Source organism: Ornithorhynchus anatinus, chromosome 4 (genome assembly GCF_004115215.2).
Source record: "Ornithorhynchus anatinus isolate Pmale09 chromosome 4, mOrnAna1.pri.v4, whole genome shotgun sequence".
Lineage (NCBI taxonomy): Eukaryota > Metazoa > Chordata > Mammalia > Monotremata > Ornithorhynchidae > Ornithorhynchus > Ornithorhynchus anatinus.
The window spans coordinates 135962130-136032958 of record NC_041731.1 but is presented as its reverse complement, the minus strand read 5'-3'; the positions used below and the strand labels follow the sequence as shown (position 1 = coordinate 136032958).

Genomic DNA, 70829 nt, shown 5'->3' with positions numbered 1-70829 from the left:
TCGAACCCATGACCTCTGACTCCAAAGCCCATGCTCTTTCCACTGAGCCACGCTACCTGGCAAACACTAGCCCGCACACAGCTGCTTTTCCAGGTGGCGGACACTCAGTGCAGTTGACCTGCCTTGTTTCTGCATAGTTGAACAGGCTGTGGGCCGAGAACGGTGGCTGACTGGAAGGGTCTGGATGTGCAGTCTCAGGGGATCCCTGGTAAGGAACTTGACAGATCCTAAACAGAACTCACTGTACCTGTCCCGTGCACCCCCGGGGCCCTCCTTCCCAGGGCAGCTTGGTGCCTCGGTGCTTCTCTCTCTTCACGCTCCAGCAGGGCCCGTTTCATACTCTCTTCCCCAGGCCAGCTGTAGCCCTTCCCGGATACTCTTGGACCCCGGGGGTGAAGCGTTTGGCTTTCCCGCTCCAATCCACTCCAAACCCTTACATCCTCTCTGGAGCAGTGCCAAACTCTCTGAGAGACCCTGGACAGTACTGTGCCCATACTTTCCCTCCCAGAGCCAGGATGGGTCAGCAGGTGACTGACTGCCCCCTGAGGGACACCCAATGGCCCCCTTAGCTCCCCATCGTGTCCCTCGAGACTTGGACACTAAATGCTTGGCTGATTATCGCTAACCTTTTTACTTGCCAATCACTCTCCCATCCCCTTGCCCAACCCATGGTGGTCCACCAATGATGATGATGTTGTTTTGTTTTGTTCTGTTCTCTTTTGCTTTGCTGTCCGTCTCCCCCATTTAGACTCTGAACCCATTATTGGGCAGAGATTGTCTCTATCTGTTGCCAAATTGTATATTCCAAGCACTTAGTACAGTGCTCTGCACATAATAAGTGCCCAATAAATACTATCGAATGAATGAACTCCAGACCAAGGTGCTGCCCGGCTTGGGACTGGCCACAGAGCCAGAGATCACGTCCCACAGTTTCCCCAGACAGCCCCAAGGGTCGTCACCGGGTGAGTCCCTCGGCCGCCAGCGTCTCTGCAACCCTTCTCTGAGTGGGATTGTCTCAGAGGAGACTGAGTGGGATTGTCTCAGAGGAGACGCAGCTCATGGCGCAGTGGAAACTCCGAGCAAACTGCAGCTCACCTGGAAGTCCAATTTCCCATGTAAAAAGATAATAAAGCCCAATAATTACTCCTAGAATTAGGTGCCATTCTAAATGCTCAAAATTCCAACCCCTTTACATATACATATGCACACTTAGGGCTGGGCTGCATAGAGAGAGCTCTCCTTCATTGTTCGAAGATGCCAGTGCCGGTGAAGCTTATCTAGGAGAGCGGGTGTGTAACCCCAGTTGTCCAGTTGTGTCCTGCTGCTTCCCGGGCACCCCCCAGGATGAGAATGGACCAGATAGTGAGATTCTCAAGTGATTAGACAGGGAAGTCGGTGATGGACCAGACATGAAAATGCCCGTAGACTGGACGAGAGGTCAACAATGGACCAGGCAGAGGGGTCGGTGGCAGACCGGACTGAGGGCTCAATGACAAACCGGACAGAGGGGTTGGCGATGGTTCGGGAAGAGAGGTTGATGCTAGGCCAGACGGTGGGGGGTCGGGGATAGATCGGACAGTGGGTTCACCTATGTTTTGGACGGTGGTGTCGGCAATTCATTCAATATTTATTGAGTGCTTAGAGAAGCAGCATGGCTCAGTGGAAAGAGCACGGGCTTGGGAGTCAGAGGTCATGAGTTCGAATCCCGGCTCCGCCACGGGTCAGCTGTGTGACTGTGGGCAAGTCACTTAACTTCTCTTTGTCTCAGTTTTCTCATCTGTAAAATGGGGATTACCTGTGAGCCTCACGTGGGACAACCTGATTACCCTGTATCTACCCCAGCGCTTAGAACAGTGCTCGGCACATAGTAAGCGCTTTACAAATACCAACATTATTATTATTATTATTAACAGATAGAGACAATCCCTGCCCAACAACAGGCTCACAGTCTAAACGGGGAATGGACTGAACCCCTATTTCCTATGTCCACTTCTCCCCGCAGAAGGCAGCCGGCTGGTTTCAGGGGCAGCGACCGAGGCCCAGGGGTGAAAGCCGAGAAGGCAGAACCCCTGGCCCTTCTCACGCTCAAACCCAAAGCCGATGGGCTCTCTGCTCGCCGACCGCGGCAGGGAGGCTGACAGTTTGCCTCCAACTATTCCGGGGGGGAGGAGGCGGTAAAGGCAGCGAGCGAGAGAAACTGCCAAGCCCTTAAAATGCAGAGAAACGGACCCGGCGCCGGGAACCACGGCCCAAAGCGCCCCCTGCCGTCCAACCCCATGCCCGCCCGCTCCCGAGGAATGCGAGTAGCGACGCCGCCTAGCGGGCAACTGGCGTGCCGCAGCCGCCCGAGAAAGCCAATAATAATAATTAATAATAATAATATTGGTATTTGTTAAGCGCTTACTACGTGCAGAGCACTGTTCTAAGCTCTGGGGTAGATACAGGGCAATCAGGTTGTCCCAAGTGAGGCTCACCGTCTTAATCCCTTTTATAGATGAGGTCGCTGAGGCACAGAGAAGTTAAGGGACTTGCCCACAGTCCCACAGCTGACAAGTGGCAGAGCCTGGATTCGAACCCATGACCTCTGACTCCCAAGCCCGGGCTCCTTCCACTGAGCCACGTTGCTTCTCTAAGAGGAAGAGGAAGGGGGGTGGGGGCCGGGGCGCCCCAACGCTTTTGGCCCGCAGACGTTCTGCGCTCTCCAGGACGCGTGCCCGGGCCAGAGCTGGGGCAGCGCGGTAGTCGGGAGGAGGAAGGACGCCGAGGTGGGAAAAGGAGCACGGAGAGAGACAGCGGGGGATCTGACTCCCAGTACCCTGATCTATCCACTACACCGTGCTGCTTCCCGTAAGAATAGTTCTATGTCCTCCCCCTTTCTAAAGAATGGTCCATTCATTCAGCCAGCCAGTCGTATTTCATAATAATAATAATAATGTTGGCATTTGTTAAGCACTTACTATGTGCAGAGCACTGTTCTAAGCACTGGGGTAGACACAGGGGAATCAGGTTGTCCCACGTGGGGCTCACAGTCTTAAACCCCATTTTATAGATAAGGGAACTGAGGCACAGAGAAGTTAAGTGACTTGCCCACAGTCACCCAGCTGACAAGTGGCAGAGCTGGGATTTGAACTCATGACCTCTGACTCCAAAGCCCGTGCTTTTTCCACTGAGCCACGCTGCTTCTCGTTTATTGAGCGCTTACTGTGTGCAGAGCACTGTAGTAAACGATTGGAAAGTACAATTCGGCAATAGATAGAGGCAATCCCTGCCAACATTGGGCTCACAGTCAAAAAGGGGGAGACAGATGGCAAAACAAAACAAGTAGTCAGGCATCAATACCATCAAAATAGATAAATACAATCAAAGATATCTATACATCATTAATAAAATAGAGGAATATATACAAATATACACAAGGGTTGTGGGGAGGGGAAGGGGGTTGAGCAGAGGGAGGGAGGGAGTAGGGGCGATGGGGAATGGAGGAGAGGTGGAGGGAACGGGAGGACTTGGTCTGGGAAGGCCTCCTGGAGGAGGTGAGCTCTCAGTGGGGCTTTGGAGAGGGGAAGAGAGTTTGGCGGAGGTGAGGAGGGAGGGCGTTCCAGGACAGCAGTAGGGCGTGGGCCAGGGGTCGACGGCGGGACAGGCAAGAAGGAGGCCCAGTGAGGAGGTGAGCGGCGGCAGAGGAATGGAGTGTGCGGACTGGACTGTAGGAGGGGAGAAGGGAGGTGAGGTAGGAGGGGGCAAGGGGATGGACAGTTCTGAAGCCAAGAGTGAGGAGTTTTTGTTTCATGCGAAGGTCGATAGGCAACCACTGGAGGTTTTTGAGGAGGGGAGTGACAGGCCCAGAGCGTTTCTGTAGAAGCGGTGTTGGTGGCGGTGGCAGCTGCTGTGCGGGACCAGTGTGGCAGCCACCGCGGGCCCGGCCGCGGCCTCTGCTCCCTCCCGAGGTGGCGACGACGACGCGGCTGGGCGGGAAAACCTGCTGGAACCTGCTGCTCGCCCAAGAGGCGACTCGGGCTCCGTCGTCGCTGTCGTCGTCGTCGCGACCCAGTCCCGGAGCCATCCAGGCCCTTCTCCCTCCACTCTGTACCCGACGCCGCTCAGGGGCAACAGCACAAAATAGAGTTCGTCCCGCCCCCTCCCATCTTCATTCATTCATTCGTATTTTTTGAGCGCTTACTGTGTGCAAAGCACTGGAGTAAGCTTTTGGAAAGTACAGTTCAGCCACGAAGAGAGGCAATCCCTGCCCACAGAGGGCTCACAGTCTAGAAGGGGGGAGACAGACATCAAAACAAGTCAACAGACATCAATCACAACAATATAAAGACATAGAATTAGACATATATAGATATATACACATCTGAACAAGTAAAACAGGCATTAATAGAAATGAATAGAATTACAGATATGTACGTATATACACAAGTGCTCTGGGACTGGGGGGTGGGTAGAGCAAAGGGAGGGAATCGGGACGGGGGGAGGAGGGAGACGCTGAGGGACGCTGTCTCTGTCTCTCTCGACCCCCCGATTAATAATAATAATGGTATTTGTTAAGCGCTTACTATGTGTCAAGCCTTGTTCTAAGCGCTGAGGTAGATACAAGGTAATCAGGCTGTCCCACATGGGGTTCACACTTTTAATCCCCATTTTATAGAGGAGGCAACTGAGGCACAGAGAATTGAAGTGACTTGCCCAAAGTCACACAGCCGATAAGTGGCTGAGTCAGAATTAGAACCCACGACTTCTGACTCCCAAACCCGTGCTCTTCCCACTAAGCCACGCTGCTTCTCAGACTGGCGCAGCCCTCCGCAGGGGGAGGGGAAATGGGATGTGCACTACAGGGGCTGGGGGGTGGAGGGGATGGAGAAGGGGGAAGCCGGTGAATATCGACCGGGGGTGGGGGGTAGGCGGGTGGGAAGAGAGGGGGGAGAGAGAGAGAGAGAGAGAGCATGCTGCCAACCCTCCCTGTGTGAGTGCCCAGAGCTTGTGTCTGTCAATAACTCCTCACCGTGCTAGGTGTATATATCTATAATTCTATTTATTTATATTGATGCCTGTTTACTTCTTTTGATGTCTGTCTCCCCAACCCAAGTCTTTAACCCCTTTGTGGGCAGGGATCGTCTTTATTGCTGAACTGTACTGTCCAAGCACTTAATACAGTGCTCTGCACACCGTAAGCACTCAGTATATACGATCGAATGAATGAATGAATGTCCAAGAGGAGCCAGGTGCCCTAGCTGGGACTGAGAGATGAGGAAAAGTGGGGCTTAGTTTCATACATGATTATTAGTTGTCATAACACATTAGGGTTAGGGTGCCCCGCCAGTGAGGTGCCTGTGCCAGGCTCAGGAGCCCAGCTGGAGACAGGGGGCTTGGGAGAGGGACCACCCCAGTCCACGACTAATGAGGCTAGTGCCCATTCCAGCCTACCCTGTGGCCTGGGGCCTAGGTCAGCTCGCTCACCCACTGGCTGAACCACGCTGAGAGGAGCCGGGCTGTGCGGCGACCAATGAACTGAGCACTGGGGGAGCATCATCACAGTAACAGATCCTGTCTGATCTCCCAACCTCCTTGTCTCTCCCTGCTTTGGGCTATACTTTATTCTGCTACCCAGATTATCTTTCAACAGAAATGCTCTGGGCATATCACTCCCCTCCTCAAAAATCTCTAGTGGTTGCCTATCAACCTTCGCATGAAGCAAAAACTCCTCACTATTGGCTTCATCACCTTGTCCCCTCCTACCTCACCTCCCTTCTCTCCTTCCCCAGCCCAGCCTGCACACTCCACTCCTCTGCCACCATAACCTCCTCACTGGGCCTCAATCTCACCTGTCCCGCCGTTGATCCCTGGCCCACATCCCACCTCTGGCCTGGAATGCCCTCCTTCCTCACCTCTGCCAAACTAGCACACTTCCCCCCTTCAAAGCCCTACTGAAATCTCACCTCCTCCAGGAGGCCTTCCCAGACTGAGCCCCCTTTTCCTCTGCTCCTCCTCCCCTCCACATCGCCCCAACTCCCTCCCTCTGCTCTACCCCCTTCCCTGACCCACAGCACGTGTGTATATTTACATATTTATGACTATTTTATTAATGATGTGTATATATCTATAATTCTATCTATTTTGATGCTATTGATGCCTGTCTACTTGTTTTGTTTGGTTGTCTGTCTCCCCCTTCTAGGCTGTGAGCCCATGGTTGGGTAGGGATTGTCTGTATCTGTTGCCGAATTGTACTTTCCGATTACTGCACATAGTAAGCGCTCAATAAATACGGTTGAATGAATGAGTCTGTCCCAGCCCTCCAGGACCCTCAACCCAGGTCAAGAGGTCACCACCAAACCAAGTCTGGCCTTCTCCAAAACCAAGGCCATCTAATCCCAAATCCATCTCCTACCCCCTCCTCACTTACTTATGCCCTCCACCCCCAGCCTGAACAAGGGCAGCTCGCAGCTTCCATCCCCTTCTTCCTTAGTCCTTCCCCTCAGCCTAGCAGCAATATTAGAAACATAATCAGAACCAACACAATCATCACCACCCCAACCCTTTCCCACTTTCCCTGGTGCCCCCCACAACCAGGCTATGGATAATATTCATTCATTTGTACTGATTAAGCGCTTACTGTGTGCAGAGTATTGTACTAAATGGTTAAGAAAGTACAATGTAACAATACACACTGACCATCCCCCAACAACGAGTTCACAGGTAGGAGGTGGGAGACAGAAATTAATACAAATAAATACAGTTACAGATATATACATAAGTGCTGTGGGGTGCTGGGTGCTGGGGGGCGAGGAGCCAAGTGAGCAAGACGGGGCCACAGAGAAGGGATTGAGAGATGAGGAAAAGTGGGGCTTAGTTTCATACATGATTATTAGTTGTCATAACACATTAGTATCCAGCACCCCAGCACCTCTCCCTTGCCCTCCCAACCTTTAGTCCTCAACCTGTCCCAACAACCGCAGTTCAACAACATGTACATGTAAGTCATATGTGAAACCTTGGAATCAACACCTCCTCCAACCCCTTCTCCACCCAACCAGCCCAACCCTGATTCCCCCACCCTCACATTATCATCATCAATACAATAGACATCAACAATCTCAGCAACCTCAGACCCAACCAAAGAAGAAAACTGGGGAGGGGGGTGGCCAGGAGATAATTGAAACATCCAGAGACCCCTCCTCACCAAAGCCCTGAGTGGGCCATGTTCTGTCTCCTTTCCACTTGCAAACTGGGGAGATCTAGTTAGGAGCCTTATATAGGGAAGGGCCCAGCAGTCTCTGGGGTCTTAAAGGAACTGTGCTTCCTGGCCTCACTTAGAAACACCTGGGGAAGAGACTGGCTCCTTAGAGGAGGGGAGAGGAGCGGAGGTGAGGGGTGGTGCAGGCGGGGTTGAGCTGAGTTGCCCTGCCTTGCCCTGCTACCCTGGAAACACCAGCATGTTGCTCAAGTGTCTGCTCTTTAACTCTCCACCAGGAAAGTGTTCTACCCTGAGGGAGTTCTTTGTGGATGTGGTGATAATGATGATGATAGTCATGATTAGGATCCTGATGGTGGTGATAAGGTAGCTCCAGGTTTCCCCAGCCCCTCTCACTGTGACTCTGCACAGATCTGTGGGGGCTCAACCTTCTGCCATGGTCATGGGTTTGAATCCTGGCTCAGCCACTTGTCAGCTGTGTGACTCTGGGCAAGTCACTTAACTTCTCTGTGCCTCAGTTTCCTCATCTGTAAAATGGGGATTCAGACTGTGAGCCTCATGTGGGACAACCTGATTACCCTGTATACCTCAGCATTTAGGAGAGTGCTCTGCACATAGTAAGCACTTAACAAATACCAACATTATTATTATTATTATTATTATTCTGCCCTGATGTCTATAAATTCTAGTGTGGTCTCCCAAGCCCATAGTGCAGAGCTCTGTACACAGTCGGTGGTCAATAAATACCAATGATTGATTGATTAATCAGGGATGGGGACCCCAACTCCCACTTGGGCCTCCGCACAAGAGCCCTCAGATGTCCACAGAGAGCCAGCAGGTTGCTTGCTTTTTCCCCAGCCTGTTGGCCGGGTGATCTGCAGCAGTCAGGCCCTCCCAACCCCCAGGTGACTGCTCTCTCCAGAGCCTCAGGGTCCCGGACCCAGCTGGTTAATGCCCTCTACTGCCAGCAGTCAGCCCCTCCAACCCTGCCCTCTCCCCCCAGCACCCACTGGAGGCCTGCTGTTTCCCAGCCTCAGGGACCTGGGCCCAGCCAGGTCAGGCTCCCCGCTGCCAGAGTCAGGCCCTCCAACCCTCCCCGCCCAGACCCCTGAGCAGCCTGGTTCATGCCCCGTGCTGCCAGCAGTCAGCCCTTCTAACGCTGCCCTCTCCCCACCCCAGGGCTTTCTCTATCCCCAGCCTCAGGGTCCTGGACCCAGCTAGTTCATGCCCCCACTGCCAGCTGAGAACTCCTTCAACCCTGCCCTCTCCCTACCCCCACCCACAGGTGGCCTGCTCTCTCCCCAGCCTCGGGGTCCCCGGTCCCCCACTGCCAGCTGTCAATCCCTCCAGTGCTGCCCTCTCTGTCATTTAGTCAATCCAGTCATTTTTATCAAGTGCTTACTGTGTGCAGAGCACTGTATTAAGTGCTAGGGAGAGTACAACATAACAGTAAACTCACTGCCTGCCCACAAGGCGCTTAGAGTTTAGATGATTGTATACTCTCCAAGGCCCCAGCATTAGCCCCTCATTTTTCCAAACAGCTGCTCTGCCAACCTTTGTATTCTGAGGACCCCAGGCCAGGACAGCCAAGCCTGGAATGTGCGCCTTGGCCCCACACCCCAGACTCCCTCCCAGACACCTACCTGACTATCTAGTGAGCAAGTGCAGCTCCAGACAGCTCGAATCTTCCACAGGACCAGAGGAAAGCAAGAAAGTGATGGTGGAGGAGGAGGACGAGGAGGAGGAGGAGGAGAGAATGACAAGCTCCCCAGCATTTAAATAAATATAAATGATAAAATCTCTCAGACTCCTTTACTTCCAAGGGACTGTGGAAAAGCCAGTGGAGAGATGGTTACCATGCATATGCTGTGGGGAGCTGCGTAGTGAGGCAGTGTGCCTAGTGGATAGAGCACAGACCTGGGAGTCAGAAGGACCTGGGTTCTAATCCTGACTCCGTCACTTGTCTGATGCATGACCTTGGGCAAGTCGTTTAATTCTCTGTGACTCAATGAACTCTTCTGTAAAATGGGGATTAAGACTGCAAGCCCTATGAGGAAAAGGGACTGTGTCCAACCCAATTTGCTTGTATTCATCCCAGAGCTTAGTACAGTATCTGACACACAGTAAGAGCCTAGCAAATGCCATAGTTATTATTAGTGAGCCTGCATGGACCTGGCAGCCATCTTGATGAGGAGGCAGTCACTGGCACCATCTTGAGCTGATGGCAACGGTCCTCCTGGAAGAGTCAGAGGCATTGGACCACCCCTGCCTCATGCCACCCTGAAGCGACCTCCTACTTGCTTACCCCGAGCAGCCAGCCCTGCCCCCGACCCAATCCCTGAGCCGGGATCGGTTCAGCTCCCAAAACTGGGTCTGGGTCCTGAGGGTCCAGCCTCTGTGCAGGGGTTGACCCTCCCTTGGCCTGCAGTCACATCCCCTTTCCTTCAGGTGCCTACCAGGAGAGTGGCGAGCATCCTCTGTCTCATGTGGCCGCTCGGATGGTCAATGACCCCGAGGCGGGCCAGGGACCGAGTCGGGGGAGGGGGAGGCAGCTTCCGAGTCCCAGTGCCTGCGCTGGCTCCAGCTGGGATTCCCCAGCGGTCGATGGGAATTGGGCCCAGAGGGAAAGCCGCACACCCACAGATGAGAGCCTCCAGGAGGGACCCACTGCCGCTCCCTCCTCGGGAGTCGGGGTGGGAAGACTCAGCAGCTGTTTCAAAGGCAGCCGAGAGACCTGAAATTCAATCCCCACCCCAGAGACGGAGTGTGGAAGCAAGAGATCACAGTTTTTCCTCCTCATTCTCCTCCATCTCACCTCAAACCTATTGCGCACCTGGCCCTTTCTTGCCTGGAACTCACATTCGATGGACCACCGCTCTCCCTTACTCCTGAGCCCCTCTCAACTGACATCACCTCCAGGAGGCCTTCCCTGACTCATCTCTCTTCTCCCCTCCATATTTCCCCTGATATTGCCTGTCCAGTACTTTTACCCCTCCAATACTTCTGCACTCCCAGCTCTTCTGCCCCGCAGCACTTCTGCCCATCTGGCATTTCTGTCCATCCAGCAGGAACTGGATTGCTGCTGGGGAAGCAGTATGTTGCTGGAGAAGCTCAGGCCTGGGACCTGGACCACTGAGATAGCCCCACCCAGGGCATGTCAGCTGGATGCCAAGCCCAGGTACTCACCACAGCAGCTCATGACCAGGTCTGGATTGCTGCTAGGGAAGCAGCATGGTGGAGCCAGAGAAGCCTAGTCCGGGGGTCCAGGAATAGGGATCATGGTGCTTTTCTGGCTGGAGGAACATCCCTGAGAGCAAACAGAGGGAAAGTTAGGAAAGGGACATGGAGGAGGTGGTGTGGGAGGAATCGTTTCTTCTTGCCCATCTCCTTGACCACAAACTGCCCTCCACTCCCAGGTATCATGTTTGACCTGAGGATGCTGTCATTTTCACAGGCTTTGGAAGTAAGGGGAGGGGAGGTGGGCAAGTCACAGGTGGCAGGTTGCTGCCAACCACTCTACCGTCCTCTGTCCTACACGTCTGCAAACTCAGTGTCATCTGTGCCCCTGACAAATACTACCCACATTCTATCAGAATCCACACCCTGCTGCCATTCCTTCCTGCTGAGGCCAGACCTGCCCCTCCTTGCATTCGTCCGGTGCTCCCCCAGTGTTCTCATATCAAACCAAAACTCCTGCTCATTTGCTTCACCACTGTCCATCTGCCTCACTTATCTTCTCCCCTGGTGCCCCAGCTCCACCCTCCTTCCAATCCAATCTCCCAAGTGGCCCTCACCCTTTCTCTCCAACCCCTAGCCCATTGCTCAGTTTTACAGGCCCTCCGCCTCCCCGCTTCGGCCCCCAGACCATTGTTCAGCTTTACCAGCCCTCCCCCTCCCACCTCCTCCCCCAGCCCTACTGAGTCTACTGGGTGCAGATAACTGATCTATTCCCTTGGTAGAGTATGACAGAGTTAGGCACAATCACTGCCTTTAAGGAGTTTACACTTTAGAGGAGGAAACAGACACTGAAGTAGATCTCATGAGGTAGAAGATGGAACTGTGGAGATCAATCAATCAATCAGTCAATCAGTTATATCTATTGAACAATAACTGCTGAGTGGAGTGAATATCAAACATACGAATCCAAGTGCTCAGGCGAAGCAGAAGAGAGAGGGTGAAGTGGATATAAGGACTTAGGTGGGGAAGGCCTCTTGGAGGAAAAGTGATTTTAATATGTCTTCATAGATAGGTGGGATGATGGTCTGTGACATGAGTAGGTTTTCAATACTAGGCTGTGCAAGGCAATATCTCCAGAAGCGTAACAGGACATTGTGAGATCACACGTGCAAAAGTGCTCAACTGGGAGATGGGGAATATAACCAGAAGAAAAAGAAATGAATCAGGGAAGGTTTCCTGGAGGAGATGTGATTTCAGGAAGGCTGTGGTGAAGGGGAGAGCTGGGGTCTGCTGGATATGAAAGGGAAGAGACTTGTAGGCCAATGGAGAGGTTGGGGCAGGAGCACAAGGTACCGTGAAAAGGCCGGTTTGGGAGGAAGGAATAGGGCAAGCTAGGGAGCTGTAGGAGAAAGGAGAAGAGAGGAGGGAAAGATGTGATAGAGTGCCACAGAGCTGCCAGTGGGCCAACCTTAGGGCTGGGGTTGGGCTGGAGTCAGTCTCTGCTCTCCTTTGGGTGCGTGGTGGTAGCAAACCTCAGTTATTTGCCCTGAGAACAGACTCGGTTTTAGGAAAGGTGTCTTCCTTCCTCAGCCCATGGCCCTCTTTCCAAGCCCCGCCAGCCTCCTGTCCGAAACCCAGCCACATGGCCCTCAGCAGAGGGGCAAGCAGCTGGACCTCCCCGGGCTATGGTCCCATCAAGCAAAGAGCAGCAGAATGGGCCATCCAGGCTGAAAGATAAGGAAGACCCGAGCCCCCTCCCCAGTGGCTGCACCACTGGTGACGTGGCTGGGCCTGGGGAGATGGAGCAGGGAGTCTCCCCCATCCCAAAAAAACCCTACCTTGACCCCATGCCTCCCACCAATTATCACCTCATCTCCGTTTTACCATTCCTCTCCAAACTCCTTGAGCAAGTTGTCTACACCCTCTGTCTCAAATTCCTTTCTTCCAATTCTCTCCTGGACTCCCTCCAGTCTGGCTTCTGTCCCCTTCACTCCACAGAATCTCCCTTCTCAAAGGTCACCAGTGATCTCCTTATTGCCAAGTCCAATGACTCCTACTCCATCCTAATCCTCCTCGACCTCTCAGCTGCGTTTGATATTGGGGACCAACCTCTTCTCCTGGATACATTAACCACTCAGCTTCACTAACTGTCCTCTCCTGGTTTTCCCTTTATCTCTCTGGCAGTTCATTTTCAGTCTCCTTCACAGGCTCCTCTTCTGCCTCCCATTCCCAAACTGTGAGGGTCCCTCTCAGTCCCCTTCTATTCTCCATATACACTCAATTCCTAAGAGAACTCTTTCATTCCCATGACTTCAACTACCATCTCTATGTAGATGATACCCAAATCTCCATCTCCTTCTCTGATTTCTCCCCCCTCTTCAGGCTCACCCCTCCTCCTGCCTTCAAGACATCTCTATTTGGATGTTCTCTCATCACTTCAAAATTAACGCATCCAAAACAGAGCTCCTTATTCTCCCACTCAAACCCTGTCCTCTGCTGACTTTCCATCACTGTAGACGGCACCACCATCCTTCCTGTCTCACAAGCCCATAACCTTGGCATTATCTTTGACTCCTCTCTTTCATTCAATCCACATAGTTCATCTGTCACCAAATCTTGTTGGTCCCACCTTCACAACATCGCTAAAATCCACCCTTCCCTCTCCATCCAAACTGCGACCATGTTAATACAATCACTTATCCTATCCCACCTAGACTACTTCATCAGCCTTCTTGCTGACCTCCCACCTTCCTGTCTCTTCCCACTCCAGTCCATACTTCACTCTGCCACCTGGATCATCATTCTACAAAAACGTTCAGGACGTGTCACCCCTCCCCCTGCAAAAAATCTCCAGTGGTTGCCTAGCTACCTCCGTATCAAACAAAAACTCTTCACCATTGTCTTTAAAGCACTCCATCACCTTGCTGCCTCTTACATCACCTCAGTTCTCTCCTACAACCCAGCCCACATACATCACTCCTCTGATTCTAACCTTCTCATTGTGACTCAATCTCGCCTGTCTCGGCCCCAACCCCTGGCCCACGTCCTGCCTCTGGTCTGGAATGCCCTCCCTCCTCAAATCCGCCAGACAATTACTCTCCTCCTCTTCAAAGTCTTATTAAAGGTACATTTTCTTCCGAGACTAAGCTCCACTTTTCCTCATCTCCCACTCCCTTCTGCATCGCTCTGACTTGCTCCCTTTGCTCTCCCCACTACACCCCCAGCCCCACAGCAGTTAGGTATATATCTGTAATTTTAAATATTTGAATTGATGTCTGTCTCCCCTCTTCTAGACTATGAGCTCATTGTGGGCAGGGATTGTCACTATTTAGGGAGGAGGAAGGGACTGGAGAGGAACAGGGGAGATTTTAGGGAGCTCTGATCCCAACTGTCCAGAGGAGAATAGCATACAAAATACCCAAGCAGCAGCTCATTCCAGTCCAACCACCGTTTTTCCCACTTCCTCCCAGGGGTTCCCAGCACGTCTGCAAATCTAGGCCTTGAGCAGGCATTGCCTACAAATGTGGCTCTTTGTTGCTTTGTTCATTTAAATAATTCTGCTTCCAGACAGTTGTGCCAGCACAAATCCCCCTTGACCTTCTACTGGTTGCTGAGGCATCCATTGCTTGCAGCAGCCAATCACTGTTTTCTGCCACCCAAGTCCACTCTTCCTAGTAGGGCAAATCAGGATCTATCATCCTGGGTTCACTGCCATTGTGTAGCCAGTGTCCAGAGCTCGATCCTGCTCGCCCATATCGTGGACCTGACTGAACCCAAGCTGCCCTCTGCCCTCCTCTCCTGCCACTCCCACTCACCCGCATTTCGGGAGAGCTGAAAATCTCCACTCCTTCCCCACTCTCCCTCTCCTCCACCGGTTGCCGACACACTTCTGGTCGGGATTCCAGGCCCCACCTGACAGCACGACCAGCACAGTTCAGGCTGATGTCCCCACCACCCTCAATATTCATTCATTCAATCGTATTTATTGAAAGCTTACTGTGTGCAGAGCACTGTACTAAGTGCAGGAAGGCAGGCAATGGGTCACCTCAGCAGAAACTACCTGCCTGGATAACAAGATCATCTGATGGTATTGAGTTTAATGAAGAAGGACATTCATTACGCCAGGCACTTCTCCCCTTCGTGGCTTCTGGGATTCCTCCTCATCATGGCTCCGTGCACTCCTCTCCATCGTGGCTCCGAGCATTCCTGCCCATCGTGGCTCTGGGCATTGTGCCCCGTTGTGACTCTGGGCACTCCTCCCCAGCATGACTCTGGGCACTCATCCTCTTCAAGGCTCCCAGAAAATCTTCCCTACTTTGCTCCTATCACATCTCCCCTCTAAGACTCTGGCATTTCTCTTCCCTGTGGCTTCTGTTAGTCCTCCCCATTGTGGCTTTAGGGACTGCTCTTCATTACGGTTCTGGGCACTCCTCCTCATTGTGGCTTTGGGTACTTTTCCCCATCGTGAGAGGATCTGAATGCCTGTGAGCAAGGGGATTGGAAGGGCTGGGGGCCAGGAAGAGCCAGGGCTGGGAGGGGCCAGGTTGGGATGATCAGGGCTGGGAGGGGCCTTGGTGGGAAGGCCAGGTCTGAGAGAGGTTAGGGCTGGGAGGGCCAGGCTTTGCAGAGCTGATAGCCCAGAAAGCACCATTCTGGGTATTGCTAGCCCTGAGGAAAACTGTCTTTCAGAGGCTTGGGGTGTGCAAGGATGTGAGCTCTGTTCATTCAGCTGCTGGGGCTGCTACACCTAACCCTATAGTGCGAGTGGGACACCAAAACCACTAGACAGACATCCTAATCCAGGAATACAGAAGGTGTCCCTAAGCTCCGTGCCCCTCAAATAAGGTATGGAGGAGGGGGCGGAGATTGGGCAAGTGGAGGGCGGAGCTGGACCGGCCTGGGAGCCCAGGTAAGAAAATACCTGCCACCTCTGACCTCTGGGCAGTGGACTCCGACTTGCAGCAGTTGCTCACGTGTCACCCCTGCACTGAGCATTGAATGCCCGCTTTGTCTCTGGAAGCTAAGCACTAAGAGACCATGGGATGGGTGAGTGTCTCGCTGAGCATTCGTGGGTGAAAGCACAATGCTTTGCCAGGTGCAAGCAATGCATAAGTGGATTTCTCCCAGGTGAGAAGTGCTGTGGGGTTGGAAATGGGGCTTTTGTACGTATCAGTGTTATGTACACTTCTGATATTTATTCACTTATATTAATGTCTGCGTCTCCCCTAGACTGTAAGCTCAGTGTGGGCAGGGTATGGATGAACTAACTGTCATATTGTACTCTTTTAAACGGTTAGTACAGTGCTCCGCCCACAGTAATTTTCAATAAGTATGATTGATTGATTGACTGACTGTTCTACAGCATTGGGGGCTAGAGTAGAAGACTCCTGAGAACATCACACTACCTCAGGGGCAGAGGGAGGGTGTCAGTGCTGGGGATGGGCAGGAAGAAAGGGAGAGAGGAGGGTTGGGGTGCAGGTGGAGCAGGGGGCTGGAAAGAAGAAAGAGTGTGGCAGGTGTAGGAAATGGGTGGGGGTTGGACAGCAGGCAGGAGAAGCTTGGGGTTGGGGTGGAGCAGGGGAAGGAAAGGTGTGGGGGGTGCGATGGCAGAGATGGTAGGGTGGAGCAGGGGGCAGGGGCCTGTAGGTCCATGTTTGCTGAGTCTGTGCCCATGGGAAAGGGCTAGGACTGAATCTTTTCCACCGGCTGGAAGAACAGGAGTAGCCAACAGTGCTCTTCTATTTCCTGCTCTCAGACCAGGCTGATTGTGCCTCCGGCAGTGCCCTGAAGGGAGAGCTGGGCTAAACTCTGTCTGTGGCCCAGCCTATAGGGCAGAGCCTGGACTGACTGTGCCCTTGGCAGTGCCCTGTGGGGAGAGTTATTCCCACACTCTGTCTGAGCCCTGTCTTGCTGGGCAGAGCCTGTAGACACTGAGGAACCAAGCCTTGCAGCATCCTGTCCCAGAGCTGGGGTGACACAGGGGACACAGGGAACCCCAGGGTCAAACCCCGATTGAGATATCCCAACTCAGTGCCAGCTGAGCCACCTGGTCCAGGCCCTCATGAATTGCCTTACAGCAGCCCACTTTGGTGCCCCCAATTCCACCACACCACACACATGGGTGTTCTTCTCTGAACTAGGAATTGGATGTAAGAGGGAAAAGTTGGGCAGGGGGATTTACCTTAACCATTCATAGTAAAATTTTACATTTTGAGTCCATTTATAGCTGCTGTTTCACCAATTCACTCAGGTCATTCTCAAACAGGTTCAGGCATGTCAGCTTCTGGTTGCAGGTAAGAATGGAGGACAGATCCTCATAACAGGTGTCCGTGAGGTGACAGGACACCAGCCTGTAGGGAACATCCAGAGGGGGGAAATCTTGTCAGTCTTCCTGTTTCAAGCCTTTCCTGCCTCTTCCTGGGAAAAGCTCCCTTGTCCCCCAGCCCCATGGACCTCTGACCTTTCCAGCCTCTTCTTCCTCCCTTAATCCTCTTCATCCCTTTCCCAGCCTAAGTCAGAACTGGAGTGAGATGGAGAGTTTTTCCTAGGAAACAGAAATGAAACCATGGGGTACAGGTTACACTGGGTGTTTCAGGCTTTGAATAGCTAGGGGATTGAATCCCAGGTGCACGTTTCGGGTTCTGATTGTTGACAACAGCAGAAGGGAATCCTGATAACAAGCAGCAAAGAGATTGCAATGATGCATCCTGCAGGAAAGACCTCAGTGGGAAGTGTCTAACCCATCGGTCCCAGGGTTTGGGCCTGACCTACATCACCCTGGCAGCGGCAGAGATGGGGCTACAGCCTCAGGGCCCCTAGAAGCTGGGAGGACAAGAAGATAGTTGTGCCTGAAGGGTTGGGTGGGCATAATAATAAAAGTAACAATAATAATAATAATTGTGGTATTTTTAGGTATTTATTATGTGTCAAGCACTGTTCCAAGCACTACATAGATACAAGAATGGCAGGCCAAACACAGTCCCTGACTGACATGGGGCTCACAGTCCAACTGTCTATCAATACGTCTCTTGGCAGAGAAGTGATTTTAATAAGGCTTTAAGGAGTTCTAAAATAGAACTCCATATCTTTCCACCTAAACCCTGTCCTCTCTCTGACTTTCCCATCACAGTAGATGGCACCACCATCCTTCCTGTCTCTCAAGGCCATGACCTTGGCATTATCCTTAACTTCTCTCCCTCATTCAACCCATCATCACTAAATCCTAACAGTTCGACTTTCACAACAAGGCCAAAAGCCACCCTTCCCTCTCCATTCAAACTGCTACCACATTAATCCAATCACTTATCCTATTCTGCCTCGATATCAACTTATCAGCCTCCATGCTGACCTTCCTACCTCCTGGGTCTCCCCACTCCAGTCCGTATGTCACTCTGGTGCCCGGATCATTCTTCTACAAAAACATTCAGGCCATGTTTCCCCACTCCTCAAGAATCTCCAGTGGTTGCCCATATACTTCAGCGTGGCTAGAGAAGCAGCGTGGCTCAGTGGAAAGAGGTCAGAGGACTTAAGAGTCAGAGGTCATGGGTTCTAATCCTGGCTTTCAGCTGTGTGACTTTGGGCAAGTCACTTAACTTCTCGGTGCCTCAGTTACCTCATCTGTAAAATGGGGATTAAGACTGTGAGACTCACGTGGGACAAACTACCCCAGCACTTAGAACAGTGCTCGGCACATAGTAAGCGCTTAACAAATACCAACATTATTATTATTATTATTATTATTATCTACCTCTGCATCAATCATAAACTCCTCACCACTAGGTTTAAAGCAATCCATCACCTTGGCCCCCTCCAACCACATCTCCTACTCTCCTACTACAATCCAGCCCACAAAAGTCTCTCCTCTAATGCCAACCTTCTCAATGTACCTCAATCTCATCTATCTCGCCACCAACCTATCTCCCACATCCTGCCTCTGGTCTGGAACGTCCTCTCTTCTCATTTCCAACAGACAATTACTCTCCCTCCCTTCGGAGCCTTATTGTAGGCACATTTCCTCCAGGAGGGCTTCCCTGATTAAACCCTTTATTCCTCTTCCACTCCCTTCTGCATTGCCCTGACTTGCTCCTTTTATTTTCCCCCACTCCCAGCCCCACAGCACTGATGTCCATATCTGTAACATTTATTTATATTAATGTCTGTCTCCCCGTCTAGACTGTAAGCTCGTTGTGGGCAGGGAATGTGTCTGTTATATTGTACTCTCCCTAGAGCTTAGTGCAATAACTCTATTGAGTACAGTAAGTGCTCAATAAACATGATTGACTGAATGACTGAATGGCTTTGAAGGTGGGGAGAGTGGTGGACTGTTGGACATAAAGGATGTCAAAAAAAACTTCACAGACTCTGCGTTGTGTTCAAGTGGGTATGTCAGAGACAAGTTTATTTCTACTAGTGCTAGTAGGAATAGTAGTGGTTGATGGGCAGAGTTTTTTCTACTAGTTAAGGCTAACTCAATTCAAAGCAATACAGAGTTTCTTTATATACATTTGGTAGAGCATCTGAGATGCTCATGTGACCAAAAAGCACAATGCATGACATATACTTTAAGACAAACAGTGGTAAATTTCTACTGGGGGTAATTGCTCATCCCTGCTTGGTTCTCCCCAATATAGAGGTCTGGTGGGAAAATACTACTAGCAGAAAGTGAAGAAGATTTGAAGGGCTTATTATTAAAAGTTAAGGAGCAGAGCAAAAAGATGGGCCTACATTTGAATGTCAAGAAAAAGCATCATGACAACTGGAACACATTTATAGTGGATGGAGAGAAAATTGAAGTAGTTGACAATTTTTCTCTCCTGGGATCAAAAATCAATAACAAAGGAACTAGTAGTCAAAAATATGCTGAAGATTAATGTTAGGAAGATTTGTTATGAAGAGCCTGGAAAAAAACATGAAATGCACTGAGGTAACAGTTGCCACAAAAATACGAATTGTCAATGCTATGGGGTTTCCAGTGACAATGAATGGACAGTGAAAAAGCAGAATAGAAAGAGCATCGATGCTTTTGAAATGTGGTGTTGGAGAAGGCTTTTGTGAATACCGTGGACCGCCTGAAAAACAAACAAATGGGCTTTGGAGCAAATATAGCCAATGTGGTCTTTGGAAGACCAAATGACTCAACATAGATTAGCATATTTTGAACACATCCCCAGGAGGACTTATTCTCTGGAGAAGACACTATTCCTGGGAAAAGTCCAGGGAAAACCTGGAAGAGGAAGACCAGTGGCTAGATGGATAGAAACCATAGCAATTGTAACAGAAGAACCGTTAACAAGCTTACTGATTATGGCAGAAGATAGGATGCTCTGGAGAAAATATATCCATAGAGTCACTATGAATTGGGCAAACTTGACGTCATTTGATAGTAATAATGAGCAGGTGGGGATCCTCACTTTGCTAAGAAGGAATAGCTTCAACCTGTCTCAAGTCCTTGGCATACCAAGACAGACATCTGGACAGCATAAACAAAGGAGAAAAGGATATATGATGTACCCACTTTGAGTATATGGCAAATTGACAAGACATAATGGAATCCAGGCTTAAAGGCCCATCACATGAGAGGCAGCATGGTGCAGAGGCCTGGGAGTCAGAAGGTCATGGATTCTAATTCCTGCTCTGTCACTTGTCTGATGTGTGACCTTGGGCAAGTCACTTCACTTCCTTGTGCCTCAGTTACCTCATCTATAAAATGGGGAATGAGACTGTAAGCCCCATGTGAGACAGGGACTGTGTCCAACCTGATTTACTTGAATGCTTATTGCAGGGTCTGGCACATAGTAAGTGCTTAACAGATACCATAATTATTATTATTATTACATTCAATCCCTTGGTATTTTACTACTCTTAGGGACTCTAATCACTGGAGTTACTCTTTTTCACTAAAACAAGGTGGCTAGGAGACAATCAAGTGGTCCTAGAGACAAAAAAGCTCAGAGGGGAAGGTCTGAATGAGAAGAGGCAAGGGAGAGAAGGTTTCAGGCCAGAAGGAGGGTGTGGGTGAGGAATCACTAGTGAAATAGACTTAGACTGAGGAACAATGAGTAAGTTGTCATTTTAGCTGTGAAGTTAGCATGTTAGAAATGTAGTAGGAAATCACTGAGGTAAGATAGGAAGGGGTAAGGTGATTGAGTGCTTTACAGCCAAAGATAAGGAGTTCCTATTTGATGCAGAGGTGATCGGGCAACCACTGGAAGTTCTTGAGAAGTGGGGAAATGTGGACTGAACTTTTTGTAGAGAAATGGTCTGGGCAACAGAGTGAGTAAGGACTGAAGTGGGAAGGACAGGAAGCAGGGAGGTCAGTGAGGAGGGTGATCTTCTCTATGCTGATGTTTCCCAAATCTACATCTCCAGCCCTGATCTCTCACCTTCTCTGCAGTCTTGCTTTCAGGACACTTCTACTTGGATGTCCTGATGACACTTAAAACTTAACATGTTCGAAATAGAACTCCTTATCTTCCCACCTATATCACTACCAACCACCATCATTATCATCATCATTCATTCATTCATTCAATCATATTCATTGAGCCCTTACTGTGTGCAGAGCACTGTACTAAGTGCTTGGGAAAGTACAACACAGCAATAAAGTGTGTGTGTTGAGGAGAGGGAAGAAGGGCAAAGGGAGCAACTCGACGTGACGCAGAAGGGATTGGAAGCTGAGGAAAGGTGGGGCTTAATCTGGTAAAAACCTCTTGGGGGAGAAATGCCTTTAGTAAGGCTTTGAAGAGGGTGAGAGTAGTTGGCAGATTTGAGGTGGGAGGGTGTTCTAGGCCAGAGGAAGGATGTGGACTAGAGGACAGTGGTGAAATAGACAAGATCGAGGCACAGTGAGAAGGATAAGACCAGAAGAGAGGAGTGTGAAGGCTGGGTTGTAGAAGGAGAGAAGTGAGGTGAGGTAGGAGGGGGCAAGGTGATGGAGTGCTTTAAAGCCAACAGCGAGGAGTTTTTGTTTTATACAGAGGTGAACAGGAGACCATCAGAGATTTTTTGGGGGGGTGGAGGTGACATGTCCTGAATGTTTCTGTAGAAAGATAATCTGGGTAGCAGAGTGAAGCATGGACTGGAGTGGGGAGAGGCAGGAGTGGGAGGTCCAAAAGGAGGCTGATGCAGTAATCTAGGCAGGATAGGATGAGTGATTGTACTAACATGGTAGCAGTTTGGATAGAGAGGAAAAAGCGGATTTAGTGATGTTGTGAAGGTGAGACCGATAGGATTTGGTGACAGATTGGATATGTGGGTTGAATGAGAGAGCGGAGTCAAGGAAAACACCAAGATTACGGGATTGTGAGATGGGAAGGGTGGTGGTACCATCTACAATGATGGGAAATTCCGGGTGAGGACAGGGTTTGGGTGGGTAGATAAAGAGCTCTGTTTTGGACACGTTAGATTTGAGGTGATGGGAGGACATCCAAGTAGAGATGTCTTGAAGGCAGGAGATGTGAGCCTAGAGAGAGAGGGAGAAGAGATCAGGGGAGGGGAATGTAGATTTGGGTATCATCTGCATAGAGATTGTAGTTGAAGTTGTAGGAGTGAATGAGTTCTCCAAGTGAATAAGTGCATATGGAGAATGGAAGGGGTCAGAAAACTGAACCTTGAGGGACTTCCACAGTTAGGGGGTGGGAGGGAGATGAGGAGCCTGCCAAAGGAGACAGAATGGCCCGAAAGATAAGAGGAGAACCAGGAAAGGATAGAGTCAATGAAGCCAAGGTTGGATAATGTATTTGGAGAAGGGAATGGTCTACAGTGTCAAAGGCAACTGAAAGGTCAAGGAGGATTAGGATGGAGTAGAAGTCATTGGATTTGGCAAGAAAAAGATCACTGGAGAGGGTGGTTTCAGTGAAGTGAAGGGGTGGAAGCCAGACTGGAGGGGTCCAGGAGAGAGTTGGAGGACAGGAATTTGAGACAGTGGGTGTAGACGACTCACTCAAGGAGTTTGGAGAGGAAAGGTAGGAGGGAGATGGGGTGATAACTAGAGGGAACTGTGGGGTCAAGGGAGGGTTATTTTAGGATAGGGAAGATGTGGGCATGTTTGAAGGCAGTGGGGAAGAAGCTATTGGAGAGTGAATGATTGAAAATGGCTGTTGAGGAGGGAAGGAGGAAAGGTGCAAGAGTTTTTATAAGGTGTGAAGGAATGGGGTCTGATGCGCATGTGGAAGGAGTTGCATTTGAGAGGAGGCAGATAAGGCTGGGATGGATGGAAAGTTGAAGGGGAGCCCAGGGAGAGGGGAGATTGGGGAAGAGGAGGGGTGATTTTAGGAAGCTCACATCTTATGGTGTTAATTTTCTTAATCAAGTAGGTGGCCAGTTCACTGGGGGCAAGGGATATGGACAGCAGGGGGGACAGGGGGTCTGAGGAGGGATCGATTGTATTTATTGAACTCTTATGTGTGCAGAGCACTATACTAAGTTCTTGGGATAATGGAGTTGGTAGGTACATTCTCTGCCCACAGCAAGCTTACAGTCTAGAGGGGGAAACACACTAATGTAAATAAATTATGGATATGTACATAAGTGCCCTGGGGCTGAGGGAGGGGTGAATAAAGGGTGTAAATCCCAAGTTTAGAGGTGATACAGAAGGGAGGGGAGGATAGAAAATGAGGGTCTAGTCGGGGAAGGCCTCTTGAAACCATGAGAAGCAGTATGGCCTAATGGATAGAGCATGGGCCTGGGAGTTAGAAGGACCTGGGTTCTAATCCCAGATCCACCACTTCTCTGCTAAATTACCTTGGGCAAGTCACTTCACTTCTCCATGCCTCAGTTACCTCATCTGTAAAATGTGGATTAATACTGTAAGCCCCATGTGGGACATGAACTTTATCCAACCTGATTACCTGGTATTTACCCCAGTGCTTAGTTCAGCACTTGGTGCATAGTAAGCACTTAAGAAATACCACAAAAAATAATTAAAAAAAAAATAAGACTTTGAAGGTGGGGACAGAGAGAAGGGAGGACATTCCAAGCCCGAGGCATGATGTGGGAGAAAAGTCAGAGTTGAGATAGATGAGATCGAGATACAGTGAGTAGGTTGGCATTAGAAGACAAAAGTGTGTAGTCTGGATTATGTAGGAAAAGCGGTGAGGTAAGGTAGGATGGGGCAACGCTAATGGTAAAGAGTTTCTGTGAGATGTGGAGGCAGATGGGCAATCACTGGAGTTTCATGAGGAGCAGGGAAACATGGGCTGAACTTTTTTGTGAAAAAATGATCCAGGCAGCAGAGTGAAATATGGACTGGAGTGGGGAGTGACAGGAGGCAGGACGCCAGCAAGGAGGCTGACAGAGTAATCAAGGTGGGATAGTATAAGTATTTGGATTAATGTGGTAGCAGTTGGGACTGGAGAGGAAAGGGCGGATTTTAGCGGTTTAAATGTTGACCCGACAGGATTTAGTGACAGATTGAACATGTGGGTTGAATAAGAGAGATGAGTCAAAGATAATGCTAAGATTATTGGCTTATGAGACAAGAGGAATTGTGGTGCTGCCTATCATTACAGGAAAGTCGGGGGAGGATTGGGTTTGGGTGGGAAGATAAGGAGTTTTTATCCATCTTATCTCATCCATACCCTTTCCTCTCTTTGACTTTCCTATCATGGTAGACAGCACCACTACAACTCAGCCCACACATTTCACTCTTATGCCAACTCAGTGTACCCTGAGCTCACCTGTCTTCATGTAGACACCTTGCTCACATTCTCCTTCTTGTCTGGAACTCCCTCCCACTTCATATCTGACATTCCACCCATTCTCCTATCTTCAGAACCCTAATAAAAACACACCTTCTCCAAAAGACCTTCCCTAACTAAGCCCTTAGTTCCCCTATAATAAAAGTTGTGACATTTGTTACTATGCGCCAAGCAATGTACTAAGCATGGGGAAGATACAAGATAATCAGGTTGGATCTAATCTCTGTCCCACGTGGAGCTCACAGTCTAAGTAGGAAGGGTTCCTTTTACAGATGAGGAAACTGAGGCATCGAGAAGTTGAGTGACTTGCCTGCAGAATCTGAAAGTTCAGGGAAAAGTGCAGAATTGTCATCAACTCATTCCTGAGCCCCCAGGGTCTTCTGAGAACAGCACCCAGGACACACAGGGGACAGAGAGCTGAAGAATCACACCAAAGGTGATGTGAGGGTGTGGAGGGGGACATCACAGTAGAGAGGGACAGGAGCTCCGGGGGAGGGGGCAGACTGGGGACCCACAGCTGCTGCCTCAGGACTGGAGCAGAGACCTGGGGGAGTTGACCCTGCCAGTAGCTCTGCCCCTGCCCCTATTTCCAGAACAGACAGAAAGAGGAGAAACACACAAGCCACTATTGGCACAGACTCTCCCTGGGAGCCGGGGAATACGATGGCCTCCAACCCCTCTGCCTGCAGCCGGCTCTCAGCCAGACCCTCTTTCCGGTGGACACCCACCCCAACCACTCTACACTCACAAAAGGGACTTTTCAGAAAAGAAACCAGAGCTTCTTATGTCAATTTCTCTAGGGAACTGTTTGGACATCTCAGCATCTCAAATATCCATTTTGTCCCAGTATCTCCGAGGTTATTTTTACTCAGGTTCAGAATTTTCAGGTTCTGGTTGCTGGCAAGGGCAGAGGAGAGATCTTGACAACAAGCAGCAGTGAGATTGCACTGCTCTAGCCTGGAGGAAATACAACAGCAGGGAGAGACCATCATCAGGACCCACAATTCACTGCTGTCCAACCTCGCTCTGGGGAGGGCTGCACCCTGACAGCCCCCTGGGGCCCAAGCAGCCTCAGCCTTGGCTTGCCCCCGCCCCTCCCAACCCAATATGCCATCTGCTCAGGGGGTCCCAGCTGCCACCATCCCAATCAGCTTCCCTGAGAGGAGCCCAGGTCTGCCAGTCCTAGAGCACATGGAATATTCATTCATTCAATAGTATTTATTGAATGAATTTATGGAATAGAGGGACGGGGGCACCGGCCTGGGTCTGGAGAAGGAGCCACATGGTGTCCCAAGGTAAACCCGGGGTACCCACCATCTCAAGGTCAAATCCTATCTCATGACTGCCTGAGCTAGGAGGCAGACCTTGGAAATGCGGGTGGGGTACCACCCCCCAAAACAAAACTTCTAGATTGCCAGTCCAAGATGGAAATATAGAAGGTGTCCCTCACCCCCATGCCATTCTTATTAGGTATGAAGGAGAAGGGAGGGATGAGATTGGATAAACTGAGACCAGAAGCTGGAATGGCCTAGGAGTACAGGTGATAGATACCTGCGGCCTCTGACCTGTGCAGTGGATCGAGACTTGTAGCAGCCAGCTGCGTATCACCTTTGCTCAGAGCGTGAGTAGCCTGCTCTGCCTGCACCAAGTGAGGAGCCGAAGGATGGGTGAGTGTCCCGCTGAACGCCCCTGGGGTTGGAAACGAGAGGCTTCACCATGAGTGGGTAACGCATAAGTGGATTCCTCCCGAATGGGAAGTGCACGTGGGTGGGGGCTAGCCGCCTCACCAAGAGCAAATAAACCATAAGTGAATTCCTCCCGGATGGGACCTGGGTGTTTTGCCATGCGTGAGTAATGCACTTCAGTTTATACTTTACTCTGCTGCCTAGATTATCTTTTTTTAGAAACATTCTGGGCATGTCGGCCCCCTCCTCTAGAGTCTCCAGTGGTTGCCTATCAACCTCCATATCAAGCAAAAACTCTTCACTATTAGCTTTTAAGCTCTCCATCACCTTGTCCCCTCCTACCTCACCTCTCTTATCTCCTACATCCCAGCCCACACACTCCAGTCCTCTCATGCTAACTTTCTCACTGTGCCTCGTTCTTGCCTGTCCCGCTGTTGACTCCTTGTCCACGTCCTACCTCTGGCCTGGAATGCCCTCCCTCCTCAAATTTGCCAAACTAGCACAATTCCCCCCTTCAAAGCCCTACTGAAAGCTCACCTCCTCCAGGAGGCCTTCCTAGACTAAGCCCCCCTTTTCCTCTATCCCCCCTCCCTTCCCCATCGCCCCGACTCCCTCCCTCTGTTCTACCCCACTCCCCATCCCATAGCACTTGTGTATATATGTACATATAATTATAATTGTATTTTTTTTATTAAAGTGTATTATCTATAATTCTATTTATAGATATAAATCTATATATCTCTCTCTATATTTATAGATATTTATTTATAATGATGCTACTGATGCCTGTTTACTTGTTTTGATAACTGTCTTCCCACCTGCTAGACTGTGAGCCTGATGTGGGCAGGGATTGTCTTGATTTGTGGCTGAATTGTACTTCCCAAGGACTTAGTACAGTGCTCTGCACACAGTAAGCACTCAATAAATATGACTGAATGAATTAATTAATGCATCAGTATATTCCTTCCAATAGGGAAGCTCTAAAATCATTAAATACTCCTATTTCTCCCAAAGGGAGGTTCAATTTGCCATGTCCAAAATAATTAAACAATTCAATTGGCCTCATGGAATAAATTTTGTATAAAACTCAGATTTTCTGTCCCTGGTCTCTCTATCTATCTCTTGCCAAGCTGATTCCCACACAAACCCATCCCCAGACAACGGGTGACACACAGGCAGAAGGGAGGCAGCCCCAGTCCATGGTCCGCTCCAGAACTGAGCCCTGGTGGGAGGCCAGGCAAGGGTCCCAGAGATTGATTTCAGAGATGTGGCCAGACAAGGCAGGCCCTAGCCTCAGGGCTCTGGGCCTCTCCCTGGCTCCTCACCCCTTCCTTTCCCCTGGAAGCCATGGCTCACTGTCCTGTAGATCCAGGGGAAACACAAAAGGGACCGGGAAAACTAAGGTTAGAGAGGGTTTCTGGGAGAAGAAAGAGGTCCATCGAGCTGAAGGCAGACAAGGGGTGGAGGAGAATTAGGATAGAATCCATCAGACTTGACCAGACCAGGGCCATGTGTGACTACTCAGTCATTCCACCATCAGGACTGCATCTGGATCTCAGAAGACTTGTGTTCTAATCCCTGCTCTGCCATTTTTCTGCTGTGTGACCTTGGGATAGTCATTTGCCCTATCTGGATAATAATAATAATAATGTTGGTATTTGTTAAGTGCTTACTATGTGCAGACCACTGTTCTAAGCGCTGGGGTAGATACAGGGTAATCAGGTTGTCCCACGTGAGGCTCACAGTCTTAATCCCCATTTTACAGACGAGGTCACTGAGGCACAGAGAAGTTAAGTGACTTGCCCACAGTCACACAGCTGACAAGCGGCAGAGGAGGGATTTGAACCCATGACCTCTGACTCCCAAGCCTGGGCTCTTTCCACTGAGCCACATTGCTTCTCCATTTCCTTCTCTGTAAAATAGGGATCCAATACCTCTTCTCCCTCCTACCTAGAATATGAGCCCAGTGAGGGTCAAGGACTGTATTGGGCATGATTATCTTCTCTCTGCCCAGTGCCTAGTAGAGTGCTTGAAAGATAGTAAGAACTTGACAAATACCACAGTTATAATTCTTCTTCTTCACTGTAATTCATTCTGTGTCTGTCTTCTGCACTAGTCTGTAAGTTCCTTGAGGACAGGGACCATGTCTACTAATTCTATTATACACTCCCAAGTGCTCAATGTTCTGAAGTAAGTTCTCAATCTAAACTGATGGTTGCTTGATACTGGGAAGAGCAACCAGGACACCCAGGGGATGGAGGTGAGAGGAAAGTAAGGATGGGGACCATTGAGCAAAGAGAGCTGTTAGGGAGGGGCAATCTGGAGTCCCGCAGCTGCTGCCTTAGGGCTGGAGAAGAGGCCTGGGGAAGCTGTCCCCACTGGTGGCTCTGCTCCTGCCCCTATTTCCAGAACGGACAGACAGGAGACACAGACAAGCTGCCATTGGCACAGACTCTCCCTGGGAGCCTGGGGAAATGGCAGTCTCCAACCCCTGTGCCTGCGGCTGGTTCTCGGCCAGACCTTCTTTCCAGCAAATGCCGAGTCCAACCACTCTACACTCATGCAGGGGACTGCCAGAAAGGAAACCAGACCTACTTACATCATTGACTCTAGGGAACAGTTGGGGTGTCTCAACACCTCAAATAGCCATTTTGCCCCTATGTCTCCCAGATCACTGTAACTCAGGTCCAGATGTTTCAGGTTCTGGTTGTTGGCAAGGGTGGAGGAAAGACTCTGACAACAGGCAGAAGTAAGACAGCATTTACCCAATCTGGAGGAAAAAGCACAGCAGAGAGAAGCTGCCATCAAGACCCACAGTTCACTGCTGTCCAACCCCCTTCTGAAGATCCTCTTGGGCAGCAGCCTCAGCCCCCTCTGCCCCCCACGCCCACCCACTCCCCACCCACCTCAGTGTCCAATCTGCTCTGGGACTCCCAGCTGCCATCACCTCAGTCAGCTGTCCTCATCCCAGTCAGCTGTCCTGTGAGGAGCCAGGGGCTGCCGGCCCCAGAGCCCAAGGAATGGAGGGACATGGGGCACGGGGTCTGGGTTAGGAGAAGGGGCCATGGACAGAAGGGAGGAAGCCCCATTCGATGGTCCCCTCAGAGCTGAGCCCTGGTGGGGAACCAGACAAGGTCCCATCTCTGATGTCAGAGATGGGACCATTCATTCATTCAAACGTATTTATTGAGTGCTTACTGTGTGCAGAGCACTGTACTAAATCCTTGGAAAGTGCAATTCAAAAACAAACAATCCTTACCCAGTAATGGGCTCATAGTCTAGAAGATGGGCTCACAGTCTAGAAGACAGGCTCACTATCAGACAAGACAGCCCACAGCCTCAGGGCTCTGGGGCCTTCTCCACTCCTAACCCCCTTCCTGTCCTTTTTCTGAGGGCAGGAAACCAGGGCTTGCTGCACTACAGATCCAGGGAAATCACAAAAGGGACCAGAGAAACCAAATTTAGAATGGGTTTCTGGGAAAGGAGAGGTCCTCTGTGCCCAAGGCAACCAAGGGGTGGAGAAGGATTAGACTAGAATACATTAGACTTGGCAGAAAGAGGCCCATGGGTGATTTTTCAGCCATTCTGCAGCCCTGTGCCTCCTAAGCCTGAAAATACTGACACCCACAGGACCCACAGCTTAAACCACTACCTTACTTGGAGTAGAGGCATGGTCTTAAGGAAAGAGCACAGGCCTGGGAATCTGAAGACCTAGGCTCAAATCCCAGAACCATGATCTGAGACCTAGGGAAAGACACTTAGCTTCACTGTGCCTTAGTTCTCCTACGAGACTGTGAGCCCCATGTAGGACAGGGACTGTGTCCAACTTAATTGACTTGTAACTAACCCAGCGATTACAACAGCGTTTTACACATAGTAAGCACTTAAACAAATGCCATAAACAAAATAAAAGAAACGGTAGGTGCTCAATCTAAATTGATGGGTGCCTGATTCTGGGAACAGCACTCAGGATCTAAAAAACCTCCAGTGGTTGCCTATCAACCTTTGTGTGAAACAAAAACTCCTCACTCTTGGCTTCAAACTTCTCCATCATCTTGCCCCCTCCTATCTCACCTCCTTTCTCTCTTTCTACTGCCCACCCCATACACTCTGCTCCTCTGCCGCTCACCTCCTCATGGTCCCCCGTTCGCTCCTGTTCCGCCGTCGACCCCTGGCCCACATCCTACCACTGTCCTGGAATGCCCTCCCTCCTCACATTCTCCAAACTAACTCTCTTCCTCTCTTCAAAGCCCTATTGAGAGCTCACCTCCTCCAGGAGGCCTTCCCAGACTGAGCCCCCCTTTTCCCTCTGCTCCCCCTCTTCTCCCCTCCCCTCTCCCACCCTCTGCTCTTCCCCCTTCCCCTCCCCTCAGCACTGTGCTCATTTGTATATATTATTTATTACCCTATTTATTTTGTTAATGAGGTGTATATCTCCTTGATTCTATTTGATGATGATGTTGTCTTGTTTCATTTTTTTCTGTTTTGCTTTGCCGTCTGTCTCCCCCGTTTAGACTGTGAGCCCGTCGTTGGGCAGGAATTGTCTCTATCTGTTGCCGAATTGTACATTCCAAGCGCTTAGTACAGTGCTCTGCACATAGTAAGTGGACAATAAATACTATTGAATGAATGAATGGGAAGGGGCCGTGAGCAGAAGGGAGGCAGCCCCAGTCCATGACCCCTGCAGAGGTGAGCCCTGGGTGGGGGGCGGTCAGGGATGTCAGAGATGGGTCTAGACAAGACAGCTCCCAGTCTCAGGAATAGGGACCCCTCCCTGGCTCCTCACTCTCTCCATGTCCTTGTGCTGAGGGCAGGAACCTTTGCCTCGTTGCACTGCAGGTCCAGGGAAATCACTAAAAGGACCATATTTTCTGAGGGGAATAGAGGGTCAGGAGGGTTTCAGATGTTTAACTCCCTCCTCAAACCCCCAACATCCAGTCTCTTCCTTCTCTTACCTCTACCTTGCCACTCTTTTCATTGAAAAAACTGAAACTATCATGTTTGATTTCCCTAAAATCTCCCCTTCACATCTCCATTCCTACTCTCCTCCTGCCCTCTCTGACTCTCTCATTCTTTCCAGCAGTTTCTCTGGAGGTCATCTCCCATCTCAAATTATATCCCCTCCATCTGAACAGCTCTACTTAGATGTCCAGCTGCCCATTCAAACTTAACATGTCCAAAATAGCACTCCTCATCTTCCCATCCAAATCCTTCCTACCCAAGACTAGACCACTATTCTCCCTGTCTCATAAGTTTGTACCCTTGGCATTATGCTTGACTCATCTCTCTCATTCAATCTATCTTCAAATCCTGTCGGTTCAACTCTGTCGCCCTGACTTGCTCCCTTTGCTCTTTCCCCTTACTTCTCCCTTTCCCCCATAGCATTCAATAGTATTTATTGAGCGCTTACTATGTGCAGAGCACTGTACTAAGCGCTTGGAATGAACAAGTTGGCAACAGATAGAGACAGTCCCTGCCGTTTGACGGGCTTACAAGCACTTATGTATCTGTAATTTTATTTACTTGTATTGATATCTGTCTCCCCCATGCTAGACTGTATGCCTGTTGTTGCAGGGAATGTGACTGCTTATTGCTGTATTGTACTCTCCCAAGAGCTTAGTACAGTGCTCTGCACATAGTACATACTTAATAAATATGATTGAATGAATGAATGAACCTTCACATCACTAAAATCCCCCCTTTCTTCTGTAACCAAACTGCTACTATACAGAAACAAGTACTTATCAAATCCCATCTTGACTATTCATTCATTCAATAGTATTTATTGAGTTTTTACTGTGTGCAGAACACTGTACTAAGCACTTGGAAAGTACAATTCAGCACTAAAGAGAGACAATCCCTGTCCACACTGGGCTTATAGTCTAGTACGGGGGAAACAGACATCAAAACAAGTAAACAGGCATCGATATAAACAAATAGAATTATAGATATATACTCATCAAAACAAGTAATAGGTATCAATATCAATGCAATTATAGACATGTACATATAATAATAATGTTGGTATTTGTTAAGTGCTTACTATGTGCCGAGCACTGTTCTAAGTGCTGGGGTAATAATAATAATAATGTTGGTATTTGTTAAGCGCTTACTATGTGCCGAGCACTGTTCTAAGCGCTGGGGTAGACATAGGGGAATCAGGTTGTCCCAGGTGACAATCGTTTAGTTTGAGTGCTTATTCTGTGCAGAGCACTGTACTAAGCGCTTGGAAAGTATAATTCAGCAATAGAGACAATCCCTGCCCACAATGGGCTCACAGTCTAGAAGAGGGGGTTGGGGGAGAGACAGGCATCAAAACAGAGAAACAGGCAATAGACACTTGTCCGCTGCCTGACCTCGGTCAAGTCACTTCTCTGGGCCTCAGTTTTTTCACCTTTAAAACGAGAATTAAATATCTGTTCTCCTTTCTACTTAAACTGTGAGTCCTGATTGAGACAGAACCTGGGCCTGGCCTAATTTTCTTGTATCTATTCTAGAGCTTATTTAGTGCTTGGTACACACTAAACAATTGATCTATCAATCTATCAGTGGTATTTATTGAGTGCTTACTATATGCAGGGCACTGTACAAAGCACTTGGGAGAGTAATAATAATTATGGTATTTGTTAAGCACTTACTATACGCCAAGCTCTGTTCTAAGCACTGGGGTAGATATAAGGCAATCAAGTTGGACCCAGTCATTGTCTGACATGGGGCTCACGGCCTCAATCCCCATTTTACAGATGAGGTAACTGAGGCACAGAGAAGTTAAGTGACTTCATTCATTCATTCACTCAATTGAATTTATTGAGCGCTTACTGTGTGCAAAAAACTGTAGTAAGTGCTTAGAAAGTACAATTCAGCAATAAAGGCAGACAACCCCTGCCCACAGCGGGCTCACAGTCTAGAAGAGGGGAGACAAGCATCAATAGTATTAATAAAAATAAACAGAATTAGAGAGATATATATACATCAGAACAAGTAAAATAGGCATTAATATAAATAAATGAAAAAATTATAGATATGTACATATATACACAAGTCCTGTGGGGCAGGGAGGGGGGTAGAGCAAAGGGAGCGAGTCAGGGTGAGGTCGGGGGGAGGGGAGCTGAGGAGAAGGGGGGTTTAGTCTGGGAAGGTCTACCGGAGGAGGTGAGCCTTCAGTAGGGATTTGAAGGGGGAAATGTGATTGTTTGGCAGGTTTGAGGAGGGAGGGCATTTCAGGCCAGAGGTAGGACATGGGCCAGGGGTCGACTTGCTCAAAGTCACACAGAAGACATGTGTGGAGCCGGGATTACAGCCCATGACCTGACTCCCAAGCCTGTGCTCAATGGAGTTGGTAATAATAATAATAATAATAACAGTATTTGTTAAGTGCTTACTATGTGCCAGGCACTGCTCTAAGAACTGGGGTAGATACAAGGTAATCAGGTTATCTCACGTGGGGCTCACAGTCTTAATCTCCATTTTACAGATGAGGGAACTGAGGCACAGAGAAGTTAATGACTTCCCCAAGGTCACACAGCAGACAAGTGGCAGAGTCGGAATTAGAACCCATGACCTCTGACTCCCAAGCCCATGCTCTTCCCACGAAGCCATGCTGCTTCTTAGACACAACCCTCACCTGCCTTCTAAGAGCTTGCAGGTGAGAGGGGGAGGTAGACACTAAATAAATTACAATAGGGGAAATGGCGCAGTTGATCAATGAATGGTAGGTATTAAGAGTTTACTGTGGGCAGAACACTGTACTAAACAGTCGGTGGAGTATAATGCAATAGAGTTTGTAGAAACATTCACTGACCACAAGAGGCTACAGTCTAGAAAGGGATACGGACCTGGAAACAAATAAATTATGGATAGTACATAAGTGTTGTGGGGCTAGAAGTAGGGTGAAGAGCAACCGCTTGAAAGGCACAAAATCCAAATACATTGGTGATGTAGAAGGGAGAGGGAGTAGGGAGAAAAAGGGTATAGTTGGAGAAGGCCTCTTGGAGAAGGTCAATATGATTTTAATTAGGCTTAGAAGGTGGAGAGAGCGGTGCTTTGTCATACAAGAAAGGGGAGGTTGTTCCAAGCCAGAGAGAGGACAAGCAGAATGAAAGACAAAATTAAGATGCAGCATTAGAGGAATTTAGGAGACTCACATCAACCGGAATTGTTGGGCAGCAATAGCGAGAAACAGTGCATTATCCCAAAGTCGAGCACGAATTCGGAGAGACTTTTTGCCCTCCATGAAGTCAAGTTGCATCAGTGTGGCTCAGTGGAAAGAGCCTGGGCTTGGGAGTCAGAGGTCATGGGTTGTCTTGTCAGCTGTGTGACTTTGGGCAAGTCACTTTACTTCTCTGTGCCTCAGTTCCCTCATCTGTAAAATGGGGATGAAGACTGTGAGTCCCATGTGGGACAACCTGATCACCTTGTATTCCCCCAGCGCTTAGAACAGTGCTTTGCATATAGTAAGTGCTTAACAAATGCCATCATTATTATTATTATGATCTGGCCCTTTCCCATGGGAAGCAGCCTGGGGAAAACACGGCTCTGGGAGTCAGGGAACCTAGGTTCTAATCTCAGCTCTGACACCTACTTGCCTACCCCAGCACTTTGTACAATGCTTGGCACACTTTAATAACGATGACGGCATTTGTTAAGCACTTACTATGTGCAAAGCACTGTTCTAAATTCTGGGACGGATACAAGGTAATCAAGTTGTCCCTCGTGGGGCTGGCAGTCTTAATGCCCATTTTACAGGTGAGGTCACTGAGGCCCAGAAAAGTGAAGAGCTGGGATTTGAAGCCACGACCTCTGCCTCCCCAGTCCGACCTCTTTTCCCCAAGCCCCGCCGCTTCTAATACAACTGAAACAGGGTGGCTCAGTGGAAAGAGCCTGGGCTTCGGAGTCAGAGGTCATGGGTTCGCCTCCCGGCTCTGCCACTTGTCAGCTGTGGGACTGTGGGCAAGTCACTTACCTTCTCTGTGCCTCAGTGACCTCATCTGTAAAATGGGGATTAACTGTGAGCCTCACGTGGGACAACCTGATTACCCTGTAATAATAATAATAATGTTGGTATTTGTTAAGCGCTTACTCTGTGCCGAGCACTGTTCTAAGCGCTGGGGGAGATACAGGGTCATCAGGTTGTCCCACGTGAGGCTCACAGTCTTCATCCCCATTTTACAGATGAGGGAACTGAGGCCCAGAGAAGTGAAGTGACTGGCCCACAGTCACCCAGTTGACAAGCGGCAGGGTCGGGATTCGAACCCCTGACCTGTGACTCCCAAGCCCGGCCTCTTTCCACTGAGCCACGCTGCTCCCAGCGCTTAGAACAGTGCTCTGCACCTAGTAAGCGCTTAACAAATACCAACATCATTATTATTATTAAGACTTATTACAACCCTCGAGTTGGGGCTGCTGCCCTGTGGGCCTCGGGCTGAGCCTCCCCTCGCCCCTCCCCCCGCCGCCGGCCTCCAGACTACAAGTCCCAGCATGCCACCCGCCGCCCCAGGGGGAGTTTCCGGCAGGGGCTCCGTGACGTCATCCCAACGGCCTTCCCGCTTTCCCATTGGTCGGTTCTCACGGGCCGCTGCCTCCTCATTGGCCGAGCCGAGACAACGCTCCCTATTTGAATCCCCGCGGCGGCACCGTTGGCTTCGTCCTGCCGAAGCCGGGAAGGGAGGGGCCGAGCCGAACCGAGCCGAACCGAGCCGAGCGGAGCCGAACCGAGCCGAGCCGAACCGTCAGCAGGGAGAGACCGAGCAAGCGAGCGCTGAAGTCCGGATCCCAGGACGCGCTTTCTTTTTTCCTCCTCTTTCTGTTTCTCTTTCTCCTTCTCCTCCTCCTCCTCCTCCTCCTGTAGTGCGGAGTCCGGGATCCGCGGAGCCGGGAAAGTAAGCGGCCGCGCGGGGGGCGGGGACCGTTGGCGGAGGGGAGGAGGGGGAGGAGAAGGAGCAGCAGGAGAAGGAGGAGGAGGAGGGGACCAACCTTCCATCCGGGCTGAGCTACTCATAAGAATTATTATTATGATGATGGTATCTGTTAACCGCTTACTACCTGCAGAGAAGCAGCGTGGCTCCCTGGAAAGGGGGCTGGGGTGGCAGAGGTCATGGGTTCAAATCCCGGCCCTGCCGCTTGTCAGCTGGGTGACTTTGGGCCAGTCACTTCACTGGGCCTCGGTGACCCCTTCTGTCAAATGGGGATGAAGGCTGTGAGCCCCTCGTGGGACAAGCTGATCACTTTGTATCCTCCCCAGCGCCTAGAACAGTGGTCTGCACATAGTAAGCACTTAAATAGCAACGTTATTATTATTATTATTATTGTTGTATCCTCCCCAGAGCTTAGAACAGTGCTTTGCACATAGTAAGCGCTTAAAAAATAGCAACATTATTATTATTATTATTGTTGTATCCTCCCCAGAGCTTAGAACAGTGCTTTGCACATAGTAAGCGCTTAACAAATACCAACATTATTATTATTATTGTATCCTCCCCAGTGCTCAGAACTAGTGCTTTGCACATCAGCACTTAACAAGTACCATCATTATCATTATTATTACCTGCCAGTCACGGATGGGTACAATAATAATAATAAAGATGTTGGCATTTGTTAATTTTTGGTATTTGTTAAGCACTTACTATGTGCCCAGCACTGTTCTAAGAGCTGGGGGAGATACAAGGTCATCAGGGCTCAACCTGATCACCTTGTACCAACATCATTATTATTATTATTATTATTATATTCCCCCCCCCATTGCTTAGAACAATGCTTTGCACATAGTAAGCACTTAACAAACACCATCATTATTATTATTATTATCAGGTTGTCCTACTTGGGTCTCACAGCCTTGATCTTAATTGTTGCTGAATGGTACGTTCCAAGGGTTTAGTACAGTGCTCTACACACAAGTGCTCGATAAGTACTAATGAATGAATGAATCCCCATTTTCCAGATGAGGTAACTGAGGCACAGAGAAGTGAGGTGACTTGCCCAAAGTCACACAGCTTATAAGTGGCAGAGAAGGGATTAGAACCTGTGACCTCTGACTCCCAAGCCCATGCTCTTTCCACTGAGCCATGCTGCTTCTCTAGTTAAGTGCTTTCTATGTGCCAAGCACTGTTATAAGCGCTGGGGGTGATACAAGGTAATAATAATAATGTTGGTATTTGTTAAGCGCTTACTTCGGGCAGAGCACTGTTCTAAGCGCTGGGGTAGACGGAATCAGGTTGTCCCACGTGGGGCTCACAGTCTTAATCCCCATTTTACAGATGAGGTAACTGAGGCACAGAGAAGTTAAGTGACTTACCCAAGGTCACACAGCTGACAAGTGGCGGAGCTGGGATTAGAACCCATGACCTCTGACTCCCAAGCCCGTGCTTTCTACTAAGCCATGCTGTTTCAGTCCTTGCCCCCCATGGTGCTCACAGTCTTGATCCCCATTTTACAGGTGAGGTAACTGAGGCCTAGAGAAGTGACTTGACCGAGGTCAGGCAGCGGACAAGTGTCTATTGCCTGTTTCTCTGTTTTGATGCCTGTCTCTCCCCCAACCCCCTCTTCTAGACTGTGAGCCCATTGTGGGCAGGGATTGTCTCTATTGCTGAATTATACTTTCCAAGCGCTTAGTACAGTGCTCTGCACAGAATAAGCACTCAAACTAAACGATTGTATGTATGAATGAATGGGTTGTGGGCGCTGGTTGAGCAGGCAGGGGCCGGCACTTCCTGAATTAGCCAGACCCAACTCTCCTGCTCTCAGTCTCTGGAAAGCTCACTTCTTCCAGGAGGCCTCCCCTAACTGAGTCTCGGCTTATTGAGACTGTGAGCCCCATGAGGGACAGGGACTGTGTCCAACCTGATGTAATAATAATATTTGTCCAGCGCTTACCATGTGCAGAGCACTGTTCTAAGCGCTGGGGTAGATACAGGGTCATCAGGGTGTCCCACATGAGGCTCACAATCAATCCCCATTTTACAGATGAGGTAACTGAGGCACAGAGAAGTGAAGTGACTTGCCCACAGTCACACAGCTGCCAAGTGGCAGAGCCGGGATTCGAACCGGCTGTACTACCCCCACCGGTTAGAAAGATGCTTGGCACAGAGTAAGTGCTTAACAAATACTATAGTAACTATTATTATTATTATTATTATTATTCTTATCATCCCTAAATCGGATCCCCTGACACTTGTAGAGCCTGTGAATTGGCTCTGTCTATTTCTCCTACCATACTCTTCTACTTCCGGCAGTTACCACCTTGTTTTTCTGCTCCCACTATTCGCTCGTACTTTCCCTCCTGCATTGGGCTGTAATCTCCTTGAGGCCAGGGACCTGGACTCTTACTTGTGATCCACTTTCTCAAGATCTTAGGTTTTTTGTTTGTTGATATTTAAGCACTCACTCTGTGCCAGGCACTGTACTAAACGCTGGGGTAGATTCAAGCTAATCAGGTTGGACAAAGTCCCTGTCTGTCACAGAGCTCACAGTCTTAAATCCCCATTTTACCGAACTGAGTCACAGAGAAGTGAAGTAACTTGCCCAAGGTCACACAGCAGACAAGTGGTGGATCCAGGATCAGAGGGTAGGTCCTTCTGACTCCCAGGCCCCTGCTCTAGCCACTAGGCTAAGCTGCTTTGTTCACAGCAGGGGCTCGTTAATACCCTTGACTGATCCCAGATCCCTTCGAGGGGGCTAAGAGGTCCTAAGAGACCAGTCCAACCTCTCAATGCTGTTTATTATTTGTTGACTGAGTGGACAACTGTTACTAAGGTCTTGGGGAAAATCCAATAGTTAGAAGACATTCAAGCACTTAGTAGTACAGTGCTTTGCACACAGTAAGTGCTCAATAAATAAAATTAAATGAATGAATAATTCTTGCTATAAAGGGTTTTACCATCTAGTGGGAACCGGAATACCCGACAGGATGGAAAAAGTTAGGAAAGGATGGGCCTCTGTGGATGAGTCTGTGCTGAAACAGTGCATTCTCTAATTGGATCTTTTCCAAGGCACTTGGGAGGCGGGAAGACAAAGCCTTGGGGGCTGCAGTAAGAGAGAACAGATTTCTATGCTCGGTAAACAAGCCTAAGACAAAGCTGGGGTCCCCAGCTACCCCCTTGGGAGTGGGGGGTGGTTGTGGATTGTCTGGTGCCTGACCTCAGGCAAGTTCTCCTGTGGGCTGTTACTGAGCTGTGAAATGCTTACCCCTCCCTCTCGCTGAGACCCGTAAAGTCAGCAGTGAAGAGAGTTGCGGGGGAAACTCTGTCCCTGCCCCCCAGTTAGTCTGACTTTCTAGGCTTTTGAGATTGCTGAGCAGAGAACCCAGGGAGGAGTTTGCCACTTCGCTTGGAAATGGAGGAGGCCTGATGGAGGCCTTGTGGCAGCGGCATCTCACTGGGAGGTGCCAGGATTCCCCCTGATGTTCCCCTCCCCACCCCGAGCTTTCCCCCAAGCCCCTTGTCCAGTGCCCCGTTGGCAGATGGTGAGACTCGGAGGAGTTGGGGCTTCTCCTCCAGCTCAAACCTTGGGAAGGCACCAAATCACAGAGAAGCAGTAAATAGTGCTGGAGTGATTATTTGGAACAGAGCACTGGACTAAGTATTTGAGAGAGTAAAACAGTCAGATATGATCCCTCTTCTCTTGGGAGCTGGTGATGTAAGAAGCCAGTGTTAGAGTAGAGATGAATCTGGCCAAACTGATTACCAAGGACGACCAAGGGGTGGAGGGGTGGTCAGAAGTTAGTGGGTTACAAGGTGCTGTGTGCAGAGCACTGTATTAAGCACTTGGGAGAGCACAATCCAACAGAATAGGTAGTTCCCTGCCCCTAAGGAGCTTACCATCTAGAGGGGAAACCAAAGTTGGACAAATATATATATTTCCCCACTAATGTTGGAAAACTACCACCCGAAGCTCCTGGTTCTTCAGACTCCTACCAAGGCCTGTAATGACATGACAATTAATTTATGCAATGGTTTTTCTTCTGGCGTTTCATTCAATAGTATTTATTGAGCGCTTACTATGTACAGAGCACTGTTGTCTAGCACTCATCATGTGTTAAGTACTGTTCTAAGCACTGGAGTAAATCAGGCAGGACACAGCCCCTGTCCCACATGGGGCTCAGTCCAAGTAGACTCATTTTACAAACGAAGCAACTGAGGCACTGAGAAGTGAAGTGACCTGCCCAAGATCACACAGTAGAAAAGTGGCAGAGCTGGGATTATAACCCAGGTCCTCTGTCTACCAGGCTGCTGTAGTTGTGGCGATCTGTTACACTTCACCAATCAGCCACCTTTTAGAGAAACTATACCCAGTTGTCAGGGAGCAACGCTCTTCTGTGTTTGCTGCCCCCTCAACCCATGGTTTCACCAGTGCTGACTTTTCCTGGTTCTGTACTCTGTTGGGTTCCCTGGGAATCTGCTAGATCCCCTCCCACCCAGCCCTAAACTAGGGCTGATTCGCCAAGTTTGGCTCTGGCTCTGTCCCTTCTCTAGCCAGCAGAGGCAGGACGTTGCCCAGGGCCCCAAGACGGCCTGGCCCCTCGCTCCCCGCAGCCCCGGCCCCAGCTGGCAGAAGCAGGGTACCGGTGGCGGCTGGCGGCTCGGCCTTTCACCCTTCTATAAATGTGGAAACCCCGGGGCTGTGGCTTCTGGCTGATGGTATGACTAGGACTCCAGTAGCCCCGCCTGAGCAGAGAGGATCCTCGTACTGTGCTGCGCTTACTGTCTCAACATTGTTCTTATTTTACATTTCTGATTAATCTTTTCTTATGGGTCCAGTCCACTGCCCTCCACCCAGCCTTGTTCTTAGACATGAGCCCCTTGGAGGCCAGGGACTGTCTAATTTATTTTCTTTGATTGCAACAAGTATTTTTCTCCAGTACTGAGCACACAGTGCTTTGCACACAAAACACAATAGAATGGACCACATACTTTTGCTCACACTAACTCTTGTAAGGAGCCAACTTTTCTCCCCACCCTGGTCTCTTAAACTCAGTTGCCTGTATTTTTTTTTTCCTAAAATGCTATTCTGGATGCTTTACTCTTTTTCAAAAATCTCCAATGGCCAAAGTTAAACAAGTTAAACAAAGTTAAACAATTTCTCCTCACCTAAAAACAAATGGTGCCCACTGGTTATGAGACTGTCCCAGTCTTACACTTGCACCTTCTAGATCCATTCCACCCAACTCGCACTCGTTGCTCCTCCCAAGCTAACCCTCCTCACCAACTGGTGAGTCTTGGGCAAAGACAGGGCCGGTCTTGGGACGCCCCCCTCTGCTAGCCTGTACCTCCTGGCTGGGACCTCCACCTGGGAAGTGGGGAAGTCATCTACCTTCTCCACTCCCTCCTATCCGTCCATCCACCTGAATGGCGGCCTCATGGGGCACGTGCTGGGATGGGTGTCCACATATATTTTCCTCAGAGTTGCTGGGGGCCAGACTGCTAAGTTGGACCGAGGGAGTCCTGTGGGAACACCGGTTGGCCATAGCTCTCCCCAGCTTAGCTCGAGAGTAGCCTGGCTTAGGAGTAGGGGTGGGCAGGTGGCTCCCAAACCCCAGGCATAACCTCTGCCTTTGTGAAAATTTCCACCCTTCTGTCACAGTCCCCTCTTGGCTTGCGGCTAAGTCACACTTGTGTGTGACTTGTGCGATTGTCTGGGAGCCTGATCATTTGGCAGATCCTAAATGCCAGTGCCAAAGGATGGCCAGACCATGATTTCCCATGGCTCAGTGGTTAGAACACGGGCTTGGGAGTCAGAGGTCAAGGGTTCAAATCCCGGCTCAGCCATTTGTCAGCTGTGTGACTTTGGGCAAGTCACTTAACTTCTCTGTGCCTCAGTTACCTCAGTTACCTTATCTGTAAAATGGGGATTAAGACTGTGAGCCGCAAGTGGGATAACCTAATCACCTTATATCCTTCACAGAGCTTAGAACAGTAGTAAGTGTTTAACAAATGCCATCATTATTATTATTATTACCATGAGACTGTAGAGAAGCAGCATGGTGTAGTGGATAGAGCACAGGTCTGGGAGTCAGAAGATTATATGTTCTGATCCTGGCTCCACTGCTTGTCTGCTGTGTGACCTTGGGCAAGTCATTTAACTTCTGTGCCTCAGTTATCTCATCTGTAAAAAAAAAAAAAAAAGAATAAAAAATGGGGGTTGAGTTTGAGCCCAGTGTGGGATGGGGATTGTGTCCAACCTGTTAACCCTGTTCAGCTGGGTTTGGATGGGGCTCCCAGCTTAAGGGGGAGAGAGGAAGAATGATCCCTGCTAACCATCTGGCCCCCTCAAATTGTCTTCAGGCCCTCCATACCAAAACTGGTAAGAGGGTTAGGAGTTGGAGATGGAGAGGGGAGGCAGGAGGATGCTAGGTTCCTCCTGCCTCCTCGGATAGAGTGTGGTGGCCTCCCACATTCTACCCCAGTGCTTAGAACAGTTTGTGGCACATAGTAAGTACTTAATAAGTACCTTAATAGTTATTATTATTAGTCCCTCCTGGCAAGGTGCAGAAAGAGCAGTATTTCCTACTTAAACTGTGAGCCCCAAGACGACAGGGACTGTGTCCGACCTGATTAACTTGTATGATGATAATAATTGTGGTATTAAGTGCTTACTTTGTGTCAAGCACTGTTCTAAGTGCTGGGGAAGATACAGGATGATCGGGTCAGACACGGTTCTTCTCCCACACAGGGCTCACAATCTAAGGAAGGAGAACAGGTATTGAATCCTCATTTTACAGATGAGGTAACTGAGGTCCAGAGAAGTGATGTGACTTACCTAAGGTCACAGCAGGAATATGGCAGAACTGGGATTTAACCCAGGTCCTCTGACTCCCAAGCCTGTGCCCTGTCCACTAAACCCCAGTACTTCATAGCAAGTGCTTAACAAATACCATAAAAAAAAGTGCTCACTCTGATAGAAAGCTGGGGAAGTTGTAGCAGAAGCCCAAAGTAGTGGTTCCTTGCCCACAAAGAGCTTCATCTCTCCTGGGGTGTCCAACGCTGGGACCTTTCCTCGCCTCAGTTGTCCAACTCTGTCACAGGCAGGCAGGTCTGTCCGGCTGAGGCTGGGACCACATCCCCTCTTCGTAATGTGCCCCGTGCACTGTCTGCCTTCCCAGAATGAGTCTGCACATCTTTAATGACGAGAACGCAGGCGCTGACCCGACTTCAGAAAATGACAACTTCCTGTTTCCACAACTGGAGCCCACAGGAAGGCCGTCAATCCTCCGGCTGTCGCAGAAAGAAAATGTGCCTCCAAAAAACCTCCCGAAAGCAATGAAGGTGAGTTTGTGTCCTCTCAGCCTTTGCCAATGCTGAGTGCTGCTCCTCTGGGCCCTGGGAGCCAGGGGAGGGAGGGGAGGAGGGGAAGGGGGGCCGGGCACTGCAATGCTAAGAAGGTAATGGACCCACCCTCTGGGGCTGGGCCACCGCTTCCGATTCCTGCCAGTGATTCGATGGGCCCTCTGTCCTTGAACAGGTCACCTTTCAAACGCCAAGGCGAGATCCTCAAACTCAGAAAATTGTTAGTCCTGGCATGCCCGGAAGACCGGAGATCCTCTTGGCCCTTGAGGACAACTGTCCAGACAATCTGGAGAACACTCTGATCCCTACACCTGGCGGGGACGGGTAAGTCCGGACTCCATCTCCCAACCTGGAACTGGGACTGGAGTTGCCAGTCGGTGGGGAGGGGTTTCCTCTGGCACGGCTGGCTCTGTTGCAAATAACTTGTTCCCAGAAAAGAAAGGAACTTGGACCCTGGGAGAAGCACTTGATATTTTCAAACTCTGCTTCAGCATTGCTTTTTCCCTGTAATGTGATAATCAGAAACATTGTGATATTTCTTAAGCATTTGCAATATGTCAAACACTGCCCTGAGCACTGGGGTCGATACAAGATATTCAGGTCAGACACGGTCCCTGTTCAGCTGGGTTTGGAGGGGGCTCCCAGCTTAAGGGGGACAGAGGAAGAATGATCCCTTCTAACCATCTGGTCCCCTCAAATTGTCTTCAGGCCCTCCATAGCAAAACTGGTAAGAGGGTTAGGAGTTGGAGATGGAGAGGGGAGGCAGGAGAATGCAGGGTTCCTCCTGCCTCCTCGGGTAGAGTGTGGTGGCCTCAGCTCCGGTTGTGTCCCGGGAACCTGCTGCCCTCCCTTGTGCCAGCTCTCATGCCGCTTCAGCGGTGGGGCACGATCCAGGCCACTGGCTCTCTTCCACCTTTGAGATGTGCAGAGCCCTAGGTACTACAGGAGATGGCTGCTAACTGGGGCCGCTCCTACAGTTCAGTCTGTTGAGGGCATCAATTTTTTTTCTTTGCCTTAACTTTGACAGTTGATGAGGAATGAACTCAAATTTGGGTAGGGCCTGAAAAATTCTTTATCAGGCCTCTGCCCGTTTGCTGACTTTTCTTTTTTAGGTTAGCCAGCTGGGGGAAATGTTTGGGCCAGAGAAGAGCTCCCTTCATGCCCCAGGCACTGCTCTGCCTCAGCAGAGGTGTTGTGGGGGACAGGGAGCGGAGGGCAGGGTCAGCCACCAGCTCCCCTACTCAGACTCTCTCAATTCAGAGGTCGTGGGTGGATGGATCAATGGATGGCAGTGAGGAGGTTGGCCAGAAGGGTGGCAGAGGGGACCAAGAAGCCGGGCTCCTGGAGGTACGAGGGCAGGTGGGAGCTGGTACCAAGGGGCAGCACACAGTCTCAAACCTAGGCCCCAGGAGAGGTGACCTGTGACTAGTGGGGAATGGCTGCTGACAGAATGTATGCCTAACTTCCTCTCTGATCTCATGACTATGCTGCTCCCAGCAGCTCTGGCTCAAACCCTGGACTTGGTTTGACTGATGCGGAGGGTCAGAGGGCGGGGAGTGGAGGGAACCCCAACCAAGATAGCCCAGGGGAGAGACTGAGACCACCCATAGGTCTGAGTTTGGGATTGAAACTCCTACCTGCTGATCTTTAGTCCAGTCCTGGGAAAGTGCTCCTATCCAAGGGATGATCTTTCAGCTTACAGGTCAACTCAGGGTAGTCGAGCATATCCTCTTCTGGATGTTACCCTGCGCCAGGAATTGGTTTGTCATTACACTACAATTTAGATCCTATGACTGCTAGACCATAAGCTTCTGGTGGGCAGGGGTCGGTCTACCAACTCGATTATACTGTACTCTCCCAAGCATTTAGTACAGTGCTCTGCATACAGTAAGCACTCAAAAAATGCCATTGACATAGATCCAAGATGGATGACTGTAAAGGAGAGAGACTGACCTAAACTGACATCGGTGGTATGGTGTTGATGGGGAAGGAGCCGTGGGGGTCATTTCAGGAGGTAGGCGCAGGGGAGGGGTTCTTGGCTCTTACCCTGTCGAACTGCCCCTTAATCAATCAACTGTATTTGAGTGCTTAATGTGTGAACAGCACTGTAATAAGCACTTGGGAGAGTACACTATAGCAGGTGGTAGGTATGTTCCCTTCCCACCATGAGCTTAGAGTCTAGAGGGGGAGAAAGACATGTTAAAATAACTAGAGGTATGTACGTAAGTGCTGTGGGGCTGGGGGAGGGGAGAATAAAGGGAGCAAATCCAAGTGCAAGGATGACGCAGAAGGGAGTGGGAGAAGAGGAAATGAGGTCCTGGTAAGGGAAGGCCTTCAGGGCACTCTGGTCTGGCCTACTAAGTCCTGCCTTTAGCAGGAGGCAGGAGAGGACTTTGTTGGAAGTTGAGAAGATGGGGGAAGCCTGCTGGTCCAGGTGACATCTGAAAGCCGGGGTGGGGGGGACAGGATGTAAGTGTCCTGGGGAGAACTCCCCCCACACCAACACCTTCCTCTGAAGCCCATATCATTGGCTGCTATCACCCACTCCAGTCACTTATCACAGTCATCTACCACTCCCCAGGCTCCAACTTTCTGAATCTTTGATCACCTCTTCACATTCCTTCTCTCTTTCTCCATCCCTACATTGGTCCTTGGGGACTTCAAAATCCATGTGGATGTCCCCCAGAAGGCCTCTCTGCTGCCTGCTTCTTTTTATTCCAGTGACCTCCTGCTCCACCACACCTCCCCCATTCACCAGCTTGGACAAACTTTTGATCTCCTCATCCCTAGTCACTGTACAGTCTCTACCCTCACTAACTCTGAAAGCTCTCTATCCGACCACAGTCTCCTCACCTACCTTCTTTCAGACACACCCCCTCCCTGCAAATCAGTCCTGCTCCCCACCCCAGAGACCTTCAGAGGCAGAAGGGTCAGCAAAGAGGCTGATGGAATACTCAGGTTGGAGAAGACAAGTGCTTGGAACAGCATGGTAGCGGTCTTGATTACTGAATCAGCCTCCTTGCTGACATCTCCACCTCCTGTCTCTTCTCACTTCATTCCATACTTCACTCCACTGCCTGGAATACTTTTCTACAAAACTGTTCAGTCCATGACTCACCATTCCTCAAGAACCTCCAGGGGTTGTTCACCCACCTCCGCATGAAACAAATACCTTACCCTCGGCTTTAAAGTATCCAATCATCTTGCTCCCTCCTACCTTACTTTGCTGCTTCCCTACTACAACCCAGCCTGCTCACTTCGCTCCTCTAAAGTCAACCTGTTCACTGTACCTCAATTTCTTCTATCTTGCCACCTACCCCTTGCCCGTGTTCTGCTTCTGGCCTCGAACTCCCTCCCCATTCACATCTGACAGATGATCACTCTCCTCACCTTTCAAAGCCTTATTAAAATCACATCTCCAAGAGGCATTCCCCAACTAATCTCTCATTTCCTCTTGTCTCTCTCCCTTCTATGTTGCACACTTATACATATCTGAAACTTGAATTAATGTCTGTCTCCCTCTCTAGACTATAAGCTCCTCATGGACCAGGGCTGTGTCTACCAAATGTTATATCGTACTCTCCCAAGCTGTTACTAGTGTTCTGCAGACAGTAAGCACTCAAAAGTGATTGACTTCTAGCCAGGCCCCCTGAGCCAGGGCACGCAGTCAAAGGAGATCTCCAAACAGGTGACCCGTCAGGTGCCTAGCAGAACTGGGTGTCCCAGGGTCTGCAAATGGTTTTAGTGTCTGCCTTGGACCAAGCCAGTGTGGAAGGTAGACACTTCATGGAGGATGACCTGAAATCCCCTTCACTTGGGTCCTTATGCTGCCCAAATCTCCCTTGTACCTCAGGCTCCTCTAGTCTGCTGGTGTTTCCATAAGAGTCTGTCTTTTAAAATAGCTGGGGGCAAGACCCGAGTGTCACTGTTGTCTTTTCTGTTGGCCTGCCTTTCCCGATGCCCTCTCTGTGGGACTGAGGACCCCAAAAACAAATGTCAAGCCATTGGTGCCCTTTGGCTGCTCGGCCCCCTACTAGCCTGAGCCAAAAGAATCGGACCTGGGCCTAATGCAGGCCTTGTTTCTGAAACAGGGCTCAGCTGCTGGTGGGACAAGTAGATGCCAGAAGCCTGGAGGACGATGTGACAGACCTTCCCCATCTCCCAGAGGAAGTGGCAGCAGGGGCAGGGAATGGCCCTCTGTCCCACAGCACTGACCTCGGCAGTATGGAGGGTGATCCAAATGCCCCTGCTGCCCCCTCCCTGACAAGAGAATCTCCTGAGTGCACAGGGAAGCCACCCACCACTGGGGTCAGAGACCCAGAGAAGGCCTCAGGAGACAACAGCAGAGACTCCTTATCCCTGAATGACACGATCCCAATGACTCTCGACGACCCCATCCCAGTGACCACGGAGAGCCTGATCGTGTCTCAGGGCATGAAGCTGAGTGTGCTTGTGTCCATCCAGCCTGAAAAGGGACTCGAGGGAAGCAGTGATGGCCTCCATTCAGCGGCAGGGACCAGCAGCCTGCCCGGACTCACGGAGAGGCCCCACGACAACGTCCCGGGACAAACTCTGTTGCTAGGGCCGAGGCCCTATGATGGGGCACAGGCCTTCTCTGCGGAACCAGGGAGCAAGGGACCGGAGCTTGGGGGCGATGGCGCTGAGCAGATGGGCGTCCTCCCAACCAACACCACACATGGTCATCCCGAACCCAGCTCGGCATCCGACCCTCCAGCCATCCCGCAAGCATCGTATCCCTTTGACCCCGACAGCATAGACCAACTCGATCCTTTCAGAATGGGGGGTTCCAAGCTAGTGAATTCTCCCGTAGCTGCAGAGGTGCCGCTTCAGAAGTCTGAACCAGTTAGACTGGAGTTCGACTTTTCCGACAGCAGCGTGGTCCGAAAGCCACCGCCGAGGAAACTAGGGAAGAAGCCTGGAATGAAACCTCTCTCTACAAAGCCCGTGGTCTCCCAGGAGAAGACTAAAGAGAAGCCCAGGGGAAAGAGGGAGGCCCAAGGCGATGCCCCACTGATAGTGGCTGCTCCTCCTCCTTCTCCTCCTCCTTCTCCTCCTCCTTCTCCTCCAAAAGCCTCTTATAACTTGGACTGGGAGAAATTTGATGATCCCAACTTCAACCCATTTGGAGGAGGATCCAAATTTCCTAGTTCTCTCGAGCCCCATAGAGGCAGTGAGGAGAGGCCACACAGCCAGGAAGAGGAAGCTGATGGAGCGGAAGTGGAAGCCCTTTCCAAGGCTCTGGAACAGAGAAGCCAACCTGATGAGGACGGTGACAGAGAAGCTGTAAATGAGTGAGTAGCACAAACTGTTTATCATTAATACACCTAGACTGCCTACGGCTGCCTCACTTCAAAAACTTTTTTTTTTTTAAACTGTATTTAAGCACTTACTATGTGCCACCCACTGTACTAAGTACTGGGGTAGATACAAGCTAATCAATTTGGACACAGTCCTTGTCCCACAGGGCACTCACAGTCTTAATCCCCATTTTACAGATAAGGGTCCTGAGATACACAGAAGTCACTTGCCCAAGGTCACATAGCAGATAAGTGGCAGAGCAAGGATTAGAACCCAGGTCCTCTGATATCCAGGACCATGTCTTTTTCTATCCCAAAGGCCATGCTGTTTCTCACCATGGGCTTGTACCGTTGCACTAGTTATCTTCATCTCAGTAACAGGCTCTGACAGAGCCTACCTGAACTGTCCATGTGGGAAATCTCAGGTGTGTCCCTTGTCATCCACTTTTTTTTTTTTAAATCCTTAGGCAAGCTACTGCACCATTTGCTGTTCAAGAGAAGCCTGTGGATCATGCAGAAGTCTCAAGAGCATTGGCTGAGGTAACATCCCTATCCAGAACTCTGTGGCCAAGGTTCTGACTCTAAAAGATCCAGTCTTGTCTAGTTTTTTTTTTTTAATCTAGCAAAAGCTAACAAAATACCCAAGAAAAACATGCTCCTATAGGCCATTTGGGGCTTGAAGACCACTTTCGTCATAAAACACCCAATCATACTTGTCCAGAGACACAGAGAACAGCTATTTAGGTGTCACAAGCCAGCAAATAAAATCTATCTGGTAAGATCCTGAGGGCAGCCCCACACTCTTGTAATAGTGAAGCATAGGATGTCCACATCGCACCACTGACTGAACTCCAGCCTGGGAGCTGGCTGCCATAGGTCATGATCTAGCCGACTGCCAGGCAGAGTCCGTCTCTGGTCCTGTGCTCTTCTTAAATTTGTACCCACAGGTAACCAAGCATGTAAATAATCCAGACCGAAAAAGTGCTTCTAGAAAGTCTCACTATTCGAGCGTCGCCCTCGGTAAGAGCTTCCTTCAGAGAAGGTCTGAAGGGGCAGTGAAGGTAGATGTCTGCTCCTGGAGGCTGTGTTACCTACATTGAGGCTGCCTGGGAGACCGTGGGGATTAGACCAAGTGCAGGTTACCGAAGACCATGGAACTGGGAAACTCAGGAAGGACTGGCTGAAGCCTCTTACCGGATAAAGACTCTTTGGGGGGGCAAACCCAGGGAGGTGGAGATTGGGTTTGAATCTCTTCCTCCACCTCAGGGCAGGGGCTGATACTTGCTCAACTCCCTTGGCCACTGGGTGGTAGCCCTTCTCCTGAGAGGTCACCCAGGGAAGGTGGCTCTTTGTCTTACCTTGGGGACAGGCTAGTAGAGGGCCAAGAAACTCCACCTTCAGCACACTTCCTACCCTCATGGGTTTTGCTACAAGCACCTTGTGGTCAGGGAATGGGTCTCGTGCTCTACTGTAGTTCCCCAAACGCTCAAGAGAATGCACTGGGCTCAGCTGCAGATGCAGCTTTCTCCTCGGTCTCCTTCTCCTCCTCCTTCCTTATGAAAACTATATATATATATATATTTTTTTTTATCAAGGACTTTCAGGAATCAAAAGTGATCTCTTTGGATACCTCCTCAAATTGCACAACTGTTTCAAGTAATGCAGATTTAATTGGCAATACAAGTTCTTCTCAAGATGAGCTGGGGCCCCAGCCACCTCTAACGAACTGTGAACCCAAAAGAGAAGCCACTGAAACTGAAGAAATCTTCAGACCTCCAGAAGAAGGTAAATGGCTTCCTCAAAGTTTTCTTTTGTGTCTGATTTCAGATCATGACCATAGTAAAGAAACCTTTACTTCCACACCTCACTTGGTTCAAGGCAAAACCTTCTTGGTGGTTGCTGTTTTGAAGCCCATCACCTGTATCGTGTCCAGCAAGGTTCCCACCACTTTGGGCTGATCCAACCTTCCCGCCGTCTTTCTGAAAACACGTTTTGCATTCTGGCTGCCAGACCTTAAGGCTGCTGGGAGCAGCCTAAGCTATCGAGGAGAAAGTCCCAGGGGTGGCCAGTCTGCCTTTTGAAGATCTTGTGGAGACCTAAAACTCCGCTATCAGAAATTGACCCCTAAACTTTGGGAGTGGGGGGTGGGGCTCCTTTTAAAAACTGAATCGAATCAAATGTCCAATAATAAAGTGGGTGTCCAGTGTCTTTCCTCTCACTGGCTGCCTTGAACACAGACATGTGCTTGCTTACACACCGTGAGACGGCCTTCTCCTTCTCTGACTAGCCAAGGTAGCACTCAAATTCAACTGGAGACTCTGCCTTCTTGTGCTATTTAGGGGAACCTGAACTTAGAGTAGGTTTCAGACTGATCTCCCTTCCCTTGTGGGTGAGCTCTGAAACAAATTGGGCAGAGTGCTTAAATCTCCAGGAAACCGACTCCCCATCCATGAGGCAAGGCGGGGCCATGTCTAATTTCTACCTGTGTACTCTTTCCCAGCACTTAGTACCTTACTGTGAACGTTATACGCTTAATCAGGTTTAGCCCCATCACTACCACTATTGATAGCTCTATTAAAAAAAAATAAATAAAAAAAGTAGGCTAACAGTCTTCTTGTTTTCTAGTTCTAGGCCTGGGAATAGAAATTGACTACCTGGAGCAATTTGGAATGTCTTCTGTAAGTATGGTGGCCACGCTTTCTGGGAATGAAAATAGCAGCGAAAGTGGCCTACAATTGTGGCATTCTAGAACTTGTAACAAGCTGCTGACTTGCCTTCAGAGCTCTCCAAACTCCCATTCCTAAAATATTTAGGCTGACTAGCACTCGGACACTAGTTACCCAATATGGAAAGTAATAGGAGCAGTCATGTTTATTTGGGTTGCAGTAGAGATAAATGACTGACCTGCACTGTAAATGGAAATCTTCATGCCTTTCCATGACCAGAAGAGCAAACATCCAAGATGAAAATAAAAATAAGTATGGATATTTAAGTGCTTACTTTGTGCCACACATTGTACTAAGCACTGGGGTATATAGAAGATAGGGCTCCCAGTCTAAGAGGGAGGGAAGAATAGGTATTTAACCTCATTTGACAGGTGAGGCAATTGAGACCCAGATAAGTGAAGTGACTTAACCAAGGTTCCGTAGCAGGGCAATGGCAGAGTAGGATTAAAAATACTTTTCAAAACACCCTTTCCTCTGGTGCTCCCCCTGGAAACTCAGGCTGGAACTTAGGGAGTAGGACAGGGAGTGTGCCCACTGGGTCAGCTGCCTCATTAAACCTGGCTTTTTCTTCTGGAGAAATCTCATAGGGACTTTCAGATCTTCAGTAGGTTTGGAAATCAGTGGATTTCACAGTAAAATGTCAGTGCAATCAGCAGGTCTCTGCCATGACTCACAGCCGGATAGTTGCTCACCCTTGTCAGCCGATCCTTGTGTTGAATCCATGATGCATCTGCTCAATCCCAAGCTAAAAACTCATGTTCTGGGTTGGGCAGCTTGCTTCTCAGTCAGGCTATGCCATTCCTACCAATGCCTTTTCCATTGTACAGTTCAAGGAGTCTGCCTTGCGAAAGCAATCCTTGTATCTGAAGTTTGACCCGTTGCTGAAAGACAGTCCCAAGAAAGCGCCTGCAGGCTCTACTGACACAAACAGGTGGGTGAGCTCTGCCCAGGTAGGCATGCGTTGGCCAGCCGGGACGACGGTGGTGGGCTTCTGCTTCCTCTCCTGATCTCCTAAGCTCACAGATGGTTGCCAAACTCTGAAGAAAACCCGAGGTCCTTGTTTAGGAACCACCATGTTGAATAATGGGGGGCGAATGGCTGGTCCAGACTCACCACTGTTGAAATCCAGAGCGATGGGACATTGGGAAGACACGTGTGACACGTTGCTTTTCTGTCCCAAAGGTCGCTTCCCGATGATGCCAAGATGGCCCTGAAACTGCCAAGTGAGGCCACCCTATATGAATTGGACTTTCTGGGCGCGTTCCCTGTTCCTGTAAGTATCTCTCCATGGGTACATTCCAGAAGGAATGAGGTGCAGGCTGCTCAGAGAGAAGCTAGAGTTTGTGGGCCCTAGTGATTCCTCGGCAGTAGGGCTACGGCTGAAGAGGGATATCAACAGGCTGGTTGGCCCTCTAATGCCTGCTTCCGCTCTTCCTTTCTTCCTCCCACAGGCTTTGGAGGCTCTTCCAGGCCCTGAAGGGACCGGAGCTCCACCACCAGCCACTGATGTACCCGTCTCTGTAGAGGCAATCATAGATGTACTCAAGTACAGCCAGAAAGACCTGGACCTGGCTGTAGGAGCTGTTAAACTAGAGGTGTAACTCACAAGACTAACACTCAAACGCAACCCTCGTCCCCCACACTTGGCCTAACCCTTTCCATGGCTTCCCTGATCATGGGTTTTCCGGCAGTAGTGGAGTGAAGTGGAGGTCTTGTCTGCCCTGGCTGGGGGGGGGGGGGGGGGGGGGAAGAGGGAGGAGAGAGAGAGTGTGTGTGTGTGTGTGTGTGTGTGTGTCAGGGGCCAAGGGAAGTGCTTCTCCCACTTTTTGGATAGCATTTCACTGCTTGCTAGCAGGTGGCAGGGTCTGTCAATAGAACAAGAGGATCTGAAGGAATGTCCCACCTGGAAACTTTTAGCTCTTGAAGAGAAAGGATACCCACTCATAAACACACTAAACAAGACTGGGATGGGCAAATGATCATTCTAAAATGAACCAGACACCCACAAGTGGAACAGTCAGAATTGGGAGCAGAATGAGTGCTGCCACTGACCCTGGCTTGGGCCGTGAGGCCCCAATGACCTAGGTGCGGTAAGGAATTTTTCAGGGAGGACGTGAGGCTTGATTCCTCCGGTCCATTCATCAGAACAGGATCAACGTAGCAATGAACAACTCCTCACAAGGGAGCACAAGAAGCAAAGAACCAACCCTCTTCCATCTGGGTTCTCTCCTCGTCACACATGGGTCATTAGAGCATTCGGTGGGACCAGGTGCTCTTGACATACTAAAGTTGGCTCAATTCTTAGAGCCAATTGTACTGACTTGTGTTTCTGTGCTTGTCTAGGTGGCAGAAAAAGAAGCAGAGCTGTTGAAAACGAAAAAGGAATTTGAAAAATTCCACTTAGAATATGTAGAGATGGGGTATGTGTCTATGGTTTAATGCTGGTGGACTTGGAGTAAGATAGTCCTTTACCTTATTTTAAGTGCTACATTTTCATTTTCTGCAGAAAAATTGTGGTGGAATACGAAGGTATCATAACGCAAATGATGGGTAAGTACCGGTTCCTTTGCAGAAGATCCGCTTAATCCCCAGACTCAACTGTGTAGGGTGGTACTGTGGCCCTTACCCAAGCCCATTCAGTGATTCAGTGTTCTTGGACTTGCTTTGCTGAAGAAACACTGGTCATCTGATTTTACTGAGCACTGTGAGGGCAGAGTGGCTGAAGGTTGAGGCCAGCCCAGGTATTCCCACTAGACCCCGGGAAAGACTTGTGGGCCTGGGCACAACCGCCCCCTGTGATGTAATGAGGGAGTTGCTTTTGGCTGGAATGGTGTTTAACGCTGCTTTCCTCATTCTCTGGGGTGGGTACGGGGAGCCAATGAACCAGGCATTTATCAGCTGGAGTATTGGGGTGGGGGGGTGAAAGGAGCTCTATGCCTCTGGGGTGGGCCAGTGGCGGCTGACCCTCTTGAAGCTTTAGGGTTTCCCATCTTCATGCCGGCCTGCCCAAAGACCGTGCTCTTCAAGTGGGAAGCATCCTGTCACTCACTCCCTCGTTAATTCATACGCCCCACCCACTCACCATGTCCTTGTGGTGCAGAGGATGCACAGAAACAAAAGGCACTGGCAGAGCAACAGCAGGAGCAGGCCAAGGCAGACGTCCAGAAGGTGTTGGAAGAGAAACAGCAGCAGCTTGCTGACCTGAACTCTGTGGAAAAATCTTTCTCCGAGCTGTTCAAACGCTTTGAAAAGCAGAAGGAAGTCTTGGAGGGCTACCGCAAGGTAAGAGGTGGGCTGGGAGCGCGTCGACCGATGTCGAGAGAAAGCCAGCGCAAAGGTTCCTCCGTGTGTGGTTCCTCTGGTGCAGCTGTGGGTGGAGGAGGCTGCTGTGACTTTCACTGTCTGGAGCACTTGGGAAGGGATCAGCTTCTCTGGAGCTGCCGCCTACCGATCATTTCCAGTCTGCTGCCGCTCGGCTTAGGACCGAAGCCCTCCTAGATTTGACTTGAAGCTTTCTCTAACTTGGCTAGAATGAAGAGGCACTGAAGAAGTGCGTGGAAGATTATGTATCAAGAATCAACAAAGAGGAACAGAGGTATCAAGCACTAAAGGCTCATGCAGAGGAGAAACTGAATGTGTAAGTGCAGTTAATGTTGAGAGGTGTAATGGGAGCAAGGGCATTTTTGGACTGAGCCCCCTTATATGCCAGGCTGTGTACAGAGCGCTGGGCTGAGTGCCCTAGGAACCCCAGATGCTGGCAGAGGGGCAGAGATGAGGTGGGTTCTACCATCAGCAAGAAGATGCCCAGAGCAGCTGGGTGACGGCCATGACCGTGAAGGATGCTACTTGCACAACTCGGTGTGCCTTACCTTCGCTCATGCCTCAGAGAAAAGGGCAGAGAAGGAAGTAGCACTTAAACTACTCTGTGTTCTCCTTGTAGAGCAAACGAAGAAATTGCCCAGGCGAGAAGCAAAGCGAGAGGCGAGATTGCAGCTCTGCAGGCCAACCTGCGTAAGGAACAGATGCGTGTCCAGTCCCTGGAGCGAACCCTCGAGCAGAAGGTGAGTCAAGGGATGCCCCCGCATCTTGCTGATAGTTACTTGGCTTCTTGGGGTAGTGAGGTGGCACTCTCTCTAGCATTATGTAGTGCTGGGGTTGATGGAGTGACAGGGGGCTAAAGGCTGGCTGGAGTTGGTGGGAAGCCTGGATGTGGTAGAGATAGAAGCCAGCTTGAGCTGGCAGGGAGGCCCATGCACCCTAGGGCTGGGCTGTTTCTGCATGTCTAGTGGGGTGTTGGTAGGAAAGGAGAAGTTGGCCAGTGTTCATGTGGCTTGTCAGCTGGTCAGTGGTGCACAGTATGGGGTGGATTGTCAGTAGCTGCTCAATCTAGAACTGTGCCTAGAATGGGACCTTGATGTCCCTTCCTGGGGAATCTGTCTCCTTGGTTTGGAGCTAGTCATAACCCCAAGTGCCAGGGGCATGAGTACATCCAGTGGGGGGGGGGGGGCAGCAGCCCACTCTACATCAGAGAGAGTTCCCCAGTACTCTTTCCTTCACCCATCCAAGCCATGAGCGATTATCCTTGTTTGAAACCAAGTCAACTTTTGCCTTAATCATCCCTCCACCTCTCTTCTGCCCATCCCTTAAACTCCCTTTTTTTTTTTAAAAAAAAAAAAAAAAAAGGAACCAAAAAGTCCTATTTGTAACTGGGGAATCCTTCTTTCCCTCAGGCCAAAGAAAATGAAGAGCTGACTAAGATTTGCGATGACTTGATTGCTGGGATGGAAAAGATCTGATGGCTGTTGGACACTTTACTTTGAGAATTGTTGTTGTTTTTGTTGTTTGTTTTTTTTTGTGTGTAAAATAGGGTTCTTGCCCCTTTTTTAAACCTTCCTTATTGTATATATGTCTCAGAGTTTTGGAAGCAGACTGAAGACTTAAAAAATAAAGTGACTTATTTCCAATAAGGCTGCTGTTCCCACTCTGGGGTTGGGGAGGAAGCAGAGAGCCCCTTGGATTTTTTTTTCTTCTGTAATGAGATGTTTAGAAATGATCCTGAGACCAAGGCCCTGCCCTCACCCTGTCACACCCATCACCAGGCTGGAGGGTAAAAATGTCCACAGTGCTGATTTCTCAAACTTGCAGAAAGCAATGATAGTCTGCCTCACGCTTCACACAACATGCAGCAGAGGGTCAGATTTTTAAGGCTATCCCTTCTGCTCTGCTCTTGTGGGAACATCTCTAACCATCTCTCCATCCAAACACCTGCCATACACTGCCTCGACTACTCCATCAGCCTCCTGTCTCTCCTTTCTCCTGTCTACAATTCACTGTGTTGTCCAGATCACTTTTTTAACAAAACATTTAGTCCATATCTACCCACTCCTCACAAAGCCCCAGTGGGTGCCTATCCATTTCCACATAAAGCAGAAATTCCTTAAGGTAAATCAGCTCTTCCCCCTCTTATCTCACTTCCCTGATTTCCTACAACAACCCACCCTGCACCCTTCATTCCTCTAGCACTAACTTACTCACTGTACCTCAATCTTCTCCATCTATCTATATCTTCTCAATCTTTTAATCCTCAATCTCTCAGCAGCCTTGGACACTGGACCATCCCCTTCACCTGGAAATGTTATCCAACTTGGCTTCACTGACTCTGTCCTCTCTGACCATTCATTCTCAGTCTCCTTCATGGGCTCCTTCTTTGCCTCCCATCCCACAACTATGGGTGTCCCTCAAGGTTCTCTTCTAGGTGCCCTTCTATTCTCCATTTACACCAACTCCCTTGGAGAACTCATTCACTTTCATTGCTTCAACTACCACCTCTATGTGGATGATACCCAAATCTACATCTCCAGCCCTGATCATTCTCCCTTTCTGCGGTCTTGCATTTCCTCTTGCCTTCAAGACATTTCTACCTAGATGGCCTCCGGTCACCTCAAGCTTAATGTGTCCAAAACAGGGTTTCCCACCCAAACCCTGTCCTCCCCCTAACTTTCCCATCACTGTAGCTGGCACCACCATCCTTCCTGTCTCACAAGCCTGTAACCTTGGTGTTTCCTTGACTCCTTTCTCATTCAACCCATATATTCATTCTATCAGTAAATCTTGTCAGTCCCACTTTCACTATAATAATATAATGGCATTTGTTAAGCACTTACTATGTGCCAAGCACTGTTCTAAGTGCTGGGGTAGATACAGGATAATCAGGTTGTCCCACATAAGGCTCACAGTCTTAATCCCCATTTCACAGATGAAGTAACAGACACAGAGAAGTTAAGTAATTTGCCCAAAGTCACCCAGCTGACAAGTGGCAGAGCCAGGATTAGAAGCCATGACCTCTGACTCCCAAGCCCGGGCTCTTTCCATTGAGCCACGCTACTTCTCTCTACAACATTAAAATCTGCCCTTTCTGGTCCATCCAAACTGCTACCCTGTTAATACAACCACTCATCCTATCCCGACTAGATTACTACATCAGTCTCTTTGCTGACCTCCCAGCCTCCTATGTCTCCCAACTCCAGTCCATACTTCATTCTGGCTGCTTAGAGCAGTTTTCTACAAGTAGTTCAGGACATGCCACCCTGCTCCTCAAACTCCAGTGGTTGCTCAACCACCTCTGTCAAACAAAAACTCCTCACCACTGGCTTTAAAGCACTACCATGTTATCCCCTCCTACCTCACCTCGCTACTCTCCTACAACCCAGCCAACACACATTACTCCTCTAATGCTAACCTTTTCCCTGTGCCTCGATCTCACCACCGACCCCAGCCCATGTCCTGTCTCTGTCCTGGAACGTCTTCCCTCAAATCTGACAATTACTCTCCCCTCTTTCAAGGCCTTACTGAAGGTACATCTCTAAGAGACCTTTCCAGACTAAGCCCCTCATTTTCTCTTCTCCCACTCCCTTCTGCATCACCCTGACTTGCTCCCTCGATTGTTCCCCATTCCCAGCCCCACAGCATTTATGTACATATCTGTAATTTATTTGTATTGATGTCTATCTCCCTTGCCTCTAGACTGTAAACTCACTGTGGGCAGAGATTGTGTCCATTTATTGTTGTATTGTAATAATAATTTCGGTATTTCTTAGGCACTTACCATGTGCCAAGCACTGTTCTAAATGCTGGGTAGATACAAGGTAATCAGGTTGTCCCAAGTGGGGCTCACAGTCTTAATCCCCATTTTCCAGTTGAGGTAACTGAGGCACAGAGATGTTAAGTGACTTGCCCAAAGTCATACAGCTGATAAGTGGCAGAGCCAGGATTAAAACCCATGATCTCTGACTTCCAAGCCCGTGCTCTTTCCCCTGAGCCACGCTGCTTCTCTCCCAAGCGCTTAATACAGTGTTTTGCACCCAGTAAGTGCTCAATAAATACAACTGAATGAATGAATGAATCTTGTCTGTCTTGTTGGTGGTCCCTTGTTCAGGTCTTCCCTTGGACCTGGAACTCCCTTTTCCTTTATATCTGACAGACCACACTCTCTCCATCATCAAGATCTTACTAAAATCATGCCTCTAAAAGGCATTCCCCGGTTGACCTCATTCACCCTTCCCTCTGGATCACCTGTACCCTTTAAGCAATGGCCTTTACTCCCTCCTAATCCTCCGTGACCTCTCAGCTGCCTTCAACACTGCCAACCACCCCTTTCTGGAAACACTGTCCAATCTCGGCTTCACTGACACTGCCCTCTCCTGGTTCTCCCCCTATCTCTCTGGCCACACATTCTCAAGTCTCTTTCACAGGCTCCTCCTCTGCCACCCACCCCCTAACTGGGTGTACCTAAAAGTTCTGTTCCAGGTTTCCTTCTATTCTTCATCTAACCTACTCCCTTGGAGAACTCATTCACTCCCATGGCTTCAACTACCAACTCTCTGAGTATGATTGTCATTTCCAGGCCTGATCTCCAGGCCCTTTCCGCAGTCTCGCATTTCCTTCTGCCTTCAAGATATTTCTACTTGGATGTCCCACCGTCACATAATAAATTAGACTGTAAACCCTTCAATGGGCAGGGATTGTCTCTGTTGCCGAATTGAACATTCCAAGCGCTCAGTACAGTGCTCTGCACATAGTAAGTGCTCAATAAATACTATTGAATGAATAATGATAATTGTAGTATTTAAGTGCTATGTGCCAGGCAGTGTACTAAGCACTGGGGTAAATACTGGGGTGGAGAAGCAGCGTGAACTAGGGGATAGAGCATGGGCCTGGAAATCAGAAGGACTTGAGTTCTAATCCCAGCTCTGCCACTCGTCTGTGTGACCTTGGCCGAGTCACTTCACTTCTCTGGGCCTCAGATATCTCATCTATAAAATGGAGATTAAAACTGTGAGCCCTCTGTGGGACAGGGATCGTGTCCAACCCTATCTTCTTGTAACCACCCTAGCTCTTAATACAGTGCCTGCCACAGATTAAGCGCTTAACAAATACCACAGTCATCATCATACAAGCTAATCCAATTGGACACAGTCCCTGTCAGAGGGGCGTGGAAGGGAGGAAGTAGAGTTCAGTGGAGTGGGTGATGTTGAGGGCATGCACCTGTGTGGTAAGAGAAGGAAGGTTGTGAATGGAGACCAAATGGCATGGAATGGGTCGAGAGATGGGAGGTCTTTGTGGGAGAATCACCCCAGGACACTGATACCTCTCCCTGCCAAGCTGTCTCAGTCGGTCCAGATATTGAACATCACCTGGGATAGAGAGATACCCAACAACATTGAGATCTCTCCCTACCGAGCTGTCTCAGCCAACCCAGGACATTGATAGCACTGCCTACCAGCTGCTTGCCAGGACACATAGATTTCACTCAGGAAATGCTCCAGCTGAGAATTGGCCATTCCTTCATAATAAATAATAATAATAGTATTTGTTAAGTGCTTACTATGTGCCAAGCACTGTTCTAAGCACTGTAGTAGATACAAGTTAATCGGTCCCTGTCCCACCTGAGGCTCACACTCTTAATCCCCATTTTGCAGATGAGGTAGCAGGCCCAGAGAAGTTAGGTGACTTGCCCAAGGTCAGTCACACAGCAAACATGTGATGGAGCAGGGATTAGAACCCAGGCTCTTCTGACTCTCAGGCCCACATTCTATCCTCTAAACTGCTTCTGCTTTGTCTTTTCTCTTCCTCCCATAGAGCCTGAATACATAGTGAAGGACACAGAACTGGTGTGGGTGACTGACATCCTGGTGAAAACAACTTGGATTTACCTGAATTACTATCAACTGATGCCTGCCTTCACATCAACCCAACCCTCTGTTCAAGTTTTCACTCTGAAGGACCCACATTCAATTCAGCAATTTAATAATCGAGTATTAAGCAGTTATTGCTGTAGACAACATCATCTGTAAGCCTTAAACTTCTCTGACCCCACCATGTCCCCTTAATCCCCTCTTTCCAGCCAGCCCAATCCACCCCTCCCTTCCCAGCACCACACTCATCCCCCTCCATTCATTCATTCAATAGTATTTATTGAGCACTTACTATGTGCAGAGCACTGTACTAAGCACTTGGTGCCGGTCTCACCTTTATAACATCGCCAAGATCCACCCTTTCCTCTTCAACCAAACGGCTATCTTTCTGGTAAAGGCTCTCACAATATCCCAGCTGGATTATTATGTCAGCCTTCTCTCTGATCTCCCTTCCTCCTGTCTCTCCCCGCTCCAGTCTATTCTTCATTCTACTGCCCGGCTCATCTTCCTGCAGAAACGCTCTGGGCATGTCACTCCCCTTCTTAAAAACCTCAGATGGTTACCTATCGACCTCCGCACGAAACAAAAACTTCTCACTCTAGGCTATAAGGCTCTCCGTCACCTTGCCCCCTCCTACCTCTCCTCCCTTCTCTCTTTCTACTGCCCACCTCTCATGCTCCGCTTCTCTGCCGCCCACCTCCTCACTGTCCCCTGTTCTCACCTATCCCGCCGTCGACCCCTGGGCCATGTCTTTCCGCTGTCCTGGAATGCCCCCCCTCCATCCAACCCCTCCCCACCCTTTATATCATCCCCATCCCCAACCTCCTTTCCCACCCCATCCCTTTGATCCTGTCCCAGTGCCACTCCTCACACCCCTCCCCTATTACCAGCCATCACTCCCGTCCAACTCCTCTCCACCCTTCACACCATCCCCTCTGGCAGCTTGAGCCAAGCAGGACCTATGGAACCGTAGCTCCATCAGGAGAAAACTTCCCTTCACCATCCACCTGTTGCTGACCCAATCACTGCTTCTCCTCACCATCTATGAAAACTGGCTCCCTCCAGATGATACGGTTTCCCCTGCTGCTCTCTCTTGAGGGGGCCTCATCTTTTCCCACTCCCCCAGACACACTCTGAACACAGACTTATCGTGTGCAGAGCACTACTAAGAGCTTGGAAAAGTACAATAAAACAATATAACAGACATTTCCTGCCCACAATGAACTTATAGTCTAGAGGGGGAGACAGACGTTTATGGCACATAGTAAGTGCTTAACAAATGCAATTATTATTAGTAATAATAATGTTTCAGACCTTTAACTCCCTCCTACTTGACCACCTACTTCATTGAGAAAATTGAAATGATCAGGCATGATCTCCCCAAAATCTCCCCTGCTCCCTCCCCCATCTTTCCCACCTGTATCTCAAGAGATTGCTTGCCTCCTCTCAAAATCCACCCCCTCCACCTGTGCTTCCGACCATTCCTTCTCAAATTATCAAAGCATTTGCCCTCCTGACTACTATCTTCAAATGTTCACTCTCCAGTGGCTTCTTCCCCACTGGTTTCAAATATAATCATGTCTCCTCTATCCTAAACATAATAATGTTGCCATTCGTTAAGCGCTTACTATGTGCAGAGCACTGTTTTAAGTGCTGGGGGAGATACAGGGTCATCAGGTTGTCCACGTGAGGCTCACAATCTTCATACCCATTTAACAGATGAGGTAACTGATGCTCAGAGAAGCTAAGTGACTTGCCCACAGTCACACAGCTGACGAGTGGCAGAGCCGGAATTCGAACCCATGACCTCTGACTCCCAAGCCCCTTTGACACTAAGGCTCCCTCCAGTTATTGCCCCATCATCCACCTATCTGCCATTTCTCTTCAAACTCCTTGAGCGAGCTGTCTACAGCCACTGTCTCCACTTCCTCTCCTCTAATTCTCTCCTTCACTCCCTCCAAACTGGTTCCCTCCCGCCCTCACTCCACAGATATTAGATCAATCAATCAAATAGAAACTGTTCTCTCAGAGATCAGCAATGATCTTCTTGACAAATCCAAAAGTCTCTACTCCATCCTAATCGTCTTCACTCTCTCAGCTGCCTTTGACACTATGGATCACCTTCTCGTGGAAACATTATTCTAACCCTGGCTTAATTGATACTGTCCTCTCCTGGTACTCCTCCTATCTCTCTCTGGCTGCTCATTCTCAGTCTTTCAAGGGCTCCTTCTCTGCCTCCCACCCCTCAAGCTTCAGTTCTGGGCCCCCTTCTATTCATCTACACCTATACCCTTGGAGAACTCATTCGCTCCCATGGCTTCAACTACCATGTCTAAGCAGACACTTCCCAAATCTACTTCTGTAGCCCTGACCTCTCTCTTTCTTTGCAGTCTCACATTTCCTCCTGCCTTCAGGACATCTCTACTTGGATGTCAAACAACACCTCAAACTTAACATGTCAAAAACAGAACTCCTTATCTGCCCACCCAAATCCTGTTCTCCCCATGATTTCCCATCACTGTAGACAGCACCATCATCTTCTCTGTCTCACAAGCATGTAACCTTGGAGTTATCCTCAACCTTCTACAAAAAATTCAGGCCATGTTTCCCCATTCGTCAAAAACCTCCAGTGGTTGCCCATTCACCTCCACATCAAACAGAAACTCCTTATCATTGGCTTTAAAGAACTCAATCACCTTGCACCCTCTTCCCCACCTCGCTACTCTTCTACTACAACCCAGGCTGCACACTTCACTTCTCTAATGCCAACCTTCTCACTGCACCTCCATCTCATCTATTTCACTGCCTACCTCTCGCTCATATCCTGCTTCAGTTCTGGAACACCGTACCTTTTCATATGTGACAGGCAATTACTCTCCCCACCTCCAAAGCCTTACTGAAGACACATCTCTTCCAAGAGACCTTCCCTGACCTAGCCCTCCTTTCTTTTTCTTCCACTCATTCAATCACATTTATTGAATGCTTACTGTGTGCAGAGCACTGTACTAAGTGTTTGGGAAAGTACAATATAGCAATAAACAGTCATATTCCCTGCCTACAACAGGCTTGCAGTCTAGAGTGGGAGAAACAAACATCGATACAAATAAATAAAATTACAGATATATACATAAATGCTGTGAGGCTGGGAGGGTGGAGGGAAAAACAAAGTCAGAGCATTGCAGAAGAGAGTGGGAGATGAGGAAAAGTGGTGCTTAGTCTGGGAGATGAGATGTGCCTTCAATAACTCTTTGAACAGGGAGAGAGTAATTGTCTGCTGGATTTGAGAAGGGAGGACGTTCCAAGACAGAGGCTGGATGTGGGCTAGAGGTCAGCAATGAGACAGGCGAGATCAAGGCACAGTGAGAAGGTCAGCACTAGAAGAGCAAAGTGTGCGGGCTGGGTTTTGAAGGAGAAAAGTGAGGTGAGGTAGGAGGGGGAAAGGTGGTGGAGGGCTTTAAAGCCAATGGTGGGGAGTTTTTGTTTGATGCGGAGGTGGATGGGCAACCCCTGAAGTTTTTGAGGAGCAGGGTGACATGTCCTGAATGTTTTTGTAGAAGAATGATAAGGGCAGCTGAGTGAAGTATGGACTGAAATGGGTGGTGACAGGAGGCTGGGAGATCAACAAGGAAGCCAATGCAGTAAGGATAGGATAGGGTGAGTGAATTTATTAAAGTGGTAGCAGTTTGGATGGAGAGGAAAGGGCAGATTTTAGTGATGTTGCAGAAGTGGTACCGACAAGATTTAGTAATAGACTGAATATGTGGGTTGAATGAGAGAGAGGACTCAAGGATGACACCAAGGCTTGTGAGACAGGAAGGATGGTGGTGCCAACTACAGTGATGGGAAAGTCAGGTGAAGGACAGGTTGGGTGGGAAGATAAGGAGCTCTGTTTAGGACATGTTAGGTTTGAGGTGATGGCAGGACATCCAAGTAGAGATGTCATCTTGAAGGCTTCTGTGTCACCTTGACTTGCTCTCTTTAATCATCTTCCCTCCCAAACCCATAGCATTTATGTACATATCAGTAATTCTGTTTATATTAATGTGTATGTCCCCTCTAGACTGTAAGCTTGTTGTTGTGGGAAAGGATTTTGTCTACTATATTGTTATATTGTACTCTCCCAAGCACTTAGCATAGTACTTTGTGCACAGTAAGCACTCAATAAATACAACTGACTGACTCATCTCTCTAATTCAACTAATATATTCAACATGTCACCAAATCCCATCGGTTCATCCTTCTCGGTAGAACCTGTCAGAGATGTGGTATGGTCTGGGAGGAAGCAGCATGGCCTAGAAGGTAGAGCATAGCTTGGGAGTCAGAAAGTCATAGGTTCTAATCCCAACTCTACCACTTATCTGCTGGGTGACCTTGGGCAAATCACTTCACTTCTCTGTGCCTCAGTTATCTCATCTGTAAAATGGGGATGGAGACCATGAGTCACTATGTGGGACAAGGACTGTGTCCAACTAAATTTGCTTGAATCCATCCCAGTACATAGTGCAGAGCCTGGTAAATGGTAAACACTTAATAAATACCATTATTATTATTATTATTATTAAAAAGCAAAATTAATTCACATCACTAAAATCCATCCTTTCCTCTCCCTCCAAACTGCTACCATGTTAATGCAAGCAATTATCCTAAATCATCTTGATTGCTCCTACAGCCTCCTTACTGATCTCTCTGCCTCCTGTTTCTCATTCATTCATTCAATCATATTCATTGAGAGCTTACTGTGTGCAGAGCACTATACTAAGCTGAAGGTGGGATGAATACCAAAAGTCCAAAGACCACAGATCTAAGTGCATAGACAGCACAGAAGGGAAAGGGGGCCAGAGACAAGGGGGCTTCATTCATTCATTCATTCATATTTATTGAGCACTTACTGTGTTTGAGCACTGTACTAAGCACTTGAGGTGTAGAGAAGTGAAGTGATTTGCCCAATGTCACATGGCAGACAAGTGGCAGAGCCAGGACTAGAACCCAAGGCCTTCTGACTCCCAGGGCTAAGCTCTATTCACTAAGCCACAGTCCTTCTTGTTGTGGGCAGGGAACATGTCTGCCAACTCTGTTGTATTGATTGTATTCTCATTCAATCATTCATACATTCAATAGTATTTATTGAGTGCTTATTATGTGCAGAGCATTGTACTAAGTGCTTGGAATGTACAATTTGGCAACAGATGGAGATAATCCCTGCCCAATAACGGGCTCACAGACTAAATGGGGGAGACAGCAAAGCAAAACGGAACAAAACAAGTGCTTAGTGCAGTGCTCTGCACATATGTGCTCAATAAATGCCACTGATGATAATAATGATGGTGATAGAATGAGACTGATTTGTGGTGAGAGGATGTGTGGGAAAGAAAGGTGAGGAGGTTGTTCATTCATTCAGTCATATTTATTGAGTGCTTACTGTGTACAGAGCACTGTACTAAGCACTTGAGAGAGCAAAATACAACAATAAGCAGACACATTCCCAGCCTAAATGAGTTTACAGCCTGGGGGGGAAGATGGACATCAGTACAAATGAACAAATGACAGATACGTACTTAGGGGCTTTGGGGCTGGGAGGGGGCAAGAGCAAAGGGAGCGAGTCAGGGTGATGCATAAGAGTGGGAGAAGAGGAAAGGTGGTGCTTAGTCTGGGAAGGCCTCTTGGAGGAGATGGGCCTTCAACACGACTTTGAAGGGGGGGAGAGTCATTGTCCTTGGGATTTGAGGAAGGAGGGAGTTCCAGGCCAGAGGCAGGACGGACGGCCAGATATGTGAGATTGAGGCACAATGAGGTTAGCACTAGAGGAGTGACGAGTGAAGGGTGGGTTGTAGAAGGAGAGTAGCAAGGCCAGGTACAAGGGGGCAAGGTAGTGGACTGTTTTAAAGCCAATAGTGAGGAGTTTTTGTTGGATGTGGAGGTAGATGGGCAACCACTGGAGTTTTCTGTGGTCAGAGAGTGGAATTTCAGAATTGGTGAGGCTAGACATTGAACAGTGACTGTATCCACCCCTCTGCTTAGCATATAGTAAGTGCTTAATAAATATTCCAATAACTATTACTACAAGCCCCTCTCAAGGTGGCACCTGGAGAGTTTCCAGGACTCTACCAGTCTCGACTATGGGAGAGAAAGTCAAGCAGAGGCCTATCCATGCCACTCCTAGCTTGGGCAGCGGCTAGCGAGTGGAGGGCAATTTCTCCTACAAGTCAGTTCCCTCATCTGTAAAATGGGGAGGAAGACTGTGAGCCCCACGTGGGACAACCTGATCACCTTGTATCCTCCCCAGCACTTAGAGAAGCAGCGTGGCTTAGTGGAAAGAGCACACACTTGGGAGTCAGAGGTCGTGGGTTCTAATCCCGGCTCTGCCACTTGTCTGCTATGTGAACTTGGGCAAGGTACTTAATTTCCCTGTGCCTCATCTGTAAAAATGGAGATTAAAAATTGTGAGCCCCACTTGGGACAATCTGATTACCCTGTATCTACCCCATGGCTTAGAACAGTGCTAACATAGTTAGCACTTAACAAATACCATAATAATAATGTCAAAACTCACCTGTGCTGGGCAGCAGCTGCATGGGAGACGGTTGAGGGCGGAGACTCGAGTTCACTGTGCAGAAGGAAGCAGTGGTAAACCACAACCAGAGCTACTACCAGAACGATTGCAGTTGGAGGTGGGGCGTTCTGGAAGAGATGTGTCCGTGGTGTCGCTATGGGTCGGAGGCGACTCGACAGCAGAAGGCGAGACACGCTGAGTAGAGGAGCTGGGGGTGGAAGGGAGGGGGGATTCAGTGTTACCCTGAGGCGACTGCGATGCCGATCAACGACCAGAAGAGGGCGCCATCTACCTCGCGTCAGGAGAGAGTCGGAGAGCATTCATTCATTCAATCGTATTTATTGAGCGCTTACTAGGTGCAGAGCACTGTGCTAAGCGCTTGGAATGGACAATTCGGCAACAGATGACACAATCCCTGCCCAATGGCGGGCTTACAGTCTCCGTGGCTCAGTGGAAAGAGCCCGGGCTTGAGAGTCAGAGGTCATGGGTTCGAATCCCAACTCTGCCACCTGTGTGACTGGGAGGAAGTCACTTCACTGGGCCTCAGTTACCTCATCTGTAAAATGGGGATTAACTGTGAGCCTCACGTGGGACAACCTGATGACCCTGTATCTCCCCCAGCCTTTAGAACAGTGCTCTGCACATAGTAAGCGCTTAACAAATACCAACAATATTATTATTATTATTAATTGGGGGAGACAGACGGACAAAAACAAGGCAACATAATCACGATAAATAGAATCAAGGGGATGGACACCTCATTAACAAAATAAATAGGGTAATAAAAATATATACAAATGAGCAGAGTGCTGAGGGGAAGGGAGAGGGAGAGGGGGAGGAGCAGAAGGAAAGGGGGGAAAGGGGGTTTAGCGGAGGGGAAGGGGGGAAGGAGCAGAGGGCCGAGAAGAAGGAAAGGAAGGGAGCCGGGGGCGGGGCTAAAGAGGGTGGGCGGGGTTAGAGGAGCAGAGTGGCTCCGTGGAAAGAATAATAATGTTGGTATTTGTTAAGCGCTTACTATGTGCAGAGCACTGTTCTAAGCGCTGGGGTAGACACAGGGAATCAGGTTATCCCACGTGGGGCTCACAGTCTTAATCCCCATTTTACAGATGAGGTAGAGGCACAGAGAAGTTAAGCGACTTGCCCACAGTCACACAGCTGACAAGTGGCAGAGCCGGGATTCGAACCCGTGACCGCTGACTCCAAAGCCCGTGCTCTTTTCATTGAGCCATGCTGCTTCTCATCCGGGCCGGGGAATCAGAGATCACGGGTTCAAATCGCGCTCAGCCGCTTGTCAGCTGTGTGACCTTGGACAAGTCGCTTCACTTTTTTGGGCCTCAGTTCCCTCATCTGTCAAATGGGATGAAGACTGTGAGCCCCACGTGGGACAACCTGATCACCTTGTATCTTCCCCAGAGCTTAGAACAGTGCTTTGCACATAGTAAGCGCTTAACAAATGCCAACATTATTCATTCGATAGTATTTATTGAGCGCTTACTATGTGCAGAGCACTGTACTGAGCGCTTGGAATGTACAATTCAGCAACAGATAGAGATAATCCCTGCCCAATGACGGGCTCCCAGTCTAATCGGGGGAGACGGACGGCAGAGCAAAACAGAACGAAACAAAAACAAGACAACATAATCACGATAAATAGAATCAAGGGGATGGACAAATCATTAACAAAATCAATAGGGTAATAAATAATATATACAAATGAGCACAGGGCTGAGGGGAAGGGGAAGAGCAGAGGGTGGGGAGAGGAGGGGGAGCAGAGGGAAAAGGGGCTCAGCTGGAGGGAGGGGAAAAGGGAAGGGGGAGGAGCAGAGGGTGGAGGGGGAGCAGAGGGAAAAGGGGGTTAACATTATAATAATAATAATAATGTTGGTATTTGTTAAGCGCTTACTATGTGCCGAGCACTGTTCTAAGCGCTGGGGTAGACACAGGGGAATCAGGTTGTCCCACGTGGGGCTCACAGTCTTCATCCCCATTTTACAGATGAGGTAACTGAGGCACAGAGAAGTTAAGTGACTTGCCCACAGTCACAGAGCTGACAAGTGGCAGAGCTGGAATTTGAACTCATGACCTCTGACTCATTATAATAATTATTATTAGAAGGGAGGAGGCGTGGTTAGCTAGGGGGCGTGGCTAACGTGGACGGGGCGTGGTTAATGAGAGTGGGCGTAATTAACGGAAGCAGCGTGGCTCAGTGGAAAGAGCCCGGGTTTGAGAGTCACAGGTTCTAATCCCGCCTCTGCGGCTTGTCAGCTGGGTGACCTTGGGCAAGTCACTTCACTTCTCTGGGACTCAGTTCTCTCATCTGTAAAATGGGGATGAAGACTGTGAGCCCCACGTGGGACAACCTGATTACCTTTGATCTCCCCCACTGCTTAGAACAGTGCTTGGCACATAGTAAGCACTTAACAAATACCAACATTATTATTATTATTATTAATTACCATGGGCGGGGCGGGGTTAGCGGGGGCGGGGCTAGCGACGGCTCCCGTGCTGAGTCTACAAGCAGTGAAGCACCTGGCTACGGAGCTGATTTAGACCTAAGAAGAAATTTACTCATTCAGTCGTACTTATTGAGCGCTTACTGTATGCACAGCATTGTACTAAGCGCTTGGAAAGTACAATCCAGCAATAGAGACGAGACAATCCCCTCCCACACGGGCTCACAGTTCAGACGGGGGAGACAGACATCAATACAAGTAAACAGGCATTCATTCATTCAATCGTATTTATTGAGCGCTTACGGTGTGCAGAGCACTGTGCTAAAGGCTTGGAAAGTACAATTCGGCAACAGATAGCGGCAATCCCCACCCAACCACGGGCTCACAGTCTAGAAGGGGGAGACAGACAACGAAAAAAACCCAAGTAGACAGGCATCACTACCATCATAATAGATAAATAGAACCATAGATAAATGCACATCATTAATAAATCGTCAAAAATAATAAATCGGGAAGCAGCGTGGCTCATTGGAAAGAGCCCGAGCTTGGGAGTCAGAGGTCATGGGCTCGAATCCCAGCTCCGCCACTTGTCAGCTGTGTGGGATTAACTTCTCTGGGCCTAAATTCCCTCATCTGTAAAATGGGAATTAATTGTGAGCTTCACGGGGGACAACCTGATTACCCTGTATCTACCTCAGTGCTTAGAACAGTGCTCTGCACATAGTAAGCGCTTAACAAATACCAGCATTATTATGGAGAAACAGTGTGGCTCGGTGGAAAGAGCACAGGCTTGGGAGTCAGCGGTCATGGGTTCGAATCCTGGCTCTGCCACTTCTCAGCTGTGTGACTGAGGGCAAGTCACTTAACTTCTCTGTGCCTCAGTTACCTCATCTGTAAAATGGGGATTAACTGTGAGCCTCACGTGGGACAACCTGATTACCCTGTATCTACCCCAGCGCTTAGAACAGTGCTCTGCACAAAGTAAGCACTTAACAAATACCAATATTATTATTATTATCATTATCATCATGTTGGTATTTGTTCTAAGTGCTGGGGGAGATGCAAGGTGATCAGTTTGTCCCATGTGGGGCTCACCGTCTTAATCCCCATTTTACAGATGGAGTAACTGAGGCCCAGAGAAGTTAAGTGATTGCCCAGAGTCACACAGCTGACAAGTGGCAGAGCCAGGATTAGAACCTGCGACCTCTGACTCCCAAGCCCGTGCTTTTTCCACTAAGCCACGCTGCTTCTCTAAGGAGAAGGGTCAGCTGGTCTAAACAATGGAAGGAGAGGGCAGATTGACACGTCAAAGGGCAGGGACTGTCTCTTTCTGTTACCGATTTGTACATTCCAAGCGCTTAGTACAATGCTCTGCACATAGTAAGCACTCAATAAATACTATTGAATGAACACCTCCCAGGCCAGTGACTTTCTTGCCTCTGTTTAATTTTTGCCCTTTGGCTTCCAGCTTTTCTTGGTTTAGTTACAGCCTGGCCTGCGAACAGGAGCTGCCAGAGTCAAGCAAGTCCCCGCTCCGAGGAGGGAGCGGAGCAGAGAA

General features: G+C 49.3%; 2 protein-coding genes across 2 annotated transcripts; one reads left to right on the top strand and one right to left on the bottom strand.

Moving 5' to 3' along the window:
• Nucleotides 1-16494: 16494 nt before the first annotated feature.
• On the bottom strand, nt 16495-34051 carry LOC114811166 (NACHT, LRR and PYD domains-containing protein 3-like). The gene is made up of 3 exons (XM_029062749.2): nt 33899-34051; nt 28354-28524; nt 16495-16722 (listed from the first exon to the last, which is right to left on the bottom strand). The coding sequence occupies exons 1-3, from the start codon at nt 34000-34002 to the stop codon at nt 16593-16595; spliced, it is 405 nt and encodes a 134-aa protein (XP_028918582.1). The 5' UTR covers nt 34003-34051; the 3' UTR covers nt 16495-16592.
• Nucleotides 34052-35445: 1394 nt separating this feature from the next.
• On the top strand, nt 35446-56041 carry TACC3 (transforming acidic coiled-coil containing protein 3). Its single transcript, XM_029062748.2, has 16 exons — nt 35446-35632; nt 42847-43009; nt 43206-43354; nt 47122-48342; nt 48816-48888; nt 49944-50133; nt 50974-51026; nt 51902-52005; nt 52257-52347; nt 52526-52669; nt 53418-53494; nt 53581-53624; nt 54175-54356; nt 54605-54711; nt 55015-55135; nt 55805-56041. The coding sequence occupies exons 2-16, from the start codon at nt 42848-42850 to the stop codon at nt 55868-55870; spliced, it is 2784 nt and encodes a 927-aa protein (XP_028918581.1). The 5' UTR covers nt 35446-35632; nt 42847; the 3' UTR covers nt 55871-56041.
• The last annotated feature ends 14788 nt before the right edge of the window (nt 56042-70829 follow it).

Coding starts and splice junctions, on each gene's coding strand:
- TACC3 (XM_029062748.2), top strand. CDS start 42,848: ATGAGTCTGCACATCTTTAATGACGAGAACGCAGGCGCTGACCCGACT. Junction 43,355..47,121: donor CCTACACCTGGCGGGGACGG/GTAAGTCCGGAC, acceptor TTTCTGAAACAG/GGCTCAGCTGCTGGTGGGAC. Junction 51,027..51,901: donor AGCAATTTGGAATGTCTTCT/GTAAGTATGGTG, acceptor TCCATTGTACAG/TTCAAGGAGTCTGCCTTGCG.
- LOC114811166 (XM_029062749.2), bottom strand. CDS start 34,002: ATGCAACTTGACTTCATGGAGGGCAAAAAGTCTCTCCGAATTCGTGCT. Junction 28,525..33,898: donor GCCCAACAATTCCGGTTGAT/GTGAGTCTCCTA, acceptor TTTTTCCTCCAG/ATTGGGTAAATGCTGTCTTA. Junction 16,723..28,353: donor TGTTCCCTAGAGTCAATGAT/GTAAGTAGGTCT, acceptor TGTTCCCTACAG/GCTGGTGTCCTGTCACCTCA.